This window comes from Hibiscus syriacus, unplaced genomic scaffold (genome assembly GCF_006381635.1).
Source record: "Hibiscus syriacus cultivar Baekdansim isolate YM2019G1 unplaced genomic scaffold, ASM638163v2 tig00003725_pilon, whole genome shotgun sequence".
Lineage (NCBI taxonomy): Eukaryota > Viridiplantae > Streptophyta > Magnoliopsida > Malvales > Malvaceae > Hibiscus > Hibiscus syriacus.
Window position 1 is genome coordinate 731622 of NW_024061982.1, and position 72089 is coordinate 803710.

General features: G+C 33.5%; 2 protein-coding genes and 1 pseudogene across 2 annotated transcripts; 2 read left to right on the forward strand and 1 right to left on the reverse strand.

Moving 5' to 3' along the window:
- The first annotated feature begins 11731 nt into the window (after positions 1-11731).
- Positions 11732-14531, forward strand: LOC120183367 (probable 1-acyl-sn-glycerol-3-phosphate acyltransferase 4). Its single transcript, XM_039188085.1, is given in 5 exon segments — positions 11732-11851; positions 13031-13641; positions 13791-13921; positions 14001-14346; positions 14348-14531. Coding segments are annotated over 4 exon segments (1149 nt in total). The 5' UTR covers positions 11732-11851; positions 13031-13072; the 3' UTR covers positions 14451-14531.
- A 12977-nt stretch (positions 14532-27508) lies between these two features.
- Positions 27509-36976, forward strand: LOC120183901 (annotated as a pseudogene).
- Positions 36977-51514: 14538 nt separating this feature from the next.
- On the reverse strand, positions 51515-57376 carry LOC120183378 (leishmanolysin-like peptidase). The gene is made up of 17 exons (XM_039188094.1): positions 57124-57376; positions 56119-56481; positions 55846-55986; positions 55626-55758; positions 55387-55500; positions 55214-55287; positions 55057-55131; positions 54669-54761; positions 54504-54564; positions 54002-54334; positions 53682-53808; positions 53465-53564; positions 53258-53327; positions 53025-53177; positions 52799-52894; positions 52113-52435; positions 51515-52015 (listed from the first exon to the last, which is right to left on the reverse strand). The coding sequence occupies exons 1-17, from the start codon at positions 57202-57204 to the stop codon at positions 51758-51760; spliced, it is 2595 nt and encodes an 864-aa protein (XP_039044025.1). The 5' UTR covers positions 57205-57376; the 3' UTR covers positions 51515-51757.
- Positions 57377-72089: the final 14713 nt, after the last annotated feature.

Here is a 72089-nt window from a genome sequence, read left to right on the forward strand (position 1 = left end):
TTTTGTAAAATCTTAAAATTCATTTAACTTAATTTTTTATATCGAAACATCAAAATGTTTTCAAATAATGAGATTATGGGCATGTAGGTCGTATTTTGTTTTTATATCTGAGTCTGGAAAACTATTTTTATTTCTAAATATTGAAAAATTTTACTTCTGTATTATTAAATGATTTTATGGCTTTACGTGTTTTAATCAAAATGTTAATTTTTCTGAAATTTTTATAGTGGGTCGCTCCGGTGGCCCTAATGTGACACCCTGGATCAGATCGACCCACCCGCATCGATATGAGGGATTACGTTTAGTGGTATCAGAGCCTAGTTTGAGTCAAATTTTTCTAGATAAACCGGCCGGTCTAATGTCAAAAGATTTCTAGTTAGTACATGCCCCTAGATAATAATCGTACTTCTCTAAGAATCGTATCACTCTGTTACTCACCATTTCAAGTTAAAAGAATCGTATCAGCGCAACTATCGACTTCAGTAGGGGAGTTCCACTGGTGTTGATGGCAGAGTACGGTGCATGAGATTAGGGGAATTTAGGTTGTATTTTGTTTTTATATTTGAGTTTGGAAAAATATTTTTATTTCTAAATATTAACAAATTTTACTTCTTTATTATTAAATAATTTTATGATTTTACGTGTTTTAATCAAAATGTTAATTTTTTTGAGATTTTTACGATAGGTCTCTCCAGCCTGGATCTGATCGACCCACCCGCATCGATCTGATGGGTTATATTTAGTGGTATCAGGGCCTAGATTGAGTCAAATTTTTCTAGATAAACCGGTCGATCGAATGTCAAAAGATTTCTGGTTAGTACATGCCCCTAGATAATAATCGTACTTCTCTAAGCCGAAACTCCAAGGTCGAGTCTCTCTCTGAAACAAGCTAACCTAAAATTTCTATCTGTTAGGGCTCGACCTATGTATAAAGGGATACAATAATGTTTTTCCAAACTCTGTAAAGTGTCTCACGAGAAATGTGAGAGTTACTCATTCGAGAAATTCTATGATTTTATGATTTTACATGTTTTAATCAAAATATTAATTTTCCTAAGATTTTTACGGTGGATCGTTCCGGTGACCCTAATGTGACACCCCGGATCGGATTGGGTCACCCGCATCGGTCTGAGGGGGTTACACATATACTCCTACATATGTGGTGCTCGAACCTAAGATCTCAAGAGATAACAACAACTCCTTAACCACTGAGGTCATTTGGTTTATCCCAAGTCTAAAATAATATAAATAACTCAAAATTATAAATATTATTAGAATTATTACCTTATATATCATTAGTAAAAAATAAGTTTACAAATTATTTTAAGATAATGATAAGTATTATATTTATTTATTTTTTAAATTATTAAAAATATGTATCATTATTTTCTATTAATCTAAGGTGATTATAAGTAGTATTTGTTATAAAGATTCTTAATCGTTTGAAAATAAAAACTTAAATAACTTTGTAGTCTTTAGTGCTCGAATCTAAAACCTTTAAGAACAACAACCATTTTTTAACCACCCGAGATAACTTACTTTGTGCAATTATGAATAGTAGCACCGACAACATATATGCAGCACTAATAAAAAAAAGTTCACAAGTAGTATTAATATAACAATAAATATCTAATTTATTTATATTTAACCTAATTTTAAATATGTTTATACAAAATTTCAGTAATAAAGCATCAAATAATAATGTTAATAATTAAAATGAGAGAATGGGCTTTGAATGAAGTAGGGCAGAGACACAGTTAATAGGATGGGCCTAAAGTATGGTATTTAAGAATGAGGAAAGCAATCCACATCGGACTGCAACTGAAATGCGTTTGGAATATGTTTTCCCCATCCGAATGTTTGCGGCTTTACCAAGCATTTCTCTTTCTCTTTTAATTATGACTTCGCCCTTTGGAACTCCAAACCCCCTTTTCCCACCAACTTTACACTTGTATGTTTAATTTTCCTTTTACTCCTTACATTACATCAAATTTTGAGATTTAATCTGTCAACACACATTTTCGTCCTACTAGGATTCAAACTCCTAAAAATAGGATAAAATTTTGCTAGGATTCAAACTCCTAAAAATAGGATAGAGTTCTACTAAGATTTAAATTCCTAAAGATAGAATCCACAAACACTATAAATAGCCATTGTAACTCACCATTGTAACACACGATTTACACACAAAATATAGAGAAAAGCACGGGAAGATACAAAGGCAAAACTATTGTAAAGGATTCGAAAAGGAAATAAAAGGTAGCATTTTCTTTTTTCTTTCTTTTGTATGTGCACGTTATTTTTCTTGAGATTTGGTTTGAATAACCCAAAACGTGGGTTGCGCCGATGACCAAAATGGGTGGAGTTTCGAAGTTTCGAACCTAGATCTACCCCGAGGCTTATTTTTAAAAACCGGTTTGATTTTCGGTTAAAGGAGGGGAAGAGTTTTTTAAAAATCTATATTAGTCCCTTTATTTATTATATGGATATTTTATTCATTTATTTTTATTATTCATGTTATTATTATTATATGTATATATATATATATTAAATTATTTTCATTTATCTTTTTACTATATTTTATTACTATTATATATATATATTTCTTTAATATTTTACTTATAAATCTAATATTACTATATATAATTATTACTTTACCATTTTTTTCTTATCTTACTTATTTATTTTATTTTTTCCTTGTATCTTATTTGTTTTCTTTACCTTGTTTATCTAACACATTTCTCGATTTTTTAAAGGATATTTTCAAATCAATCAAGGGTAAGTAATTAGGATCGAAACTTTACCTTTTAATTTAACTTGTTATTTTTCTTAATTAAGACAACTGGAAATTACGTAGTACCGAAAGGGCGGTTCAAGGGTGCTAATCCTTCCTTGACCGTAACCGACTCCCGAGCCCGACATATTTCTGGTAAGACGCAGATCAGGTAAGAAATAGGGTATCCGATCAACCCATTTATTTTTAAATAAATAATCGGTGGCGACTCCAATCCACATTTTTCTAAGTCGAAGCCCAATTCCGGGGACCAACTGAAAGACGGTTGCGACAGCTTGGCGACTCCGCTGGGGACACAGGTAAATGAGTCAGGCTAAGGTAATTTCCAGTTGTCTTTTTAACGAAAAGGGTAAGTTTAAATTTTAAGGTAACATTTCGATCTTTATTACTTACTTTTGATTATATTTTCGAGTAAATAGTTGTACTGACCGTTTTTTAATGATTTCAGCCCTTAAAGATTTTTCATCCGAAGGCTCTATACCCGAGCTCCGAACCCGTTTAAGTGGGGGTGAAAGCGACGCCTTCGTGTGAATTTATTCATCGTATGGGCCTAGCAAGTAACCTTCGGGATTCATATACCTTATGCCTTCGTGTGAATTTATTCTCCGTATGGGCATAAGGGAATGTGTCCTCTCGAGTTTAACTTAGTCCACACAAGCCTGTGATGGGTTTAGGACTAAAGGTCTGGTAGGCCCAAGGGGGCACCAGCAAGGAGAACTCGGGGTACCGTTTTTTAGAACCTAACCCAGGAGACTATGGAGAAATTAAGCCTACCCTGAAACAAACATTCCGAAACCTATGACGTTTTTTTTAACCTTGTTGTTTTTATGTATTTTACTTATTTATTTTTATATTATTATTTTACTAACCTTTTTGCCTTTGTGTTTGTTTTATAGCATTTTGCATCATAACAAGAGGTTACTGATCCCTGAAAAGGTATTTATTACACAAAATAATCTGAATTAATGGACAAAGGTGTTGTAATACAAGAGACTAAGAACCCCGAGGTACGACTATGGTCCGAGAAGACTCAGAAAGAAAAGGGAGACAACCTTCAAGAAAGCTATGTGTCAGAGCTGGTTAGCTACGCATCTATCAGCCTAAAACAGAATAATGTGCAAGAGCTTCGAGATATCTGGGACAGTTAGAAGAATGATCGGAAACAGAAGTTCAGCCAACGGTACGGTGACATTGCACTTTTACTTCACGTTAGGATTGATGAGCCCTTGATTAGAGCCATGGTCCAATTCTGAAACACGGGATACAGTTGTTTCACTTTTAACTGGGAGGACATGGTACCTACTATCGAAGAATACACCACACTGCTACACTGTGAAAACATCAAACTAGGGCGAGTCTACGTTAAGCACACCAAAAGTCAGCCTTTCAAAAGTACACTGGCCAGAGACACAGCCATCCGAGACTTCCTAGATCAAGTACAGAAGGCAGCCCGTCATCTTCATGGCCTGGCAAGGGAAGCCGGAGTGGTTCGACAAGGTATTCAACCAGTAACGCATGAAGGCAGAAGACTTGTCAATCTACTAGAAGCTATTCGGGGTTTAGAGGATTTAATCCGAGTGTACCTTTGATTGTTTTTTATGTCTCTTACAAGATAAGATATTTTTGTCTGAATAAAGATTATTTATAATAATGAACACTTTTTCTGGATCAGTGCCTCTAAGCTGCATACATCATGCATTGCATATTTTGCATTCTATATCTCATGTTTATTTCTATATTTTCCATGTTTTTACATTCGTATTAACAAACAGAACATGTCTCAGAAAGCGAAAGAAAAAACACCAAGTTTACCACTACAGACATTAAATACGCATCATCCGCATAATACCCGAGCAAAGAAAAGACAAATGGAGGCCAGAATGGAAAAACTCGATGAGAACATGGCAAGACTACAAAAAGAACTGGAAGATAAGATGGCTCAAAACCGCCAGAGCACTCTGGAATCCATCAAGAAAAAACCAGGAACCTTGGTCGACCAAATAGTGGCCAAGTTATCATGTTTACAGCAAGTTAGTGCAGAAGGGGGAAGTCCCTTCGAAGGGGTAACCATCTGCTGTAAAGGTGCAAACTTCCAAAACTAATCCTGATAATCATCCGGATGATTACAATATCCCGGATTTTAATGAAGATGACAAAGCGAAAAAGATGGAAGAGAAGATCAGGATGATAGAAGATCGAATGAAGATAGTCCAAGGGGACCATGATTATTATGGAGTGGACGCAAGGGAGCTAAGCCTGGTTCCAGATTTGGTGCTTCCACCAAAGTTTAAAGCTCCTGAGTTTGAGAAGTTCGATGGGAACAGCTGCCCATCAGCCCATATCACTATGTTCTGTCGGAAGATGACAGGATTTGGAGGGAATGATCAACTCCTGATCCACTGCTTTCAGGAGAGCCTATCCGGTTAAGCTATCCGCTGGTATAATCAGCTCAGCCAAACTCACATCAAGACATGGAAAGACTTAGCCAAGTCTTTCCTAGAACAATATAAGCATATCAACGATATGAGACCAGGCCGGGTTATGCTGCAAAGCCTGGAAAAGAAGCATAATGAGAGTTTCCGACAATATGCGCAACGATGGAGGGATTTTCTGTGCAGGTTCATCCACCCCTGGATGAAAAAAAAACTAGAAAGTTGTTCGTACAAACCCTGAAGGCACCTTACTTCGGGCACCTGGTGGCAATTACATCGGGAACTTTCTCAGATCTAGTTATGGCTGGTGAGATGATCGAGCTAGCTATAAAACAAGGAAAAATTGAGGGAGATATCAACAATGTCAGTACCTACAACGCCAACAAAGGTGTTACGGTCTCAAGTCCAAAAACTGTTGCAGTTGTACCGTCTAGTACTTCTAAACAAACTCAGAGAGGACCAAGGAAAGAAAAGATTTGCATCAGTCCAATCCCAATGACATATGAGGAGTTACTCCCAACGCTAGTTGAGAAAAATCTTGTGACTCTAGTTCAATCCAAACCTAGAGAGGCCCCATATCCTGAAGGTCATGATATTAACGCCGTATGCAGCTATCATATTGGGAGCTCAGGGCACACCACTGAGAATTGTGGGGCATTAAAACGTAAGGTCCAAGATCTGATCGATTCAAGGGCATTCACTTTCAATATGTAATGGGGCATTCTGATCGAGAGTCATATGGGGCATCCATTAGGAATTTTGTTTCATTATCAAGTATATCATCTTGTTTGAACTTGTTTTTTTTTCGTACTTCTTATGCATGAACATTTTAAGTCACTTGACGTTTAAACATTTTAAATAAAATGCTTCCTTCTTAGGAGATGAGCAAATTTTAATCTTGAATTCCTTGAATATCACCTCAATTAATAACTGTTTAATAATTGAGGTTGTAAATCTTTGACAAATGACAAGATTGAACCCTGCAAAACAAAGACCCCTTGGTCCTAATTTAAAAGATACACAGGACTACATATTTTTCTCTTACCGAGCTAAGTTTTCTCTTCTCATGAAGAGTCCATCCAAGATTTGGTATTCAGACACGTATTAAGAGCGAACAGAATAGGGCAACTAGCATATGAGATTGCAAAACTAATTGGTTTATACCCTTGTTTATGATGTTCAGGGATGATAATGATCTTCACAGATGGAATAGTCGAGTAAGCAAATCTAGTTTAGGTCAGTTGTTTGGAAATTAGACTCTAAAGATGAGATCCCTTGACTTTCAAAAACACCTAGACTATAACAAGTTCTTCTTGACAATCTTAAGAAATTAAATCCGTAAAGCTGAGCTATTCCACTAAGGCAATTGGTTATAGAGGAAACTCGAAAGCCCTGGCTTTATGAATAGATTATGTTCAAACTATGACACTGCTCGGACACTTGGCAATTCGGTGTTTGCTCCACTGCTTTTGTCAAGCCAAAGACCTTGTGATGAGATGAACCCTTCAGTGATTTGTCCCTCTAAAGCTGAGCTATTCCACTAAGGCAATTTGTTATAGAGAAAACTCGAAAGCCCTGGCTTTATGAATAGATTATGTTCAAACTATGACACTGCTCAGACACTTGGTAATTCGGTGTTTGCTCCACTGCTTTTGTCAGGCCAAAGACTTTGTGATGAGACAAACCCTTCAGTGATTTGTCCCCCTAAAGTTGAGCTATTCCACTAAGGCAATTGGTTATAGAGGAAACTCGAAAGCCCTAGCTTTATGAATAGATTACATTCAAATCATGACATTGCTCGGACACTTGGAAATTCGGTGTTTGCTCCACTGCTTTTGTCAGGTCAAAGACTTTGTGATGAGATGAACCCTTCAGTTAAACCTGATAAAAGTGATTATAAGTTGTCCCTCTAAAGCAATTGGTTGAACGCCCCGACTTTATGGATTCAGCTAGCCAGACAATGGCAAAATAAATCAAATTCATCTAAAAAGAAATTTTCGGTAATAATAGACTAAGGGAGTTGAGAAACACCTGTTATAGTCAAATTCACACGAGCACTCAAGAATTTCATTTTTTAGACCGATATTTCTGCACTACCTTTGTTAGAAGAGCTTACGAAACTTGAACAAATGGAAGATTTCAGAGAACTGAAACAGAAGTGTTCTGAAAGGTCTAGTCATTGATTATGCTAGTTGTGTCATTTTGTTCGCCTCTGATTAAAATACCAAATCAAGAAAAAGGATCATGCCATGATCTTCACGATAACCAAATCGATGAAACAAACCCACCTCTAGACCAACTTTTTGATCTTGATATTTGTCAAAGATTTGCAGCTATCAAAGATTAAAAGAGTGTTTGATTCTTTTGATATCCAATGAACTCATGTTTTATGATTTGCTTCAATTGTGAAACCTAGAAAGAGGTAACTTTTTCAAAAGTTTTTTTTTTTGATATTTTTCAAAATTTTGAAAATTCGAAAGAAGAAAAGCATTTTCAAACAAGATAAGTTCTCTGGAAGCATATCTTGGAATTCAACAAATATCGCTCCGAAGCTCAAGATCGAAACAGAGGCAAAGGAAACCATCTTTGGGGAAAATTTGATAAGGGAAGGAAAAATTGTCTTGAGGTCTGCAAGAGTACACCCTGGTAGAAATGAAGACAAATTAAGTCAGAATGAAGACTACACACGCAACCATTCCCCTCACATCTCAACATATACATCAACACGTACATACATGACGCATGAAATTTGCATCTTTGAATTCATCATCATGAGCAATAAAAACTTTGATTTTTCCTCCCTTGAGGGCAAATTCAACAGCAAATAAATTTCATTTGGCATACATCAAGCATACATCATCAGGATAGTTACATCCATATACATTTTACAGATCTTTCAGGAGAAGATGAGATTAAAAGCCAACTCGACAGATTGAAAGATCGACATTCATCTCCAGATTCAACATTTCCAATATAAACTTTGTCTCACTTAAGACAGTCTCATTTAATGCAGATGATTATCTCACTCAAATTTGTTTTTCTTAAAACATACTTTATCTCACTTGAGACTGTTTTTCTCGAAAGAAGATTTATTTCACTCAAGATTGTTTTTCTTAAAACAAGATTTGTCTCGCTTGAGACCGTTTTCACTCGAAAGAAGGCATTTCATTTCACTCAAGGCTGTTTTTTTAAGAATATTTTATCTTGCTTGAGATAGTTTCCCACGAAACAGAAAATTTTGTCTCCCTTGAGACAATTTCTCTTGAAAACATTTCCCTTGAAAATTTTTTCTCTCCTGAGATAGTTTCCCTCGAAACAGAAAATTTTGTCTCCCTTGAGACAGTTTCTCTTGAAACATAAACATTGAAAACATTTCCCTTGAAATGATTTTTTTTTCTCTCTTGAGATAGTTTCCCTCGAAACAGAAAATTTTGTCTCCCTTGAGACAGTTTCTCTTGAAACATAAACATTGAAAACATTTCCCTTGAAATGAATTTTATCTCGCTTGAGATAGTTTCCCTTGAAACGAATTTTGTCTCTCTTGAGACAGTTTCTCTCCAAACATAAACTTTGAAAACAATTTAACGAAATCTTTGAATATGTTTTCCTTCAAACAAATTTTGTCTCCCTTGAGACAGTTTCTCTTGAAACGACATAATTTGCTCGAGAATAGATTTCAACTTCACGACGAAGGATGTCTAGATCGAAGCCAAACATCCGCGATTTCAACTCCACGATGGAGGATATCGTGACACTCGAGACAACACAAGTTCAACTTCACAATGAAGGGACGGCTGGTTGTCAACAAACAACTTCTCAATTTCAGAGCCAATTTCAACTTCAAAACGAAGGATATTGGACTCCAGACAACGCAAGTTCAACTTTACGACGAAGGGACCGCTGCTTGTCAACAACAACATCTCAATTTCAGAGCCAATTTCAACTTCACAACGAAGGATATTGGACTTCAGACAACGCAAGTTCAACTTCACGACGAAGGGAACGCTACTTGTCAACAACAACTTCCCAATCTCAGAGCCAATTTCAACTTCATAACGAAGGATATTGGACTCCAGACAACGCAAGTTCAACTTCACGACGAAGGGACCGCTGCTTGTCAACAACAACTTCCCAATCTCAGAGCCAATTTCAACTTCACAACGAAGGATATTGGACTCCAGACAACGCAAGTTCAACTCCACGACGAAGGGACCGCTGCTTGTCAACAAAATTTCATTCAGAGTCAATTTCAACTTCACAGCGAAGGATATTGGACTCGAGACAACACAAGTTCAACTTCACAACGAAGGGACGGCTGGTTGTCAACAAACAATTTCCCGTTTCCAGAGCCAATTTCAACTTCACGACGGAGGATATTGGACTCGGAACAATGCTACTTACTTGGATTTCAACTTCACGACAAAGGATATCCAACTCAAAGAAGGATTATCTGCCATCAAAATTGTCGAGTTCAACTTCATTCAGCTCGATGACACATCAATCGCACTACTTTCCGGTTGCAGTCGAGGTTTTCAAGTCAAGAAGATGACCTGGGTTAGCCGTGCCTTAGTGACAAGCAACCATTTTCAAACAACATAGCTTAAGTCAAGAAAAAGCTATCTGTCAATGAAGATTTCTGAGTTCGATTCCGATCCAAGGTCTTTAAACCGAGAAGAAGACCGAAGGGTAACGGGAAGCCACGTGCTGATTCAAATTCCGAACTACGGCTTCAATTTCATATCATTTCAAGATGAACTCGACTTCACGATGGATGAGTCATCTGTAACTCAATTCGACAGGGAGTTATTGAAACATCAGAGTTAATTTTCAACTCCACTGAACGAAAAGTGTGTCTTTTAATCTTTACCCTATCCCCGTTACACGACTATGGGCAAAGAGGGGCAGCTGTCAACACACATTTTCGTCCTACTAGGATTCAAACTCCTAAAAATAGGATAAAATTTTGCTAGGATTCAAACTCCTAAAAATAGGATAGAGTTCTACTAAGATTTAAATTCCTAAAGATAGAATCCACAAACACTATAAATAGCCATTGTAACTCACCATTGTAACACACGATTTACACACAAAATATAGAGGAAAGCACGGGAAGATACAAAGGCAAAACTATTGTAAAAGATTCGAAAAGGAAATAAAATGTAGCATTTTCTTTTTTCTTTCTTTTGTATGTGCACGCTATTTTTCTTGAGATTTGGTTCGAATAACCCAAAACGTGGGTTGCGCCGATGACCAAAATGGGTGGGGTTTCGAAGTTTCGAACCTAGATCTACCCCGAGGCTTATTTTTAAAAACCGGTTTGATTTTCGGTTAAAGGAGGGGAAGAGTTTTTTAAAAATCTATATTAGTCCCTTTATTTATTATATGGATATTTTATTCATTTATTTTTATTATTCATGTTATTATTATATGTATATATATATATATTAAATTATTTTCATTTATCTTTTTACTATATTTTATTATTATATATATATATTTCTTTAATATTTTACTTATAAATCTAATATTACTATATATAATTATTACTTTACCATTTTTTTCTTATCTTACTTATTTATTTTATTTATTTTATTTTTCCCTTGTATCTTATTTGTTTTCTTTACCTTGTTTATCTAACACATTTCTCGATTTTTTTAAAGGATATTTTCAAATCAATCAAGGGTAAGTAATTAGGATCGAAACTTTACCTTTTAATTTAACTTGTTATTTTTCTTAATTAAGACAACTGGAAATTACGTAGTACCGAAAGGGCGGTTCAAGGGTGCTAATCCTTCCTTGACCGTAACCGACTCCCGAGCCCGACATATTTCTGGTAAGACGCAGATCAGGTAAGAAATAGGGTATCCGATCAACCATTTATTTTTAAATAAATGATCGGTGGCGACTCCAATCCACATTTTTCTAAGTCGAAGCCCAATTCCGGGACCAACTGAAAGACGGTTGCGACATAATCTCTCAACTCTAAGTTAACCTAATCTAATTTCTTTAGTTTCTTTTTTCATATTATTGATTTTTCTAAATTGATAACATCATCAATTACTCTAATTAAAATGATAATGTGTGAATTTTTTTGTCGTTATTTCATTAATCATACAATAAGATCATAGATAGTCAGATGGGTGTTAGGAGGGGCAGTTGCACCGTAGAAGTTTTAAATTCTTATATAATAATTAAATATTTTTCTTTGATGATTGAAATTCACACCCTTTCAAATTTTAATGGGCTTCCTACATGTCTGCATCCCCTAACATAAAATCTTATATCAGTCCTGAAACAACTAGTAAAAGGGACTAAAACTGTAAATAAACAAAACATACAAAGGTGTTCCAATCTGGCAACGTTCCACTACTAAATAGAAGAAGCCAAAAAAGTCAATGACTCTTCATGTTTATCCTAATTACAGAGTCCGCCCCCATCGAAACAACGTTGTCGTCATTCGACCACTTTCCAACTTTTGTACTTTAATACTCAATCCATCTCGCCTTCTCCATATCCCAAATCCCCTCTTTCTTTGACCTCAAAAACAATCCAATTATCACCTTCCATTATTAACAAACTCTCCTTCCTTCCTCCCATTTCTCCTTTTCAAGTCACCAGATTCGAGGTACTATTGAATTAATTCCTTTTTTTATTTGATTTTTTGTTTGTTCTCAATTTCCTTTATCTTGCATTCATTCATTGGATGAGATACTTTAGATACATATTAATATTAGGTTGGCCTTTGTTTTTGTAGAATCTTGTTGATTTCTCCGATTCATATGTCTTTTTTCATTCTTTATTTATTTATTTATTTTTCTATGCAAATGGACAAGTTTGTAATAAATACGATAAATAATATAATAATTATTGTCCCAAGAAAGGGCGTAAATGATGTTTCCTTTTAGTTTGACAGAGATTTGATAGAAATGAAGTTTTTTGCATCTAATGCCAATGCCTTGAATATAAACCAAGGTCGTCCTTTTTTTTTGAACGGTTTACCCAGATTCCAATATTCTGAGATCACGATTTCAATATATATCTCTTTTTGAATGGCTGACCTTTACACTGTTCTTGGAGAAAATCATTTGAATATATCCCAAGAAATGAGTTTGTCGTTATCCTTTCTTGTCATGCTTTTATGGTATTTGTGCCACCCATCCCCAGTAATACACTTGTCTATCTGTCTCTGGCTTTTATCATAGAAGAACTATTAGCAGTACCATGGTGTAACTCATGGGGTCATTCCTTTCGAGGATGTGAGTTAACCCTTGAAGGATGGCCTTTGACATGGATTTAAATTGTGGATGTAGTCATGTTTTTAGTTATCTATCGATTATAGTAATAATAAGTGTTATTACGATCATTATAAATATTATAATTGTAAAATAACAGTTTTAGATAATACTTTTATAGCTATATAGCAATAGTTATTCGGATAATGAATCCCTATTAAAATCTCTATATCCTAGATGTTTCATCTCTCTCATGATTTTGCTTTTTCATAGGATCTCTTCACTTTTCTTGGAATAATCATGCATATTCTAACACTTATGTGGTACACATAAATATGAGATATCACCTCTAATGATTCTCTAAATATATGAAAAAATTTAAAAGAATTCTAACAATATTCGAATCCGAGTAGCATAGGTTGGTGGTAGAATATGACTTGGTTGATCTTTTGTAGGAGTAGATTTCCATTTTTGTTCTTTAGAATTGTGATGGTTATGAATTTCACCTGCTATTTGTTACATCTGCTCATAAGCTCTAGGAACATTGAGTGACACTAAGACCATTATTGCAGGCAGCTGAGAGGGGACATTTTGAGGAGCTGCCGGAACCAAAGATGGAAGTTTGCAGACCCCTGAAATCAGATGATAAATTGAAGCACCGCCCTTTGACTCCTTATAGGTTTTTCAGGGGTCTGGTATGTTTAATTGTGTTCCTCTCCACTGCTTTCATGTTGTTAGCGTATTTAGGACCCGTTGCCATCCTGTTGCGATATCTCAGCATACACTACAGTAGGAAAGCAACGTCCTTCTTCTTTGGCCTGTGGCTATCAATGTGGCCCTTTCTCTTTGAGAAAATTAATGGGACTAAAGTGGTCTTCTCTGGGGACAATGTTCCACAAAAGGAACGTGTTTTAATTATTGTTAATCACAGAACTGAAGTTGATTGGATGTACCTGTGGGATCTTGCAATGCGAAAAGGGTGCTTGGGCTACATCAAATATATCCTTAAGAGCAGCCTGATGAAGCTACCTGTTCTTGGTTGGGGATTTCACATCTTGGAGTTCATTTCTGTAGATAGGAATTGGGAAACTGATGAAACTATCATGCACCAAATGCTTTCGACTTTTAAGAATCCTCAAGATCCTTTATGGCTTGCTCTTTTCCCCGAAGGAACCGATTTTACGTAAACTTTTTCAGTATATCTTAGCTTCAATCTCTGCAAATACATGCCTGAGAATGTTGTTTGCATTCTTATGTCAGTTTTATGTATATGATTTTCACCATGAATTCTTTTAAAACGAGCATTTACTTCTAGATGGCCATTTGGTGCAGTGAAAAGAAATGCACGAAGAGTCAACAATATGCAGCTGAAGTTGGTCTGCCGGTGCTGACGAATGTGCTGCTACCGAAAACAAGGGGGTTTTGCCTTTGCTTAGAAACACTTAGGGGCTCTTTCGATGCAGGTTCATTGTGAATAGGTTTGATGATTAACTTGGATTCTCTTTCTGCATTTCTCTTGATATTTGCCTGGTGTATATGCAGTATATGATTTGACTATTGCGTATAAGCATCAATGCCCCTTCTTTCTCGACAACGTATTCGGAGTCGATCCATCGGAGGTTCACATCCATGTACAACGTATCCCCGTTAACAAGATCCCAACATCCAGTGCAGAGGCAGCGGCTTGGTTAATCGATAGGTTCAAGGTGAAGGACCAATTACTCTCGGATTTCAAGTCTCAGGGCCATTTCCATCAGCAAGGAGATGAAGAAGAAGTGCCTACACTGAAGTCTTTACTAAATTTTGCAGTGATAATTGCGTTGACAACCATATTCACTTACCTAACATTTAGCTCCAGGCTGTGTAAGATATATGTAGGCTTAGCTTGTGTATCTTGCTTGCATTACTTGTTACAAGATTCTCCCCAATCCAATGCTAAGCTCTGTTAAAAGTCACCCTTGTGGTAAGGGAAAAGGAAATAAAGATGAATGATTTTCTCTTAGTATTTATAAGAGATTAATTGTAAGTTGCAATTTAAAGAGAAAAGAAGAGGAGAAAGTTGCCTGCTTTGAATTTTATTCGTTAATTCCTCACTTGTGAAAATTTATTTCCATTCCTACTCTCGATAGAGGCTTCCATGAATCATATAGATTGAGATTATTTTTCAAAATCAAATAGGATTCTTCCCTAATTCAACTATATATAAAAAAAGATTTCTCGATGTACATATAAAACCCAAAATGTGAGGAGAACCCCACTTAGCACCAAAAAATAGTTTTTTTTTAAACTAAAATGTAGAGAAAAATATTTTATTTTAAAAATAACACTTATTCTCAATTAATTTAAAATAAATTTAAAAAATATATAAGTGCGAATAGATTTAGGATTTGTGATTGTAAAATTATAAAAAAATTGTATAAATATATAAATTTTATAATAAATTTTAATATAACATAAAATCGTTTTAAGAAGCAGAAAATAAAAATTGTAATGCATAAATTAATAGCTTTCTGCAGTTGCGTCATATACTATCATGCTTCAAACATGAATACAAGAACATAAATAATTTTTTTGCACAAGTCAAACATTTACACCCCATCTAGAATAGAAGACAAGAATCTCTCTGCATAAAGAGAAGACTTGTTTTAGTAAAGGTTCCTCTTTTGTAATAGAGATTCTATGCAGGGCTATCTTGTCAAATAAATATGACAATTGTCATATTGTATGATAATTCACACATAAAACAAAGATGTGAATAGTTTTCTTTACAGGTGAAATATTTGTATCTCTACGAAAATAGAGGATGTAGAGTTTCTCTATATAAAGGGAAGACTCGTTTCAACAAAAGCTCTTTCCCATTGTAATAAAGATTTTTTGCAGAGTCATCTTTTATAGTCTTTTCATAGTTATTTTCTATCTCATCATGCTTCTAACACGGAGAAAAGACGTGAATAGTTCTCTATAAGGTCAAACAATTACACTCTCCTACAGAATCGGAAGTTCTACTGTGAGATGATTAAAATATAATTAAAAAAAATAATGTAACTGGTTAAACAAGTGATCGGTTAAAATTAATATCATAAATGTTATATGATTTCACCGAAAATATTATTTGAGTTGGTAATAATAATGGTAATAACCGGTTATGTTATAGTCCTATGTAAAATGAATAAAAAATAATATTGACGATAACATAACCGGTTAATTACTAGAAACATTATCAAGCATAATAACATATTAGGTAACACTTATGTAACGTAATAGGTAGCGCTATTTTTAAAGTTGATAGGGCCTTTGAAATCCTAGGATAACAAAATAGGTAAATTACTTAATTTGTCATGAGTATTATCAACATATTAGGTAACGCCTAAAATGTTACCAAAGTTTAAGCTGATGGAGCCTTAGAAATCTGATTATAACATAACCGGTTAATTACTGGAAACATTATCAAGCATAATAACATATTAGGTAGTGCTTATGTAACGTAATATGTAGTGTCTTTTTAAAGCTGATGGGCCTTAAAAATCTCACGATAACAAAATATGTTAATTACTTAATTTATTATCAATATTATCAACATATTAGGTAACACCTAAAACGTTACCAAAGTTTAAGCTGATAGAGCCTTAGAAATCCGATGATAACATAACCGGTTAATTATTGGAAACATTATCAAGCATAATAACATATTAGGTAGCGCTTTTGTAACATAATAGGTAGCGCATTATTAAAGCTGATGGGGCCTTAGAAATTCTACGATAACAAAATAGGTTAATTACTTAATTTGTTATCAGTATTATCAACATATTAGGTAACACCTAAAATGTTACCAAAGTTTAAGCTGATTGAGCCTTAGAAATCCGACGATAACATAACCAGTTAATTACTTGATTTGTTATCAAGCTTTATCTTATCAACATATTACCATGTACATTGTTTACGCATATTATCAAGATATCGATTGCCTTTAACCGTTTTCATTAGAAATTAATATATTACTTTAAAGTAATAGGTTTCGAAATTATAAGTATGGAAAATATATATACATATATATATATGTGTATCGATACATTTTACATGCAGATTGTTTGAGCCTTTATGTGGAATTAACCAAAGTTAAAGCTGATAGAGCCTTAGAACCGACGATAACATAACCGGTTAATTACTTGATTTGTTATCAAGCTTTATCAACATATTACCGTGTACATTGTTTATGCATATTATCATGATACTGATTGACTTTAACTGTTTTCATTGGAAATTAACCTATTACTTTAAAGTAATAGGTTTCAGAATTATAATTACAGAATATATATATATATATATATATATATGTGTGTGTGTGTGTGTATCGATGCATTTTGTGTGCAGATTGTTTGAGCCTTTATGTGGAATTAAAGTATCGAGACTGATATAACAAAGTATTGATAAATATATAAAAATTTACGCTATTATCATTATACCAGTATACTTTTACCGTGTACATTGTAAATTTACCTATTACTTCTACAATGCTCTTTATATATGGGTTATCAGAATATTGGATTTACACATAAAGACATCTACAATGCACTTGAAAGAGGTAAAATAATAGGTAAATTAACAACGTAAACGGATAAGTTCATTCTTTCTCAAAATCCCTCCATGTTTTATGCAACTACGAGCCCTTTCCATATGTTCCCTTGTATTGCGTACTTGAACCTTGCCAAATAGTCTGTAGAATAGAGTCTCCCGCAAGTCGTGGCCGGAATCAGTTATGTAGTTGGGATTATCCAGGATAATCATGTTGATTGCATAACCAATAAAACCGGAGGGCAGGGTCCAAATGGTAAGCTAGGAATTGGTAAGATAAACTTTTTTTGAGGGTTTATGGACTCAACCCCTCCAATTAAAGACTGCATAAATGAACATTACATATAATAGTTTTATTCAGTTCTTGAAGAATTGTTCTTCATTGTATATAAGGATAGTTGTAATGATATTCGTTCACATTTTGAAACCAATAAGTATCATACATGCGATACCCTATATCCTGGAGGCAGAGGACAAGAAATCTAGCACTTAAAGATTTACCAAGAGCGGTAGCTTCTACTCTGCATGAAGACCGAACCTAGAATCAACTTTTCCATTATGCCTATACTGCTCAAGAGAACCTACTGAATGAAGGGATTTGCATACAACCACGAGCATTTTATGGGAAATCCCAAGAATGGGTTACCCTAGACATCTCTGTTGTAGGATTTTAGCAGAGTACTTGGGGTTTTCCATAAAATGCTCGCAGTTGTGTGCAAATCTTATCATTCAATAGGTTCTTTTGAGCAATATAGGCATAATGACGAAGTTGATTCTAGGTTCGGTGTTCATGTAGAGAAGATGTTACCGCTCTTGGTAAATCTTTAAGTGTCATATTTTTGGTCCTATGCCTCCAATATATAGGGTAATGCATGCATGATACTTATTGGTTTCGAAACGTGAACGGATATCATTACAACTATCCTTATATACAATGAAGAACAATTCAAGAACTTAATACAACTATCCTATGCAATGTTCAATCATGCAGTCCTTACCTAGGAGGGATTGAGTCCGTAAAACATTTCAACAACAATTACATAAATACATTGATACTTACTAGAAATACATATATCCGCCCAGTGGTTATTTTCAATTTTCTTCAATGTTGATACTCTCGGGCTATATTTCAAGGTCATCATCTTCACGAACAAATATTGAACTTTCTACCTATAATAGGTCTGAAATGCTTCTTTAATTCAAAAACCCCAAACTCAAAAACCTAACCTCTATTTTCGAATACTACAATACTAAAAAAGTAGGGTTTCAACAACATACCTTTTGATTCGATTGCATCAACAAACAAATAACTACGCTTCCAAAAATTACATAAATACATTGATACTTACTAGAAATACATATATCCGCCCAGTGGTTATTTTCAATTTTCTTCAATGTTGATACTCTCGGGCTATATTTCAAGGTCATCATCTTCACGAACAAATATTGAACTTTCTACCTATAATAGGTCTGAAATGCTTCTTTAATTCAAAAACCCCAAACTCAAAAACCTAACCTCTATTTCCGAATACTACAATACTAAAAAAGTAGGGTTTCAACAACATACCTTTTGATTCGATTGCATCAACAAACAAATAACTACGCTTCCAAAAATGCGCTACTACTATTTCACAACAATTATCTTCCCTCGATCTCTAAAACTACAGTCGTCTTCTATATATTTCTCTAGTTTAGGGTTTTCTTTGTAACTGGATATGTTATTTATATTGAATACTCTTATCGAAGTGTCGATATTTTTGTGTAAGGTATCGATACTTTTGAGATGTTTCATTTTTGTGTAAACTGGTATCTCTTTACTAGTTTTGTCATATTGAAACCGATTTTGTCAATTTTCAACCTATTATATTGTCATGTATCGATACATGTGTCTTAGGTATCGATACTTTCTAAGTGCATTTAGTTTGGGAAGCATACTGGACAAAAAGTATAAATACATATAAAAAAGTATTGATACTTTATATTAACGTATTTTATCATTAAACTGGTGTATTTTTACCACTTACATTGTAAATTTACCTATTACTTTAAAGTAATCGATTTTGAAGTTTTAAGAATAGATACTTTTCATACTTGAATCGATACTTTTCATACTTGTATCGATACTTTATAGGTGAAATTATTGAAACCGGTTTTGTCAATTTTCAACCTGTTATGTTAGTTATATTTAATCGATACCATTATATTTACCGAAGTGTCGATACTTTTGTGTAAGGTATCGATACTTTCGAGATGTTTGTTTTTGTGTAAACCAATAGCGCTTTACCGATTTTTTCAATTTTCAACCTGTTATATTGTCATGTATCGACACATGTATCTTAGGAATCGATACTTTCTGCGTGCATCTAGTTTGGGAAACATATTGGACAAAAAATATCGATACATATACAAAAAGTATCGATACTTTATGTTAACATCTTTTGTCATTAAACCAAATATATTTTTACAAGTAACATTGTAAATTTACCTATTACTTTAAATTAATCGCTTTCGAAGTTTTAAGAATCAATACTTTTCATACGTGTATCGATACTTTCTGTGTGCATTTTATTTGGGAAGCATACTGGACAAAAAGTATCGATACTTTATGTTAACGTATTTTGTCATTACACTGGTAACTTTTTACATGTAACATTGTAAATTTACCAATTACTTTAAATTAACCACTTTCGAAGTTTTAAAAATCGATACTTTTCATACGTGTATCGATACTTTTTGTGTGCATATCGTTTGGGAAGCATACTGGAAAAAAAGTATCGATACTTATGTAAAAAGTATTGATACTTTATGTTAACATATTTTGTCATTACACTGGTATCTTTTTATCGGTGACATTGTAAATTTACCTATTACTTTAAATTAACCATTTTCGAAGTTTTAAGAATCGATACTTTCTGTGTGCATCTCGTTTGGGAAGCATACTGGAAAAAAAGTATCGACACTTATATAAAAAGTATCGATACTTTATGTTAACATATTTTGTTATTACATGGTATATTTTTACCGGTGACATTGTAAATTTACCTATTACTTTAAATTAATCAATTTCCAAGTTTTAAGAATTGATACTTTTCATATGTATATCGATACTTTCTGCGTACATCTCGTTTGGGAAGCATACTGGACAAAAATTATCAATACTTATATAAAAGTATCGATACTTTATGCTAACGTATTTTTCATTACATCGATATCTTTTTACCGATGACATTGTAAATTTACCTATTACTTTAAATTAATCGCTTTCGAAGTTTTAAGAATTGATACTTTTCGTACGTATATCAATACTTTATGTGTGCATCTCGTTTGGGAAGCATACTTGACAAAAAGTAGCGATACATATACAAGAAGGATTGAAACTTTATGTAAATGTATTTTGTCATTACACTGGTATCTTTTTACTGGTAACATTATAAATTTATCTATTACTTTAAACTTATAAATGTTGAATTTCGTACTTATTAATTGTACATACTAAATATATCCTAAGAAATTAATGTTGTACCCACCCTTCAACTACCACATCCAAATATAATTGAAACCACCACTGAAGCATGTTGTTTTATGAACCTTGTAACACCCCAACCCGTACCCTACCCGAATACAAGTCCGAGGTGTCACATTGACTTTTCAAAACATTTACTTGTGCAAAATAGTGAATAATTTTAAAACTTTCACTAATACCACTGAATAATTTACATAAAATAAAATCATAAGATTTTATAAAACTTATTAGCGCATAACGGATTCAAATCTTTATTTACACACCAACTACAATCAGTATTACAAAATACTTACTATTCAATTCTTTTCTGATATGATCTTTGGAAAGGAGAAACTGACATGTCTTGCTAAACTTTTATTATTCTACTTCTTCTCGAAACCTAAGTGTGAAACAATCACACGTTAAGTCGTTGACTTAGTGAGTCATATATAGCATATAATAGAAACCATAGAACATTTCATATAACATAATACATACATGCACATATGCCATCAGTATCAACATCAAAGTCATTATCATGATCTCTATCATTATCATCAACCCATTTAAAACATGTCATCTTGTACTTAACATTTGTAACATATCCTATAATATATTTCACCAAGCAATACATACAGTATCACATATAAATCATGTAATATACTTCATATAACAAAGCATATACATCACATACAGCCTATTTATGCTATCTCTTTTAATAGCCCATGTACTAGCCCGTGTATACTTGTGATTCAGTGTAAACAATAATAACATGATATCATATAATAATGCAAACACTTTTGATATCTTTTATAATCCCATGTACAATACTGATATCTTTTATAAGCTCATGAACATTAATGAGAACTCAAGGTATACGAGTACACTGAGGTTGTGCACACATATGTTGTCACCACAGCTCGTATAAATTCCCACTAGGGGCATGTAAAATTATCCCGAAGGATCTCATATATGTCTCGAAGCACCACTCCTTAAGAATCACATATATATTCTCAAGGACCAAATATGTGTCCCGAAGAACCGCACATGTGTTCCAAAGGATTACATATATAACCCGAAGAACCACATCTGTGTCCCGAAAGACCTATCATCCCGAAAGATGTGATCTGTCCCGAAAGACCTATCATCCCGAAGGATGTCATCTGTCCCGAATGATCACTTTGTCCCGAATGACCATTCCTTAAGAACCATATACATATTCCAATGGACCAAATAAGTGTACCAAAGTACCGTATATATGTTCCAGAGGATTACATATATGTCCCGAAAGACCACGTAGAACCCTCGACTCTTGGCATGCCAGCTATACCACTAGCTCTCATATCACATAACATGGGCATTATCATTTATGACTGTTCACATCACTTATATCATTCTTGTATGATCTCATAGATCCCTTTTCACCCCATCTCACATACGTTCATATCATATCACATATATCACATGTGTATGTAATCATGTAGATTGTATCATATAACTTATATCATTTCTCATGTGTTCATATAAACACGTATGTCATATCTTGCTCACATATGAATGTATTCACATATATTAGATTCATGTATCTCATATTTTATTCTCATATGTTCACATCAATCATGTTACATAAAATAACATGTCAAACATATCACACAGCTGATATTATATTCTCATATATTCATATATTTCAGTATCGCATATCACATATACATGTAATCATGTAAATCATGTCACAAATAATAACATATGACACATATACCCACTTTCATGTACTCATGCACACATAATAATCATATCAATCACATGCTTGTCTTATGGAATCATGAATTCAAATATGGAAATAGACTTATCGCAAATCCTAGCCAATGATGTATAAAACATCCATATATCATGTTATACATGCATCACAAATCAAATAACATTTTAGGAGTCACTTCTTACCATAGTATCTCTGTCACTGGCTCATCGCAAGCCAATGCTTGTTCTATAACATAAGTACAAATTAAATTTGCACTCACCTTGACACTTTATATATCCAAAAGATGTGCTTCACTATAATCCACAATAACCCTTTTTTATACTTGACTTGTCTTAATCACAAATCAATCACGATCTGTACAAATCACAATTTCATAACGATACATATGTTAATATTGTACTAACATAAACACATCCCAAAAAAAAATCCATAATATACTTGAAACTCATTTTCTATCAAAATACGTAACACTTAATAATTCCTTTTAATATTGGCACTAACTTTTCAATTTATATAAAATGGTCATTCACCGTTTTATCTCTTAAATTTTAAATACCAAAAATTCCAGAAATTTTAGTACTAGAATTATTACCAAACGATTACTTTTACAAAGGTACAATTACCTTTGAGCACCCCAACTATGTAAATGTTGCACTTAAATCACTAATCTTTTCAAACTTCCAAAATAGTAATATTTCACATCTAAATGCTCATTTTAATCCCAAAACAACAATTTCCAGCATAGTACTTCAACTATTAAACAATTATACAACCATTCATAACTTTTCTAAAATTATCGAATTGGTCCCCCAACTTTTCAAAATTACAAAAATGGTCCCAAATTTTTACAAGGCCTTTAGAATACTTCCTACATCATTTCCAGACCTTATATATTTTTTCCATAATTTTTCTCACTCAAATATATCATGATCGAATACTTTATCCTTTAAAACTACATTTTCTTGATTTTGATTCGATTCAAGCATGAAATCAGCTTTCAATCAACCTTATAACATCTCTATAATCAAATCTCTAATCAACTCTCATCAGCACACAAAGTTCTCCAACTTATAATTTGGCCGAATTTTACATAATAATTTCTAGGAAGATTGAACATGTTTTAACCATAAATCAAGCTTGAAAATGAATATACAACCTCTAAATCATCAAGATTTATCATCAATTTCATAAATCCTATCATGAACATAAACCCTTAGATTTGAGATCTTTGAAATCCAGCAAGATTAGAAAGAAATATTGGTATCAAATGATAGCGTTTTAGATCACTTTCCTATTTCACGATATAACTCAAATTCCAAAAGAATTGGCTCAAAAATTGAAAATAAAATATTTTCTTACCTTGGAATAACTCACGTTCTTGCTTCTAGAGAAGATGAAGAAATTCATCTTACAATTATTCATCTTTCTTTATTAATAATGAATTAAAAATTCATTAAATGACAAATTACCACTTTACCCTTAAAATCAAAATATCCATACTAATTTACCCTTTATGAACTTGATATTTATATTAATACCAAGTCACAACAACCTTATCATCTTCCAATAGTCAAAGATAGAAAAAATATTTTCCCACTTTACCATTTTGCCCTTACAATTTCCAAAAATTACAATTCAGTCACCTTAATCCAACGGTTCAAATTAAACATGGAATTTAACCATTAAATATTATTTTCCAACATTTTAAAAATATGAAAATAATATTTTTATTTTCTTATTTTCGTGACCCATTTGTAACTTTTTAAAATTACATTTTGGTCCCTAAACTTTTCAAAGTTTATACTTTGGTTACCAAACTTTCAAAATCTTATAATTTGATCACTAAACTAAATCCATTTATGAAATAAAATTCTTTTTGGAAAAATATCATTTATGTCTTTAAACTTTTCCCAATTTTCTACTTTGATCCTCAAACTTTCAAAATTTACATTTTGGTCAATAGCCCACTTTTTGGGATGTTACAAATCTCTCCCCCTTAAGAAAATTCGTCATCGAATTTTCACTACACAAAGAGATGAGAAACTGTCTACTCATAACTTATTTGCATTTCCCTGTTATATTAGAGATCCACATCTTTTAAAGATCTCATAAAGTCCAATGAATGTAGGTCTTAGTTTCCCTTTTCACCCAAAACGAAAAATCTTTTTCCAAGGCGAAACTTTCAGGAATACTTTATCTCTGACTTGAAATTTAATTTATTTTCTTTTAAGATCAATATACGACTTCTGTCTATCATATTCCACTTTGATATTATGTTGAATCTCCCGAACTTTCTCTTCTAATATACAGTTCAACATACTTTTCCATAGAAAAATCAGCTCGAACATGAATGAAATGTGTTGACCTGGTCAATCTACCAATTATCACTCAAATTGAATCTCTTTTATTTAGAGTTAGAGGTAACCCCATCACAAAGTCCATCGTCACATTCTCCCTTTCCACTGGAGAATAGAGATTGATTGCAACAATCCTGAATGAACTTGATGTTAAGCTTTAATTTGCTGACAAGTCAAACATCTAGAAACAAACTTAGTAATGTTTCTTTTCATAACCAGCCACCAAAATGACTCTTACATCCTGATACATTTTGTTCCAAATTGGATGTATAGTCAGTGGACTATAATGAGGCTCAGAAAGAATATATTTCTTCAACTCATCATTATGAGGAATACACATTCTTCCTCGATAAGATAGACACCCATCAACTTGACTTCAAAGTCTTTACTCTCACTTTTTTTTTCATAAGTGAAATATTTTTTTAGGCGTCTCTTATTTTTTTATTCTCTTATTTTTTCATTTCATTTTATTTTATTTTATTTTTTTCTTTCTTTTTTTATTTTTTATTCTTATTTTTTATTCTTCTTTTTTTAGTTCTTATGCCTTTTGCAGAGACAACATGACTAAGAAAAACAACTTCTGACAACCAAAACTCACACTTTGATAGTTTGACATATAACTTTTTACCCTTAAATATCTCAAGCCCAGTACGAAGATAAGAATCATGCTACATCTTTGTCTTCAAGTATACCAGAATGTCATCAATACAAACCACCTGAAATTAATCCAAGTAAAATTTGAAATACTCGGTTCATCAAATCCATGAATGTTGTCAGAGCCTTTGTTAAACCAAACGACATTACTACAAACTCGTAGTGTTCATACTATTTTCTGAAATCTATCTTTGAAACATCTTCCTCTTTAATCTTTAACTGGTGATATCCCATTCGACGATCAATTTTAGAGAAAATTGTTGCTCCTTTCAAGATGATCTAACAAGCCATCAATCCTCAAAATAGGATATATGTTCTTGATAGTTACTTTGTTTAACTGTCGATAATCTATGCATAATCGCATAGATCCATCTTTCTTTTTCACAAACAATACCGGTGCACCCTAAGGTAAAATACTCGGTCTAAAGAATTCTTAATCTAGCATTTCTTGCAGTGGGTTCTTTATTCTCTCAACTCAATCGCAACCATTCGATACAAACACATAGATACAAGATCAATGCCTTGATAACCATAAATATTGAATTCCACTCTCAATGTGGAGATAACCCAAATAATAAATCTAAAAATACATATGGAAATTCCCAAGTAATGGAAATATCATATGATCTTATTTCAGATACTTGAGTATCTATCACCTTAGCTAGAAAAGCTATGCGTCCTTTTTACATCATCTTAATCGCAACCATTGCTGATATCACGTTAGTGGTGATTTCACTTTTTTCATCAATCATTAAAATTTTTAATTTCTCTGCATCTTTCTAAATTAATCGCTTCTTGCGACCATTAACCTAACCTTAATGAAGAGACAACCAACTTATGATCAAAATGATCTAAAACTCGTTAATGATAATCTCATAAAATCACCGGTAACATAAACTCCTGAATCTTTATCGGACATTTACTATTTGTTCGACTAACACTTGTATCATGACCCATGGGTCTTCCGCCATAATAACACTTTTTATCAAGTTGAATTGAATATCTCTACTTTAGAATTCCTTATTTCATTCATATGGTAATATGTACAAATTTTCCAAATCCATAGAAATTATTCTTGAATAGTTGAAACATTTTCCATATCAAATGAAACTCTAAATATCCACTTTGTTCAATAAGAAGAATTGACAATTTGTAGCAATAACTTCATAGTAGTTAATGCTAAAATCACATTAGTAAACAAATTTACTCTTTTTCTTATCATTACGAACTTGACACTTTTCAAGTTCTTGAAATTCCATCTCAATCTAAACAATAATTCATTGTATCATGGAATGGTATACAATCTATTTTCGTAAATTTACCTTCAAAAGGTAACTCTATCAAGTTTTATGGACTTGGTATCTTTTCTTAATCAAACTCATAATCATTTGATTCATTAATAACTCAGCCACAAATATGCTTAACTTATTAACCTTGTATTCATACACATACATGTGTGATTCCCTTGCTTCAAGCTCATATATTCTAGCTCCATTTATCTTATAAACTGGTCATCGATGTATTTATTCTTGAACTCTTCTACAAACAATAACCACTTCACTTGATCTTTTAACATTCTCATGGTGGCATATGTCCACCATACTCTAGCTTGTCCACGTAGTAACGAAACTACTCAATTAAACTTCTTCACTTTAGAGAAATAAAAACCTTCTAACATTATCTTCATATCATTTAATCAAAGGTCTGTAACATCAAAACCTTCCTCAAATTCACCCTTGAACTCGGGTGCTCTTAACCCTTTTAACTCTTTCGATACATTCATACTATGAGTTAAATAAGTAGAAAATTGAAAACACATCAAAATATTATTCAACATCATGAAAAATATTCTCTATTCACTACAAGAAAATATACCTTTAATGACACACGCTAATTTATGACTTGCAAAAAATGTGTCATAAAAAATGTCATGTTTCTTTAAATCTGAACGATTTATGACTTACAATAATGTGTGTCATATTTAATAGTCATAATCCAAAAAATTTGCAAAAACACGGAGTACACTTTTAATTGTGTGTCATTTGTAAAAGTTGTCTTTTAATTTCCCCCATTATTTTCATCATTTCCCGCTTATTTTTTTCCCTTTTGCCTTTGACTTGGAAGCATCTCCATAATCGAAATTTCACCTTTTTCCCCTTATTTTTTACGTTTCATTTCTATTTGAAATTGTTTAAGGTTCTCAAAAATGACTCGAGATGTGGAGATGAAAGAACAACCAGCTCCTTCCAATTACATTACTTCCTCTTCTCCATCCACTTTGCACCGTAAGCTCACTCCATCTATGCATCTATAACACCCATTCCCCCCTCGCATGCATATTTTTTACGCCTGGTGGTAGAATTTGATTTGCTATTTTCTAATGTTTCTGAACTAGGAACTTGTGGGATTTCTCGGATTTGAATAAATTCTTTTGGGTTTATGTTAGATTTGAAGGAAATTGCGTCTCTGATAGAGACCGGTGCATATGACCGTGAAGGTGGTGTAGTTGCACCAAATTCTGAGTCTCCAGCTGTGGAAAACGTAGATTCTTGGGCTGATCAAAATTATGGGTTAGAGATTTGCATTAATGTTCACTCTAATTTAGCACATAATTGTTTGTTTTCGTAATATTTACTAATGTTTTTTTCCTATGGCTTCTAATGTTATTCAGTGAGCTTAAGGAATCTGGAACCAGCAATGTTGGACCCATTGGTGGAGAGGAAGTACGTCCGCCCTTACCTGTTGTAAGGGAGGCACTTTATGGTGATGCATCGCTATATGGGTATCTTCTACTTTTAATTTTCAACAGTTAGATTATTGCAGTGTTATATTATTTTTCTTTTCTTCATATGAAAATATGTCGATTTTCTTTTATGGTAATTTTCTTGTGGTGTGTCAATTTCCTAATATTTTATGATGATGCATCGCTATATGCGTATCTTCATATTTTTCTTTTCTTCATATGAAAATATGTCGATTTTCAACAGTTGTATGATTTGGAGAGAATTCTACTGCAATTTCCTAATAATTCCATATGTGGTAATATTTCATTTTCTAATATTCGTACAGAGCATGAAGCTTGGGATTCCCTCATCAACAGTCTGGTTCGTCAATTGATTTTCGTAATTTTGATGAGGAAATGAAACGTCCAAGGGTTTGGGAATCAGATGAAGGTTCTTCTTCCACGGTTGATGCTCCTCGAGATAACCTTGCCTCTTTGTATCGTCCTCCTTTTAATCTGATGTTCCAGGGACCTTTTGAAAAAGTATATTGATTATCTTAGAATTTCTTATTCCTTACGAAGTGTGACTTGTATATCAACCTCAAAATTTTGTCCTTTTAAGTGATAATATCCCTTGTTGGACCATTTAGTACGTAGCCCAGGGCTTATAACTTTGTTCTGAGGGAAAATGATATTTTTTGCCTTGGGTTAATGTGGACTAGAAAATTGGATTTTGAGGCCGCCTTTTCAATATTTTTCTCTTTGACTTTGAAAGTCAATTTAATCAAAGGCTATATGTCTATCATTTAGGCAAAAGCTGCTGCATCTGTTGAAGATAAGTGGCTTCTTGTGAACTTACAATCTTCCAAGGAGTTCAGCTCACATATGGTATTGTTTGAGTCTTCCCCTTTCCTCTAGTTGAAACTAATATTTTTTTTACTTCATTCCCTGAGTTTGAAGTGGCTTATAATGTAATCATATATTCTGATGTTGTTTGTGTTTTTGAAGCTTAATCGAGATATATGGGGAAATGAAGCAGTTTCTCAAACTGTTAGGACCAACTTTATTTTCTGGCAGGTTAGTATGATGCTTTCTAGTTGTCCTTGTCCTGTTTGCCATCTCTCTCTCATCCTCTACTATCTGTTTTACCCATATTTTATGGTTTTTACCTTCCATTTATTTTCTTAACAGATTGATGCAGGACCATCCCAGATTATTTTAATTATTTTATTTTTAGGACTAGTTTTTTAGTTATCAGTCGTTACATTAGTTTATCTTTTGTGTTCTGTTAGATGGTTATGTGGTTAGCATAGGACTATTAGTGATAACTTTATCATAATTACATACTAGAAGGTTATTAGGAATGTGTTTTGAACTCTCTTTTATCTTTTGATTGTGGTTAAATTTGCAAGATTCTTATATGATGCAAGTTGTTTGCAACTTCTTGTTAATGGAGATATAAATATGCTTTCTCTTAAAATGGGAACTTGATCTGATACTTCAGTTTTTTTATCAGCCAAAAATTGTCGGGGAAATCAAATAGTCCTCTAAGACAACTGCCACATTTTATTGTGTATATACGACTTTAGGAGTCAGAGCCTCGTATATAAGTGTCATATGCATCCATAGAGGACTTCTATATCATTGTATTTTTGAAATCTCTTGTTTCTTTATATTCTTTATTTTATTGATGTTGTCTTGTGGATCTAGGTATATGATGATACAAGTGAGGGGAGGAAAGTTTGCACCTATTACAAGCTAGATTTAGTTCCTGTAGTGCTTATTATTGACCCAATCACAGGGCAGAAAATGCGCTCCTGGTGTGGAATGGTTCAACCTGAGAGTTTGTTGGAGGTATCTATTTTGTAACATTAATGCAGATGGGAAGTTCTTAGGAAAATAAGCAAAAATGAAATGATTCTAAATGAAGGCTAATAAAATTATGATTTATGGTAGTTGAAGAATTTTCAAGTTATGGATTTTTTGATTTGATACATGGCATTTTAACCTTTAGGACCTGATTCAATTCATGGATGGTGGCCCAATGGATTATCATGAAACGTTGTCTCATAAACGTCCAAGAGGAAGCTCAGTTACACAGCAACAAAAAATTAAAGGTAATAATGTATCTTCTTTTCTACACCAAGTTAAAGTTTATCTGTAGAGAACAAGTTAACGTTTAAATAAGTTTCAGCCTGTAGTTCCAAGACCTGTTACAATAAAGGCAGTAAAGTTGATAATATTTTTTATGAATTGATGGAAAGTTTCAAGCTGAAACTTTCAAGGGGGAGTGAGAGAAATGCTTTATCTATGTCCTAATTCTGTAGATAATACTGTTGCATTCATGGATAATGACAAGGAATAACTTTTAAGAAACATGAAAAAAATCCATCCAGAATAATATATGATGTTTACAAAACTGTTTGACTTATCTGTATGTTGTGTTTAGTATATATTCTGATGCGTGTTTCTTTTATGGAAATCTCAGTATGTATGTTTCTAGAATACATGATCAAAAGATATTCTAGGTATAATTAGAATATCTTTAATTGCGCCATGACGAGCTGGGTCAGGTAAATTTTCAAATATTTTAGCAATTATATCTCTGATGTGTTAGCGTGTTATATATAACTGTTTTTATCATGTAAAAACGCTTCTTAACCTACTACTTCGCAATTTCCTTCATTATAATTTATATGACCAAGCTGAGAAACTAAGATCAAAGGCACCCAGATTTGAAGCTCATTCAAACCAACAGGCAAGTCATAATCTTAGTTAACTTTTTGTCTTTGAACAGTAAATAATAAAGTAACCCATGGGCTGAGAATAATGCTCACTTCATTTCATCCAATTGGGTTGCATTTTTATGGTTATTAAATGGTTTCCTGGAGGTTTGGCATGGTTACCTTTATGGTTGTAGCTTTAGAAACTTACAGTTAGCTTTAGAAACTTCACTTTAAATAAGTATAAATTATATACTTATTTCATATTTTTTTACTTAGGTTGACGATGGGAAGGAAGAATACACTAATGATGACATTGATGATATTGATAAACAATGGGTATCTTATATGGCAAACTTTATTATGACGTGATATTTTGTATCGACATATGATTACAATATTTTTGATAACTTAATGTTAATATATTGTATGCAAATGGATTGCTTATATATAATATGATATATATATTTAGTATTATGAGGCATTAAATGTGATTTAGTTTGATTATTTGTCAATCTACAATATATATATATATATATATATATATATAATTTACGACATACAATCATGACACACGAATGTGTGTCATCTTTTTTAATGATGTGTGCTTCAATGACACACAATGTAAGTCATAAATGAGTGTCATAAATTTATAACACACAAATGTGTGTCATTTTCATTTATGACGGGGGCTTCAATGAAGCGCAATGAGCATCATAAATGCGCGTCATAAATGTGTGTCATAAATGCGCGTCATAGATTTATGACTCACAATTGTGTGCATCTGATATTTATGTTGGTAGCTTCAATGACACGAATTTGTGTGTCATCTGCACCCATAGATGATGCGCAATGCGCTTCATTAAAGGGGTTTTTTTCTAGTAGTGATTAGCAAGACATCACACTCCTTCTACTATCATATCAGAAAATGTTTTTCACTTTGTGTTGGTATGTATATTTTTTAAAACACTTTTGACTTCGTTTTAAGCCTAGAATCGGCTAAACCATAGCTCTGATATCATTAAATGTAACACCTCCAACCCGTACCCTACCCAGATACAAGTCCGAGGTGTCACATTGACTTTTCAAAACATTTATAATCTCATGTGAAACAATCACACGCTAAGTCGTTGACTTAGTGAGGCATATATAGCATATAATAGAAACCATAGAACATTTATCATTCTACTTCTTCTCGGAACCTACATGTGAAACAATCACACGATAAGTCATTGACTTAGTGAGGCATATATAGCATATAATAGAAACCATAGAACATTTCATATAACATAATGCATACATGCACATATGCCATCATTGTCAACATCATTGTCACGATCTCTATCATTATCATCAACCCATTTAAAACATGTCATCTTGTACTTAACATTTGTAACATATCCTATAATACATTTCACCAAGCAATACACACAATATCGCATATAAATCATGTAATATACTTCATATAACAAAGCATATACATCACAAACAGTGTATTTATGCTATCTCTTTTAATAGCCCATGTACTAGCCTGTGTACACTTGTGATTCAATGTAAACAATAATAACATGATATCATATAATAATGCAAACACTTTTGATATCTTTTATAATCTCGTGTACAATACTGATATCTTTTATAAACCCATGAACATTACTGAGAACTCAAGGTATGTCAGTACACTGAGGTTGTGCACAAATATGTTGTCACCACAGCTCGTATAAATTCCCACTAAGGGCATGTAAAATTATCCCGAAGGATCTCGTATATGTCCCGAACGACCACTCCTTTAGAATCAAATATATATCCCAATGACCAAATATGTTCCCTAAGAAACGCATATATGTTCCAAAGGATTACATATATATCCCAAAGGACCACATCTGTGTCCCGAAAGACATATCATCTCGAAGGACCTATCATCCCAAAGGATTTCATATGTCCCGAAGGACCACTTTATCCTGAATGACCACTCCTTAAGAATCATATACATATTCCAATGGACCAAATAAGTGTACTAAAGTACCGTATATATGTTCCAGAGGATTACATATACGTCCCGAAAGACCACATAGAACCCTCGACTCTTGGCATGCCAACTATACCACTAGCTCTCATATCACATAACATGGGCATTATCATTTATGACGGTTCACATCATTATTCTTGTATGATCTGATAGATCCCTTTTCATATAAACCATCTCACATAGGTTATATCATATCATATATCACATATTAATGTTATCATATCATATAATTATATCATATCATATCTTATATATTATATGTGTTGCACATATCTTGCTCACATATGAATGTTTTCACATAAATTAGATTCATATCTCATATCATAGGTTCACATAATCATGTCACATATCATAAACATATCTCATATCATATTCATGTAGTTCAATATAACATATCGCATATACATGTAATCATGTAAATCATGTCACATATAATAACATATGACACATATACCCACTTTCATGTACTCATACACACATAATAATCATATTAATCACAAGCTTGTGCTTATGGAATCATGCATTCAAAAATGGAAATAGACTTATCGCAAATCTTAACCAATGATGTATAAAACATCCATATATCATGTTATACATGCATCACAAATCAAATAAGATTTTAGGAGTCATTTCTTACCATAGTAACTTCGTCACTGGCTCATCGCAAGCCAATGTTTGTTCTATAACATAAGTACAAATTAAATTTGCACTCACCTTGACACTTTATATATTCAAAAGATGTGTTTCACTATAATTCACAATAACCCTTTTTATACTTAACTTGTCTTAGTCACAAATCAATCACGATCTGTACAAATCACAATTCATAACGATACATATGTTAGTATTGTACTAACATAAACATATCCCCAAAACAAAATCCATAATATACTTGAAACTCATTTTCTATCAAAATACTTAACACTTAATAATTCCTTTTAATATTTGCACTAACTTTTCTAATTTATATAAAATAGTCATTCACCATTTTATCACTTAAATTTTAAATACCAAAAATTCAAGAAATTTCAGTACTAGAATTATTATCAAACAATTACTTTTACAAAGGTACAATTACCTTTGAGCACCACAACATGTAAATGTTGAACTTAAATCACTAATCTTTTCAAATTTCCAAAATAGTAATATTTCACATCTAAATGCTCATTTTAATCCCAAAACAACAATTTCCAGCATAGTACTTCAACTATTAAATAATTATACAACAATTCATAACTTTTCTAAAATTATCGAATTGGTCCCCCAACTTTTCAAAAATTAAAAAATGGTCCCCAAATTTTTATAATGCCTTTAGAATATTTCCTACATCATTTCCAGACCTTATATAATTTTTTCATAATTTTTCTCAATCAAATATATCATGATTGAATATTTTATCCTTTAAAACTACGTTTTCATGATTTTTCTTGATTTTTATTCGATTCAAACATGAAATCAACTTTCAATCAACCTTATAACATCTCTATAATCAAATCTCTAATCAACTCTCATCAGCACACAAAGTTCTCCAACTTATAATTTGGCCGAATTTTACATAATAATTTCTAGGAAGATTGAACATGTTTTAACCATAAATTGAGCTAGAAAATGAATATACAACCTCTAAATCATCAAGATTTATCATCAATTTCATGAATCCTATCATGAACATAAACCCTTAGATTTGGGATCTTTGAAATCCAGCAAGATTAGAAAGAAATATTGGTACCAAATGATAGCGTTTTTCGCTTAGATCACTTTCATATTTCACGACATAACTCAAATTCCAAAAATTCATCTTGCTGCTGGAATAACTCATGTTCTTGCTGCTGGAGAAGATGAAGAAATTCATCTTACAATTATTCATCTTTCTTTATTAATAATGAATTAAAAATTCATTAAATGACAAATTATCACTTTACCCTTAAAATCAAAATATCTATACTACTTTACCCTTAATGAACTTGATATTTACATTAATATCAAGACACAACAACCTTATCATCTTCTAATAGTCAAAGATAGACAAAATATTTTTCCACTTTACCATTTACCCTTGCAATTTCCCAAAATTACAATTCAGTCACCTTAATCCAACGGTTCAAATTAAACATGGAATTAAACCATTAAATATTATTTTCTAACATTTTAAAAATGTGAAAATAATATTTTTATTTTCTTATTTTCGTGACCCATTTGTAACTTTTTAAAATTACATTTTGATCCCTAAACTTTTTAAAATTTATACTTTGGTCACCAAATTTTTAAAATATTATAATTTGATCACTAAACTAAATCCATTTATGGAATAAAATTCTTTTTGGGAAAAATATCATTTATGGCTTTAAACTTTTCCCAATTTTCTATTTTGATCCTCAAACTTTCAAAATTTACATTTTGGTCACTAGCCCACTTTTTGGGATGTTACTAACCTCTACTTAGGGTCTGTTTGTTTCCCGTAATTGGAAATACGGAATTGGTTTTCCCCGAATTCTCGTGTTTGTTTCACGTAATTAGTTTTCCGGAAAATGTTTTCCCGTGTTTGTTTCACGTAATTTGTTTTCCGGAAAATATTTTCCAGTGTTTGTTTCACGTAATTGGTTTTCCTGAACGTAATTCATTTTCCTAGTAACAAAATTTCCTTTTTGTTTTCTGGAAAATGACTTACGGATTCATTTTCCGTAACTCATTTTCCGAACTTTTCACTTCAAAGAATAAATACTCAAAATAATTTTATTTTATGAATTTAATATAAATAAAATATTTTAATATCAATTTCATCAAAATATTATTTATTAATATTTATAATATTATATTTATAATATTATATAAAATAATCAATTATATTATAATAATATAAATATTATATTTTTATTTTAATATATATAAAATTTTTATATTTAATAATGAATAATATTATTTATATATTTAAATAATATTTTAATAAAGATATTTAAAATACTAATTAATATTTTTAAAATATAATAACACTATTACTTTAATAAATAATTTATAATATTTATAATATTTTTATTTCACTAAAATATACAAAAATTAATATTTTATTAATAAAATTATAAAAATACTATTTAATAATAAATAATTATTTTTAATAATAAAAAAGTTTTATGATAAATAATATTATTTATTGTATTTAATATTTGTAATAAATAATTTTTAAAAAACTCTTCAACTAGTGGAAAAAAAGGTTTAAATAACATCTTCCAAACATCATAAAACGTTTTCCAGATGTTTTTCAGAAAAATGTAATTTATTTTACGGAAAACATTTTCCGGAAAACGTTTTCCAGAAATGTAATTCATTTTCCAGAATTCAAATTCAAGTAATTCATTTTCCAGTTAATTCAAATTCCATTAATTCATTTTCCGGAAAATCAATTAACACCAAACAAACAGACCCTTACTTACATCTACATCTACTCCTGTTGTGACCACTGAACTTTCCTAAAACAAGAAAACTTTTGTCATACTTTTGAACCATCAATTATGGATCATACTATATTAGACAATGTTAAGTCAACCGAGGAATGCCATGAGAAACTTATTGTTGATGAATCTGAAAGATTGGTTGGTCAGTTATTCTCTTCATGAGAGGAATCTTGGGACTTTTACAAGGAATACACATGGAAACATGGTTTTAGTGCACGTCGGGGAATAACACACCTTGATAGGGAAGAGAATGTAAAGACACAAGAATTTTATTGTTCAAAAGAAGGGTTTCGAGTATCCAAAGTCAATACTATTGATCGTCAACGTGCTCATACGCCAGTCACAAGAACTGGATGCAAGGCAAAAATCTTCATTACACAACAAATACAAACGATCAGTGGGTTCTAAGTAAGTCTTTTAAGATACATAATCATGCATTGTGCACAACTGCTATGACACCATTTGTAAGTTCAAATAGAGTTGTGAGTAAGGTTGATGTGTATAAGGCAACAACATTGAAAAACGTCGATGTTGGGACATCGCAAGTAATGAATTATTTAACGCATCAATAGGGGGTTATCATAATATTGGATTTACACATAAAGACCTATACATTGCACTTCAAAGAGGTAAAAAAAGGAAATTGTCAATGGGGATGTCAATGCACTAATTGCTTACTTTGATTATAAGAAACAAAATGATCCCAGAATTTTTATGACATACTCAGTAGATGAATCAGGGGCATTGCATAATCTTATTTGGGCTGATTCTACATCAAGATCAGATTACACGTGCTTCAGTGATGTAATTGCGTTCGACACAACGTACAAGATAATTTGTGCGGTCAACCTATTATGCCTATTGTCGGTGTCAATCATCACCATAGCACAATAGTTTTTGCTACTGCCATAATCGCTAACGAAACGTCCCAATCTTTCGAGTGGGTGTTGAATATTGTTTTAGAAACCATGATGAATAAATCACCTATTTCAGTCGTCATCGATGGGGATAGGGCAATGTAGAGGGTTGTTAAATCTATTATCCCTTTTGTTAAGAACAAATTATGTTCTTGGCATCTTTCTCGCAATGCACGAGCTAACATTAGTGACCCCAAATTTACAGCAGTATTATCAAAATGCATGGCTTCCTAGTGGACAACAAAGGAATTTGATACTCAATGGCGTTCAATTATTTCAGAATTCAATGTCGAAAAGCATCAATGGGTGATTGAGAAGGGAAATACTCAACACTTATGGGCACAAGCATATCTAACCAGTCATTTCTTTGATAATATTCGCTCAACACAAAGATGCGAGTCTATGAATTCTTCACTCGCGATTGCACTGAAAAATAAGAAGACATATTTAGATGTTATTTATGTACTTGGAGAATGAATTAGTAGAATACGTATCAACGAGTTGAAAGATGATTACTTAAGTTCCCAGACAAAGCCCTTCTAGATCACAAAACTGATTGACATTGAAAACCATGCTTCTGAAATTTATATGCGCAAATCTTTTCGTTTGTTCCAATAATAACTTCAACAGGAGACATTGTACCATTTTTAGGAAGAGATTCACTCCTTATCAAATGAATGTCAAAATTATATTTTTGACAAAGTACAAAGAAAAAATAAGACATTTAAAATCAGTTTTGATGTCGGTATGGAAACCCTAACATGCTCGTATAGAAAATTTGAGACCGTAGGAATTCCATGTCGCCATCAACTTCACGTTTTGAAGCACTTGGATTACACATATTTGCCTAAGTCTTTGATACTAAGTAGGTGGACTAAGGATGCGAAGGCTTGTGCACCAAGTTTTGTTGACTTGAATGTACCCCCGGAAGTAATGTAAATGGAAAGGTTCACTTCTTATGTGCAATGTCAAGTCAGTTATTCTACATTGCATCAAAGATAGATGCGTTTTTCAAAACCGCAAGAGATGAGATGAAAAGACTAAGAACCAAATTTGAAAACTCATTTGGTTTTAATGATTCAGTCAACCGAAGTAGTATGGTAAACAACGTTCGCGACCCTAAACGAAAACAATGAAAGCGAAAAGAAGTAGCAAAGAACAATGCCGAGAATAAAATTAGGCGATGTCGATTCTGCAACTGCGATAGACATAACAAACTAACATGTCCTCAAGTCAAGCTCAGTTTGAAAATAAGCACACATCCTACATCAACTAATTTTTTTAAAGACGGAATGGAATGGTCGACTGGTCCCGTAAATGATTACAATGATGTGAGTTACTATATCTATTTTACTATGATGTCTTCAATTTTCAATTCTTATTTATAATTTCAATCTGTCTATTACGTCTCAAGACAATGACGACATTTGGAATATTGCAAGTCCTGATCTACATATATCGTAATTATCAGCATAACTCATGGTATGTATAACAAATATGTACAAGAACCTATTGCTAACTTTGCTCATCTCATAGATAATTTCATTCACATACAAAATTATAATTCACATACAAACTTTGACTTACATCATCACATATGTTTTTCCATGTGTCTAATGCAAGCCACTATCAACGCATCTCTCCTTGTATTTTAATCGTGGTTTATAAGATCGTTTAATATTCTCATACGATCCCAATCTCCAACAACCTATATTCAAATTGTCAGTATGTTAACCACATCATTCAATCTAGGACTTTTAACATTTTAACCGTAAAGTAATTTTTCATTCCACTTACCAAATCATCCGTTGACCCTCTAGCAACGATCCCTTCCATCCACATAATCACATAAATACCACAATCATGTCTGTTAAAAAAATTGATTACCACACATGTCCAATATGAAACCTGCATAAATTGCACGTTTAATTTATGCTAACATTACATACCCATTCAATTGCGCATTCATCTTATGCTTCACAAATTTGAAATATTTCAATGGGACCTTTATATGCCCACATGCATTTACAAAATATCTTCCTTATTATATTTTTCTTATATAGTTATCTGTGTGAAAAAATATCAAGTTATATTACAAACAAATTATGCATTATAAATTATTGTTTCCTTTTATACATACCAATTTCCTAGCATATTTCACCCTCTTTTGGCCCCTGGGGTTATAAATAGGCTATCGTATATAGTTGCAACACAAGCAATCATATCCAACACCAACAGATACCAATAGGAACCATTGTCATTTATTGTCACAAGGATCTGTAATAAATGTCACACCCAATTTCATAAAATTTAACATTTGTTTATAAATAATTGCATACAAAACACCATTTGCAATTCGTATGGTATCTTACCGTGTCACGGTCGATTAATTTTGTATAGTCTTTCAATATCATCTCCCAAAAGACCGCAACACGGTCAACACTTTCCATTTATTCCAACGCCATATTCTGCATTTCCTCGACAATCATTATTAATTGACCATCTATAACACTACTTTGGAACATTTATTAATTTAACTCACCACTAAGTTATATGGAATGTAGTCAATCTTCCGATTCCCCAGTATCTTATTCGAATCGTAAACCAACACCTAGTCGATCAAATTAATAACCTAACAAAATTAATTACACGATTACAACATATTCACTAGGTTTTAACAATTATTACTTTCTACTTACCACACCGCTAACTCATATCATAGGCTTCAACATTGCAACGTCGGCTACTGAGGCGTATTGATTTCTCAATTGGATTACAACATCGTTGTATAAGGAATTTGGATTAATATTTTGTCATGAAATATTTAAATATCACTTACAAAGTAATATATTTCACTAACCTAAATTGTAACCCACTTTTCCATATATATTCACATATTCCACTTTCATATGAACCGATTTCTCTTGGTATTTTCACTTTTTCAACCTACAATTTTGCTTACAAATATTAGTCATAACACAATAATAAAAATCAAATTCAGTTTTCTTTTACTCAGCATCGATTACAATCTCTGGTGTCCACATAACATTAACATCTTTCCTCCTCACTTCAGCCATCTTTTTTAAATTCACCGTATTTTTCCTCCACATAACTCTTCATATTTTTTATTTCAGCCTTAATTTTTTTCTCTTCATCCAAGTTTTTCTCAACCACTCCCATCACCCCTTAAATTCACCCATCAATTCCACCACTTCTTTCACCACTCCATCAATTTTTCTACCCACCTCCCCCTTAAGGCTCTCAATTGCCTCTTCGATTCTGGATTATCTTTGAAAATAATCAGAAACATATTTTTTTAGCTCTGCCAACTCACCCATCAAAATGTCAAATTTACTTGAACCGCCATGACCATAATCCCTTTACTACCTTCTCTTCTTCATTCTCTTATTTCTTCTCTTCTTCCTCATTTTCTTCCTCTACCACCTTGCCAATAACCTTCAAAATTAAATTACAATATTAATATATTTGATTATATTCTTAATATTATATAATTACTTTTATTACCCTTTCTTGCTTGCTCGATTTTTCTAACTTCAACTTCGCCAACACTCTAACTACTTCTTCCTTCCCCCATGCACGGATGTATGCCACTCCGGTTCTTTGCAATGCTGATACATTTGCACAGTCAGACCAAAAATCAAACAATACAACCTACATTCATAATGAAATTTATCATTTTATATAATAACTATACTATCATTTTATATAAAAACCCAACACATCCTTCAACTCATTTACCTCTAAGATTGTTATGCACCCTTTGAGGTATGTCTGGCTTCGGCCCTTCTGAAAGCTGATTATTGATTCAATCAATCTGACATAGACATATTCAGCCCAATTTAATTCACCTTGGAAGCCTTCATCGCAAATCAACTTTATATTGTCCTTGCTCGGGGATGTATCACTCGTTGGACAAAGAAAGATTCTGACAAGGCACAATAGTACTCGGGCCTTCAGGTTATCCCCCTCGTAAGATCTGTTTTTAATTTCCTATTCAAGTCCAGCATATGTCACCTTGGGCTTTAAATCATATTTCATTGAAATTGTTTTCCAGTTCCTCATTTTAATGACTTCTTCAACACTATTGCCTTTATCTTCTAGCCCTAAGACGGCTACAACATATGGGACCCCCAGAGGAAATGAATAATCACCATATTTAACTCTACATTTTTCTACATCGAATTCCTTCATCAAGGATGGATATAATTCCCTCCGAATTGGTCGATCCCTTACTCCAATCAAAGATCCAAACCCCATTTCTTCCAGCACATGAACTTTATTTTTCTCCTTCAGGTGTTCAATTATGGAGTTCAATCTTTTGATGCTACACCTTGTCGACACTTTCTATATTTTTAAAAAATATATAATGTTAGTGTTCTTATATATCTTTTATCACATTATTTACAATTTTAATTAATACCTTCTTTTCATGTGCTTTCCTCCAAGCTTTGCATTGTCGTCTATCCTTTTTGGACCGTGTCTCGTACAATTCCTTCTCAGCATCACTCATCGACTTCTATTTCTCCAACACCTCATGTTTCACCTAAAATGAAGCATAAACATTTCTTAATCAATACATTAACGCTAAATAATACTCAATGTCAATTTCATTTTATATACCGAATTGATGTTGTGATTATCAGCTTCCTTCATCCTTTGGCATTCAGTCATACTGTCAACATTTAAAATTTTTAATCAATTTAAAGTTCTTAAATACTTTAATCCAATTACCATTTCAACAGCAATAACAAAACTACATTGATACTTATTAGAAGTACATATATCCACCCAGTGGTTGCTTTCGATTTACTTCATTGTTGATACTCTCTGACTCCGTTTCAATATCATCTTTGCGAACAACAATTGAAAGATCCGTTGACTTCATTTTTCCTTCATATATCATTTTACGAACATTCAAGCATTAAATTAACAGAAATCAAATCAAATACAAGTTACATACAGTTTATTTAATATACGAGTATCGATAACTAATCTTATAGTAAAACGGTTTTCTTCAAAGGAATCAGAATACTCTCTAATACAAGTATCGATACATTTATACAACCTACAATATCATTTTCTACCTATAATATTATATACAAGTATCGATATTTATTTTCTACCTATAATATCACTTTCTAACTCTAATCGATCCCATATCCTTCTTTGCTTCGAAATCCCCAAACACATAAACCCTAATCCCTATTTTTGAATATTGTAATACTAAAAAACCCTAGGGTTTCCTTCAAACAAACGAATGAGAATACTCTCTACTATAAGTATCGGTACATTTATACAACCTACAATATCATTTTCTACCTATAATATTATATAAAAGTATCGGTATTTATTTTCTACCTAGAATATCACTTACTACCTGTAATTGGACCCAAATGTTTCTTAACTTCGAAATCCCCAAACCCATAAAACTCCTATATTTGATTACTGTAATAATAAAAAATTAGGGTTTCGATAACATACTTTTTGATTCAACTGCAGCAACAAACAAACAACTACGCTTTAAAATGCATTCCTTCTATTTCGTAGCAACTAATACGCTTCAATTTCGAAAACTACGACCGTGTTCTATCTATTTTCAGAGGAAATGTAGCTATTCCTTTAATATTTTAACCGAATATGTTATTTATATTTAATCGATACAATTACCCAGGTCTCGATATTTTTGTGTAAGGTGTCAATACTTTCGATACATTTTCATTTTTTTCTTTTAAAAGTATCAATAATATGATACATATACTTTTAAAAGTATCAATACCTTCAATATATCCGCTAGCGCTTTACTAGTTTTGTTATATTGAAACCAATTTTGTCATATTTTAACATGTTATATTGTCATGTATCGATACATATTTCTAAAGTATCGATACTTTATAGGCGCTATTATTGCAATTCTTTTAAATTCCTTAAGTATCGATAATATGATACATATACTTATAAAAGTATCGATACCTTCAACATATCTGGTAGTTCTTTGCCGGTTTTGTCATATTGAAACTGGTTTTGTCATAATTTAACCTGTTATACTGTCATGTATCGATACATATTTCTAAACTATCGATATTTTATAGGCGCTATTACTGCAATTCTTTTAAATTCCTAAAGTATCGATAATTTGGTGCATATTTACTTAGAAAAGTATCGATACAAATTTCAACAATTCAGGTATCTCTACCGGTTTTGTCAAATTGAAACCGGTTTTGTCAAACTTCAACCTGTTATATTGTTATGTATCGATACTTCTTTGCAAGGTATCAATATCTACCGACAAGCTAAGTTTGACGGTTGCCAAATTTTTTAATGTTTTTTCATGATTTCCACCTACAACATTATTATTACTCAACATTTCCGGTAGCGTTAAACCGACTTTGTTAAGTATCTTATTATGTTTCTAGTAACGCCGTATATTAATCCGTCTTTCTTGAGACAACCCCTCAATAATAAAGTGTTATGTATGGCTCATAAAAAGTCTCATTGTGGGGTTACGAATTATGTGGGTTGGGGGTGTGGGGGCGCAGCCCCCGCGGTACGGTACAGGGTTGATTTTGTAATTATGTACCAGGGTTTTCTATTATAAATAGAGATGTAACCTAGACCTAAAAAGATCATTGAATAAAACTTCTAGCACCGCCTAGGCACCGAGGACGTAAGCACATTGTCGAACCTCGTAAAATTCTCGTGTTCTTTCGTTTTCTTTACCCGTTTTCGTCAACAATTGGTATCAGATGTCAGGAGCAAAATTCGAAGTCGCGAAATTCGATGGTCAGGGTAACTTCGGATTATGGCAAACGAGGGTGAAGGATCTATTGGCGTAGCAAGGGATCTTGAAGGCTTTGCGACCTACAAAGCCGGCGTCGATGGATGAGGAAGATTGGGAAGAATTACAGCAGCGAGCGGCAGGAACCATACGATTATGCTTGGCGGACGAGGTCATGTATCACGTCATGCATCTATCGTCTTCAGACAAAATTTGGAGGAAGTTGGAAAGTCAGTTTATGTCCAAATCCTTAACGACAAAACTGTATCTGAAGCAGCGGTTGTATGGGCTGAAGATGCAGGACGATCACGATTTGGCGCAACACGTGAATGTCTTCAATCAAATCGTTTCTGATCTGGCTCGGCTTGATGTGAAAATTGAGGATGAAGACAGAGCGATGATTCTGTTGTGTTCGTTGCCTTCCTCTTACGAACACATGGTGACTACTCTTACATATGGGAAAGAGACTATCAATGTTGAGGAGATTACTGCAGCCTTGTTGGCTCACAACCAGCGGAAGCAGAATGCAGGGGAAAGCTCTCAAGCCGATAGCTTATATGTCAAGGGTAATCGAGATCGTGGACGGAAGCCAGAGAATGCAGGGTCCGGGAAGCGGAATTCCAGATCCAAATCCAGGGATAAGAAGACGATTCACTGTTACAAGTGCAAGGAGGCGGGACATATGAAGCGAGACTGTCCGAAGTTGAAAAAGCAGACCGATGAGAAGCGTGATGGCTCATCCAAGTCTGTGAACGTGGTCGAGGATGATACTTCTGATTGCAGTGAGGGTGATATGCTTTCTATTTCAACGACACAATTGACGGATGCTTGGATTCTTGATTCTGGATGTTCTTATCACATCACGCCAAATAGGGAATGGTTTTCGACATACAGGCCGGTTAATTCTGGTTCGGTTTATTTGGGTGATGATCGATGTTGCAATATTGTTGGTATTGGTGATGTCAGAATTAAGATGCACGATGGCTCCGTTCGGACGTTGAGTGGTGTTCGACATATCCCAGACTTGAAGAAGAATTTGATTTCCTTGGGCACTTTGCACAAGAATGGTTTTATCCCTAAGGCTGACGAGGATAGGGAAACCATTCGGATTGTTAAAGGAGCATTGACTGTGATGAAAGGCAAGATGACTGCAGGGAATATCTACAGATTGTTAGGGAGTACCGTTGCAGGTGGAGTTCACTCTGTTGAGTCCTGTGATGATACGACAAAATTGTGGCATATGCGCCTTGCTCATCTTAGTGAACGTGGTATGGCAGAATTACACAAGAGAAACTTGTTGCATGGTGTCAAAAGCTGTAAGCTCGACTTTTGCAAGTATTGTGTTCTTGGTAAACAGACTAAAGTCCGTTTCAAGACTGCGAAGCACACAACTCAAGGGATTCTTGATTATGTGCATTCTGATGTATGGGGGCCTTCCACGACATCGTCTTTGGGTGGATCTAGGTACTATGTTACTTTTATTGATGATTTTTCACGGAAAGTTTGGGTGTATTTTTTGAAACAGAAATCTGAAGTTTTTGAGAAGTTCAAGCTGTGGAAAGCTGAGGTAGAAAACCAAACAGGACGAAAAATCAAGTGTTTGCGGTCTGACAATGGTACGGAGTACACAGATTCACAGTTCCTACAATTCTATAAGGAGCATGGGATTCAGAGGCATTTTACAGTGCGCAAGACACCACAACAGAATGGTGTTGCGGAACGAATGAACAGGTCGTTGAATGAAAGAGCCAGATGTTTGCGGTTGAATGCGGGGCTTCCCAAACACTTCTGGGCTGAGGCTGTTAACATGGCGTGTTACCTTATCAACAGATCGCCAAGGGCATCGCTGGCTGGGAAAGTTGCAGAAGAGGTATGGACTGGTCATGATGTTAGTTTTGATAACTTACGGATTTTTGGTTGTCCTGCTTATGTGCATGTACCTGCTGATGAGAGATCCAAACTTGATGCAAAATCGAAGGAGTGTATTTTTCTGGGTTACAAGAAAGGTGTCAAAGGATTCAAGTTCTGGGATCCAGTTGCGAAGAAAGTTGTGATTAGTAGAGATGTCGTTTTTGATGAACAGTCTATGTTGCAGCAGAAGCAAGACACGACAGTGGTAGATTTCGAGCAGTTTCCAGTTGAGAAACCAGAAACTTCTCAACCGACTTCTGGTGGTTCCACTACGGATGATTTGCAGGATTATAGTCTCGCCAGAGACAGGGTGAGACGGACGAATATAAAGCCTCCGAACAGATTGGGTTTTGAAGACTTGGTATCTTTTGCACTTACTGTTAGCAGTGATGATCCAGTTACTTTTCATGATGCCGTTACTAGTCAGGAAAACGACAAGTGGATGGCAGCCATGGTTGAGGAGATGGAGTCTTTGAATCACAATCGCACATGGGAGTTAGTTCCCCTTCCTGAGGGTAAGAAGCCGATTGGTTGCAAATGGGTGTATAAGAAGAAACCAGCAGTAACAGAAAAAGAGGGGGAGAAGTTCAAGGCTCGTTTGGTAGCGAAGGGTTTTTCACAGCAGAAAGGAGTTGATTATGATGAAATCTTTTCTCCTGTGGTCAGGCACACTTCAATCCGAGCAGTACTTGCATTGGTGGCTAGTTGGGATTTGCATTTAGAGCAGATGGATGCTAAAACTGTTTTTTTGCATGGTGATTTAGAGGAGCAGATCTACATGTGGCAACCTGAAGGTTTCACTCAACCTGGAAACGAACATTTAGTTTGCAGATTGAAGAAATCTTTGTACGGGTTAAAACAGTCTCCGAGACAGTGGTATAAACGGTTTGACTCCTATATGATCAAGATTGGCTACAACCGATGTGAGTATGATTGTTGTGTCTATGTTAAGAGCCTTGATGATGGTTCTTTTATTTTTCTATTACTGTATGTTGATGATATGTTGATTGCTGCGAAGAACATGGATGATGTTATCGGTTTGAAAACTTTATTGAGTCAGGAATTTGATATGAAAGATTTAGGTGCTGCAAAGAAAATTCTTGGAATGGAAATTTGCAGGGACAGAGACTCAAGGAAACTGCGGCTATCTCAACGGGGTTATGTTGAGAAAATGCTAGAAAGGTTTGCGATGAGCAGCGCAAAACCAGTTAGCACTCCATTGGCGAATCACTTTAAGCTCTCATCAGAACAGTGCCCCAAGACAGATAAGGAAGCTGAAGATATGGCAAAGGTTCCGTATTCTAATGCTGTTGGCTGCTTGATGTATGCGATGGTATGTACTCGTCCTGATTTAGCTCATGCTGTTAGTCAAGTTTGTAAGTACATGTCTAAACCTGGTAAGCAACATTGTGAAGCAGTCAAGTGGATCTTTCGGTACTTAAAGGGTACTGTGGGACATGGAATTGTTTTTGGGAGTCAGCGGGATAACCCTTTGGTTGTAGGATATGTGGATTCAGATTATGCAGGTGACTTGGATAATAGAAGATCTACGACAGGGTATGTGTTTACTCTTGGTGGAGGGCCTATTTGCTGGAAGTCTACTGTTCAATCTGTCGTGGCACTATCTACAACTGAAGCTGAATACATGGCAGCGGCTGAAGCTGCAAAAGAAGCTTTATGGCTTACTGGTTTAGTGAAGGAGTTGGGTGTTCAACAAGGTGGAGTTCAGTTGCTTTGTGATAATCAAAGTGCTATTCACTTGGCTAAGAATCAGGTGTATCGTGCTAGAACTAAACATATTGATGTAAGGTTCCACAAGATCAGAGAGTTGGTTGCATCTGGAGAGGTTTTGTTTCAGAAGGTACATACTGATGAGAATGCCGCTGATATGTTCACCAAGCCAGTTACGACAGACAAGTTCAAGCATTGCTTGGACTTGTTGAATGTTTCGAGTTGTTAAAGAAGCAAGGTAACCCAACCCACATTGAAGTTTCCAAGGGGCAGGATATTCGCCAAGGTGGAGATTTGTTATGTATGGCTCATAAAAAGTCTCATTGTGGGGTTACGAATTATGTGGGTTGGGGGTGTGGGGGCGCAGCCCCCGCGGTACGGTACAGGGTTGATTTTGTAATTATGTACCAGGGTTTTCTATTATAAATAGAGATGTAACCTAGACCTAAAAAGATCATTGAATAAAAACTTCTAGCGCCGCCTAGGCACCGAGGACGTAAGCACATTGCCGAACCTCGTAAAATTCTCGTGTTCTTTTGTTTTCTTTACCCGTTTTCGTCAACATAAAGGATGCAGAGTTACACTACATAAAGAGAAGATTCGTTTCAGCATAAGCTTTTTCCTTTTGTAACAGACGCTCTCTACAGAACATCATGCTTTAAACATGCAGAGAAGGATGAGTTTTTCAATTTTAAAATAACGTAATGTGATATATATATATATATGATGTTTTGTTTGATCAGTTTAATACACACAAACTCAAAATTTTTATTCTTTTAAATTCTCTCTCTCATCGTTCAAACTTAAAAGCTCACCCGGCGACTTTTTTTTTTTACTATTGTTATTACTATAGTTTGATTTATGAAATTAAAATCATAATTGTTTTTAAATTTGAGAAATATTTCATCATGTCCTTCGTGAGAAATATAAATTTTGAGGAGTTGATCACGAAGATTTCCTTTAAAGTTTGAATTAAAAATAATAAAAGTCTTTGTTACATTACTTATTCCCTACTAAATTGGTTCTAATAATATGTGTATAACGTTCTATCTTTCCAGTGACAATGATATTGATATACTGATTAACAATCACGACACCAATTTTATAGTTCATGTAGAGAGCTACACACAATTTGTTAAAATTATTATGGATCATTCAAGGTCATATGTCTCTGAGTATGAGTTGGTAGATCAAGTTAAAAGTCCAACTCAAAGATTTTGTAATAATTTCACATCATTAATGATAAATTTTAATAGATGGATGCTCTATACTTCGATGAGAAAGGACTCATCAGTTACTACATATGATGTCAAACGAGGAATGTTACCCCCTGAAATGTATAATTCATACAGAAACACCCCTTCAAGTTCAATGGGAATATCTTCCTATGCTAATTTCTTTGACTTGAACATTGAAATGCCATTAACATAACAGTTCATACATATCACTTATGTTGCTATGTCTTGCAGTTCAATAGAGAGTTCTTACGTTGTTTGACCTAAATGCATCTGTATGTACTCATGATGTGAAAACAAAACATATGATTATTTATCTTCAGAAGAATCGCTTCGTAAGCCCGATGTCGATGGTGTTGATATATATTTTATTCAATCATAATCGGCTTCATTTAACATGATTCCAACGATGCCAATACTGACGATGACGATGCTGATGATGAAGTCTCCACAACAAGGACTTGAAATGAAATGGGATAGGTGAAAGTAGTATGAACCAAGCACAATATGAACCTCCATCCTATATGTAAACACCATCGTGGCTTAAAATTGGCATATCAAGAAAGATAATTATTGGAATGGAGTTACCAACCAAATAGCTCACATTAACTGTAATTAGAAATTACAACATATGTAATTTCTTTTGTTTTAGAGTCAAACAAGCAAATAAAGATAACTATGACCATGATTATTTTAAATATTTTACATAACTAAATTTTATAAAATATATATTTAAAAACCATTTGACTTGAGGTTTTTAAAATATATTTTTTCATATTTTTATCAACAATAAGTTTTAAATAATAATGAGTCAAAGTTAAAAAAATTGACTAGAAAAAATCAATAAAGGACATAGGGAATAAACAATTAGGATGTAAGGTAAGCTAAGGTGGAGTAGGACTTATGGTTTTAGAGACGAAAGGTATTAGGCAGCGCAGTGCTAGAGGTCCAGTCTTGTTGTTTATCTTTCTTTTTTTAACTTCTGACAACGATCAATCAATCGTTTTAATATTCTAGAGATATCCTGTTAATTAAGGGTCTAAACAAGCAATAAAAGAACTTATATAAATAAGAGAACTAATACAAGCAAAGTTTTATAATCGCAACAGAACACACAATAGCTTAAACCAACAAAGTTCGGGTAGTGTCTAGCCAAGCGCGCATGCATACACAGTTTGCGGTTCATGGAACACAACAGATTTTGTATGTAGAAGCCTTTACTTTCATATCCCATCATTCAAAGTTCCTACGAATCTAGAAACATTACATCGGAAAGATAATTATCATATTTACCAGAGAGATATGAGCTACCCGATGTCTGTTCCATTTGGAATTTGCATGCATCCCTTGAGCATAAGCTGAATTATGATTCAAGTAGATAGAATGCTCATTTGGCAACATACTGAATGACAATGAAGAGGTTCAATGGATGATGGCAAAGCATTGTGTTCACCATTAGAATTCCCTGAAGAATGGTTTCCAAAACCCCAAGGGTCCAAGCTGAAAGTTTTGGATCCTTCAGAAGCAGTGGGTCTGAATGATTAAACCTGCAGCTTGATCCATATCCACAAGAAACAGTACGCATATAATATAGACACTCTTTCTCGAACTGAAATGAATGTAGAATTAGTTCACATTGTACACCGAAAAGGTAGATATATGAGGAAACAACAACATAACATTGTAAAACATAAAATTTATACCTTTCGAATTGGCAGGTCTAGGAAGTTAAGTTCTAGCGGAGGTAACTTGGACTTTTCCAGGTATCCGGATTTCTCTTTAGAATGACTATACCTACAAGCTTCTTCTTTTCCATACTGAAGTAACACTGCCAATGTAAAGGGTATACAAATCAAAATTCCTAATAACAAGTTTGAAATTCAAAGTCTTTTCATAAGACTAACGTTCAAACCTTGATTCAATCTGCCATGCTTGTTCTGCAACCTCATCCTTTTCCATCCTCTCATTTATACCCTTCAAGTGACACCCCAAAATGGCAAGAAGACAACCAAGTTAATGAAAAATCATTTTATTAGACAATTTCATAACACCGTTAACTTTTATCGGCGGAGTGACCAAAAAAGTTTAGTGTATAAAGTTAAATTAATAAATTGAGAAGTTTTAAACTTGAGTGATCAAAATAAGAGTAAAAAGAAAGTTGAGTGATGATATGTGTAGTTTACCCTTACAAAAAAGCACCTTTTAATAGATGTTTTCTATAAATAACACCTTTTAAGCAGTAAAAAAAATTGCTGCCTACTTTTGTACGGGATATTAACGGCTTTCGTAAAGCCGTTGGTTGTTGTAATAGGTAACTTCGTATGCCTACCTTTTTTATTTTAACGACGGTCTTAATTTTTTTCAATTAAATAAAGAAATACCACATTTTTAAAGTAAATGTCGATATTAAAACCCACATAAAGTGAGATGATATAAGCATTCTTAATTACTCGACCAATTAATGCATCTCTTTGTCTTACTCGGCTTTCATTCTCTTTCCAAAATTTATCCTACAATCAATCATTATGATCCTAATCCAACTTGCATGTTTTTTTTTTTCAGGTGTAGATGTGTTGTAGCCAAACAATAAACCAAATTAGTTACCATAATCCCTACACCTATACGCTCGATTGTCCATGGTACATGGTTAAACTGTACAAGTACAAGCATGAAAAAACTATTACCCATTAACCATTAAAGCGAAAAACATGGGGACTTTTCCTTTCAAGGCCTTCGGCCAAACATGGATCACTAACTCTGCTCGCTTATTTTTCTTCTTTTTTTACATTTTCAATCTTCTCTACAGAGGCTTTTTAATTGGGAAGCCTAACCATGCCCAATTTTTCTAACTGAATTTTGGACAGGGCACTGCATTTTAAGTGCCACCTTTCCTACTCTGGAACCCTAGAAGGGAGGGGGGGGGAGGGCAGTTGGGGGTGATGCTAATACTTCCTATATTTTACAGACAATCCTTTCAAAGCCATATTTCTCGAAAAGAAACTAGTTCGAAAGCGATTATACCAGGAAACCTTCGTCTCGCCAAAGCCGGTGCATTGGCTGTCACCTTCCTCTTCGCTACTAAACAGAGTTTGGTCCAAGCAATCTAGTGATACTCCAAATGCTAGATTATATGACTGACATGCCGAATGGCATACCCGCAGCCTGTTGTCCAAATCGTTATCACATTTTTGGATCGAAATCTGTTAAGGCAAAGAATAAGTGACAAGACCCAAAATGGAGATAACTATTAGTGAAAAACATGCTTGGAAATAGAAGAGTCGGGGAAAGCTACTTTACCCAGCAGGCCAGTCGCTTAGCAGCTGCATCACAGTAGCTGCTTCCAAATACATTATTAAACAACTTTCGTGCACCGCTAGGGAATAGACGGTGGTAGTTGGGCATGACAACAACTTCTTCTAGCTGCTGTAACATACTTGCTTCACTAGGTACACAATGTTGCCCAGACAACTCCCTCTCCAACACATCCTTGCATACTGAAAGACTCGAGAGGAGTGTAGAGCTATTCTGGCATGTGTAGCCTGCATAGTCAGAGCAGCGGAACTCACAAACTCCATTGTCACAGACACCGCCGTGGAGGCTGCATTGTTCATCACAAACAGCTGGCATATAATTCCAAATAAAATGGTAAGAACGAGGAAATACAAACAGGAAATATGCAATTAATTGACTGTATTTTTTTCCATACATACACAGCATGAAATGTTTCAATAATGAAATGAAAACCTTGAGAGGTGTCTGAATGTTTTAGAATATTGAAACATCACTCAACGCTTCATTTGGTTTTTCTTGAAAAAAGAGGGAATAATAGAAAGATCATATATCGTATATTTATGCTTAACAATGCCAGAAAAGGCATTACTGATATAGAAACCCCTCAAATTTTCATCCACAAATAATATAGAAAAAAACAACTATAAAGGACAGAAAGCGAGTATCTATACTCATATATGTACACATATTACCAGTGGAGCAGTCAATGCCGGTATGGCTGTTATCACATTCACAGACCCCATTTGAGAGGCACTTTCCATGCCCATTGCAATTGCTGGGGCAAGATCCTGAAAATCATACAACGCAAGGCCGGAAAAATAACATCAGTTTATTTAAAAGGATTGTCTTGGAAGAGAATTGGCATACCATGTTTTATCTTAGCTAAATAATGACTTTGAGAAGGATCGCGGAGCTCACTTTTACTACAATCTTGACCATGAAACCCCAGAAAGCAATGGCACTTTCCATTTACACAGTCACCGTTAAAATTACAAGAATTTGCACATTGGCCAGACACAGAAACCGCAGGAATGCTACAGAGTTCATGGTAAGAAGGACAAATCAGTTCACCTGCAGACAAAACATCAAAATAAATTATCAGTGCAAATAGATAGATTTTAATGACTGAAAAGATGGTTGATTGAAATTACCATTAAAACCAGGGAACTGAACTGGTCCACCAGATTTAGGACAGACTTTCCAAATACCATCCACGGCAACCTGAAAGAAATTTATTAACAAAATTAATTAAAAGGTGCAGGAGGGAAAGAATTTAACAAAAGCTATTATTTCAGTTAGCCAGTCCATGCAGGGAAAAGGTCGTAGCCAAGCTTTGCTTAGCAAACACCAAACCGTACCTCTAATGAATCATTTACACATCTGTGCTGGTAACAGCCATTTCCTTGGGCCACAGAACCACGCACAAAACCTTTACGCACCAAGGATGAAGCCATGCACCTATGTAATCATTAAAAGATGATTCATCAGCAATTGCCTCAAAATTCTAACCATGTCTAAGGTAAAAAGAAAAGTTTAAACAGAGCCCCAATAAAGTATTTTTGGGTCCAAAATCACCTGGAATTGCTCCCTCTCACTTCACCTAACATTCTGTCTGGGGCCCTAGCACTATTAGTGTCTGTACAAGATCCATCAGAATATTCCACAAAGTATGTGCAATAATCTGCCAGTGAGGACTGACCACCTGTAAAAGTCAATAACAAAGGCCATGGACTCTCAAGGACAAGTTGCATGCAGAATCCAAGTATCACATTAGGAAAATGTGAAACCAAAACTGAAAATAATTTCGCTATAATTGTAACTTAAATTTTTATATGTTAATACACTGGCTTTCAATCCCCATAAATAAGGAATTCAAGTTGCAAACAAGAACATACCCTTGTTAGCCTGAGGAAAATACCAAGCCCATTGAGGAAGGTCCTCACTATAACTTACAATAGGACAGTAGCCCTCTGCTTCCCTGTTATATGTACAGCCAGACAAATTGGCTGTATTGCAATGATATGCCCCCTTCCAGAGATTGCAAGGAGAGGTAACAAAATCTGTTCCTTGGTTGTGACCCCAATCAAGATGATCTGCCATGCTATAGTTAGCTTGATACCATCCGCTATCTTCCAACAATGCCAGTGTCATTTTCGAAACTACTGATCTTGTATCCACAGATCCCGTCATTATCTCATTCATCAAAAGTCGCTTTTCCCAGTGAGATCCTGCAGCCAAGTCATCAATCAAAACATTAAGGACCATATGGCTAAACCGCTGCATCTTCTGTTAAGAATTATATTTTGTACTCTACACTAACTTCCATGAGTAATCCACAACCAATGGCTCAAAATAGAGAGGGGGAAAGGCAATAATAACTAAGCCAAAATTGAATACCTGATGTGCCACGCCCTCCCCCATCTTCTAGCTCTAAGCCTGTAAAATTTTCTGAGAACGCCTGTCGATTAAACAATCATCAACTAGTCATTCAATTTTCTCATAGTGCTTTCTTTCAGTAATCTAAAGCCAAAAACCTCAGCACAACAAAGAAGGTAACAATACCCCATAATGATGTCGTGAATGCATAACAACACGTGGAAGCACCACACGAGTTACCATCCTCCCAAGCTTTTCATCTATGGTCTGTGCAGTGACCTGCAAATGCACAAAGTGATAACCATGGAATAGTGAGGTTCAAAAACTTCCCATCAAGTAAAGATATGAAAAAGTAAGCAACATACATTTTTTCATATTGAAAGTAACTAGACATAAGATGCAGTGTTGGAAGCATCTGTATGCATCCAAATCGCAAAATATTAAAAGTTCAACTGAAGTCTGATCTCAAAGGCAATGAACAAGTGACGCACAGTTGAACTTTTACTTTAGAATCCAGAACTTATCATGCAAATTGGTTTGATGTTCATATTCCCAGTACATGCCATGTAATTACCTGACTGCGCCTCCTTTTTCTCTCATCCCTAAAATGAGCAAAAGCATGTGGGCCAAAGCCAAGAACATGCATAACCTGGATGAAAACAACAAGGGTATTTAGGACAAGTAATTTCCTTCTATACTCTTTCAAATTCATAAAATTAAAATCATCAAACCTCATGGATAAGTGTAGCTGAAAGTAAAGTCTCCGCTTCAGCCGTTAAATGTCGAGGAGCAACATTCACATGACCTACAAAGCGGAAGTACAACATTGCTTTTGAGTTTAGATTTCTACTGCACACAAAAGCAACATTCTCCACACTTTAGAGATGGGACAACAAGCAATTACCAGCTATTGCACGGCCCCATTGGTCGCGTTCACACGCTACTGCCCATGCCAAAGTGTTGCCAGTGGTAGGTCTTGTAGTCACTAGAAGAACCAAGTCTGCATCAGCAACACCATCTGTAGGAAAAGATAGATAAAAATCGTGGTTACAAAAGAATTAATCTAACATGAAAATACTCTTAGAGGCCAACATCATGATGAAAATGGAATCAAAGTAACGTTAAGAAACTGCAATGAGATACCTTCAACATATTCACGAGGAAGCTGTACACCTCCATCTTGTCCGCATGCAGAATATCCACTCAATCTCAAATTCCCTCTCACAGGCTCAACAGCCAAGGCTCTCTTGAACCAGTCAGCAGTCTGTCCTAGAGCCTTCATTCAATTCCTTAGAAAAGTTAGCATTGGCTTAATCCTAACTCAACAAAAGCAAATTTAATTGTAGAATGTATAAACTGAAACCTTGCGAAGTCGGCGACGTTTTTCCTCCTTAGATATATCATCCAAAGTGCAATTATACCAACAGTCACCATAGATTGGAGGATCACCATGGGGATTGCAGGAGGGCAAGCCAGGCGGATAACTCAGAGGTGGCTCCCCAAGCTGGTAAAAGAAAATCCAGAAACAACAAAAAAAAAAACAAAGAAAGAAAACACCAAATACCCTCAATTAGACTTACAATCATGACCAGAACTACAATGCTAAAGATATCACCAAGGACACAAAAGCACCCACCTTCACAATGTCACCAATTTTTCGACAATCTCTATCCTGTGAGTGGCCAACAGCATCGTAATTTAAAAATATTCTTATAGGTTGTTTAGCATCCTTTGGATGACCAAGCAATTCGGGAATCCCAAGCAATGACCTTTCTTTGTGATCCACATGATTTGAGATACCTGAGTGCTCATAAACTTGAGGAGTAACAGAATAAACCTTATGGCCTGGTCGCCTCCACTGTTCAACTATCTGGTCATGAATACATGAATGCAAAGCAATGTTTTCACTGCTTCCTCTTTCTTGGCCTTCCCATTGCAGATCATCATGCTCCTGGAACTTAGCGGTAGCAGCTTCAAACCATAACAATAACAATAAAATCTGCAGTACAAGTAAGAAAAGGCTTGAGCTTTAAAGGGAATTACACAAACAAGAAACCCCAGAATTAGAAACTAAAACCAAAAGGGCAAAGAAAAACTCTATGCAACAATAGATATCTAATAAAACCAAACAGTGGCTAATACCAGCACCAAGATAAGTTTTTACAAATCATGAACTCAAATCTAGCTATTTGATGTGGCATTCACCCCCGAAAAATTTCAACTTCAAATAATTCAAAAGTAATAAGATGAGAACTGTAGATGTATGAATCCCAGAAACTTTCAAATTTCAAATAGTTCACGGTCTTATCCAACAAGCAAACCCTTAGTGAACAGCTTCCAAAAGGAAAGAATCCCAATATATCGTCGCTAAACTGTCAAAACAATAAATAAAATAAAACTATGGAGTAGCCAAAAAGAATCACATCTTCAAATGCAGAAAAGAAAAATAACAAAAAAAAAACTTTCAAAGTATTAAACAGCAAATTTCGAAGTATCTGATCCTTTTCGAACTAATTTTCTAAGTGAACCCATGTGTTCTGCAACCTGATATATTTCTACAATTAAAACCCACAACCATCCTAGCCTTTTCATACAATTCAAACAGTCTGAGAGAATAATTACAGTAAAATCGAAGCTTTACCTCCAATAAAACAGCAACAAATCGAAGCTTAAAATCAAATCTGGTTAAGTGACTTGAACCGAACCGGATTATAAGCTCCATGAAATGTCCAAAAGTAAAGCATCAACTCTTAAAATTCCATCAAATCTCTCCAATCGATTTTAGAACCCCAGAAATACAGCTCTTCGCTCCACATTTCTCCTCCAAAAGTACAAACCAAAAATTTTTCCAAGCAAAACCCAAAATTTACAGAGCTAAACACAAGCAAAATATATATTTTTTCCTGAATAGAAAATGAGGTGTTCTCCAAACAGTACTGCTAATAAGGGAAGAGATGAGAAATAGTGACAGTGAAGAAACGAAAGAGATAATTAAATGGGGGATAGAGGAGATGATAGAAAATTAATGAACATAAAATTCAAAGATTGCTGGGCTGGGTGCAACTAAAACATACATGCATACATACATGTATATGTGTATATATATACATATATTGTGCTTTCTTTTTTCTCTTTCAGAAATTGTTTTGTTTTTGAATTTTATGTAGGGGAAAAAATAAAAGGATATGTAACTAAAGCATAAATGTTTATAGGAATTTATCTAAAATAATAATTACTTATCCAATTATATTATACATATGTGGAGAAGAATTAAAAATTAAATTAACGTTATATATGTTGCAATTTTATTTAATTTCTAGATTTTAGGTCAATACCTAAACAATCTTTTTAATCTTAATGTCTTGATTTATTTATTATTAGAATATTTAGTGATTAATTCCGTTGTTCAAATCCTTGATTTAATTAATTTGATTTTTAATTTTTATACGGAAGAATTAATATGAATCACATGCAATTTATAATTTGTTTAGGTTAATATTCAACATTTATTTTTTCAAAGTCTCATCCTATATATTTAATTTACATGAAAACACGTTATTAAACAACAGGAATTCGATTTTGATCAAATAATAATAAGAGGATTTTAATTATTGATTTTTCTATATATAATTATTGATATTTAATTTATTTATAAATTTAAATAAAATATTAACATAAGTTTTTAATTTAAATTTTTCTAAATATGTACTATTTTATAATTACTTTATACTATTCAAAAAGAGAAAAATTAATATAAATCTAATTAAATTCAAATCAAAAGTTTAATATTTTATTAATATTGTATAATACATTTTTAAAAAGCTAGTATAACTAATATTTAATTTAAACCAAATATTATATATTATTGATACAATTCCCAATCTTCTTGTGAAAAATAATGATGATGATTTTTTCTTTCCTTTCTTACTTTTCAATTTTTGGTAAAATTTTCAGAAAATTTTACCAAAAATTGAAAAGTATGATAAATGATAAAATATAGGCTTAATGGTTATTTTACTATGTAGTAAATTTAAATAAGTAATTTTATTTCTATTTTTTAAAATATATTAATTTTGCCTTTAAATTAATGTAATTGTATTAATTTTATCTTTTGACTAATGATGATCGTTATGATATTGATGTGATATTCATTATGTTGATGACTTTGTAGATAACCCCACGATTGAACCTCTGTCAATCTTACGTAATTTACTAAAGACAAACCAACATCAACTAGAATCATCTCATTTAAATCAACCTACAAACAGTTATCACCATCATAGGTTTGACATCAGTCGTCCTATAGTCGAGATATTTATATTATGAGGAAAGACTGAAGAAGGGATCTTCCCTCCCAACGTTCATCTACATTATTCATCGTCTCTTCTATGCTACCTTTATTTTCTCTATCTTACGGAAAATCATCGGTTAACAATAGTATCTACATCAATCATGACTCTTTGCCCAAATAAAAAAGAGTGAACTAATTCAATTCCCTTGTTACCATCAATAGTACCAATAGATTAGGACTTAGAAAAAAGTTAAATTTCAATATATAAAAAAATAATCATGAGGGATTAGTATTCGAACGAGTCATGGAGGATTTGATATACCTTGGAGTAGTAAAGTAGTTCCGGAAGATTTTGAAAGGGATGGAAAACCACTGATTAATTGGGCATGAAGCAAACCAATGCATACATTTCAGGTTTTGTTTGGTTTTCAACGTTGAGAAATTAAAAAGGTAACCTTTTAATTTCCTTACCTCTTATGTCACATTTTTTGAAACATATTAGATTCAGAGTTTCGGACATAACGCGAACTACAATGTTGGTTTTAGAAACTATTCCTATTTTCGTGTGAAAAAGGTAACCAAAAATATCTCTACCCAAAGAAACGTCAAATGTTTAATCATGAAATTCAAGACTTATAGGAACATTGATGTTAAATTAAGTGGTCCCAAATGTATATTTTCTTTTGGGTAAACTACAAGTTTAGTATATAAACTATTATTTTTATTTCGTTTTAGTACTCAAATTTTATTTTTTTTTCAAAATCATATATAATATTTAGTTTAAGTTTATTTTGGCATTCCGTCGTTAAAAACTTAACGGTGAAGCTGAAGTGTCACAATAAGATAATACCACATCATCACTGAAAAAAATATCACATCAACAGTTCTGTTAAGTTTTTAATGATGGATACTAAAATGAAACCTAAACTAAACGTTAGATGTGATTTTGAAAAAAATAAAGTTTGAATATCAAAAGGGAACAAAAGTAATAATTTAGATACTAAATATATAGTTTGCCTTTTTTTCTTATAAAAATTTATGAACTACGTTAATAAAACATATAATAATCACCTTATGCCATTCAAAATAATAATATGAATGAATGAATGAAAAAGAGTTGTTAGGCTTTAGTGTTTTTCCGGCCAATTGTTAAGTACTTCAAATATTATAGTCTTTAGTATGAGTTTATTACAACTTTCTTGTAAGATAAAAACTTGTCTATCAAAACCCATTGAATAGCGTAGATAGCTAAAAAGAAATGTTTTTTTTATAAGACTCGTCTCAATGGAAAAAGAGAGCATTGTTTTTCTTAGAGGACTCAGATTCAAACAGATGCATTTACATGGTGTGTGTACATTAACAATGTCTAAGAAATTTTTTGAATAAATACTACATTATAATCACCGTGTACTATTAAAAAACGATTTACAGCTCTTCTACCTTAATCAAGCTTTTAAAATTCTATTTATCTGGGTATTAACCTAACCACAACTTCAATTTGTCAATGATAAAGATCCTTAATTGGACCATCGGAGCATGGATAAATAATTAATTAAAATATTTCGTTAATTGAATGATTAACAAACTTATATAGGAAAATGACATTGAAATCTAAGATTATTTAAATTTCAGAGGCAGTTTGGAACTGGGGCCGTGGGGCGAATTGTCACAAATACGTCTCTTTGCATGTGAAAGTAAGTCTGTTTATTTAGTTTATGTTCTCATTATCATAAACAAAATGATTAACACAGTGGATTTAACTATTGATAAAGGATCCATTATTACAGGTAAAGCCTATATCTGAATAAAAATAAATGATTTTTTTCCCGTAATATTGCATTGTAAAGAGAAACTTCTGAGGCAGCTTGGAACCGGGGGACGATTTGTTACTGGGGATGTCACTTTGCCTGTATATGAAAAATAATTAAGTCAGCGTCTTTAGGTGTTGAAAATTTATGCTTCTTTTAACAAATAATTTCATTAATATGATTATATATCATAACCCATCTATTTGTGAGTTTTTTTTTAATAATTTCTTTTAGTTATTTGACAATATACACGTTGCAGATGTAACTAATTAAATTTAAAATCTCTAAAAGAATTACTAAGATCATTTGATGAGTTTCATTACACGTGAGCTTTTAATTAAAAACACAGGCAAAAGAGGCTTAAAAGGAATGAAATGAAGAGTGTTTCGTTGTGTACACCTTGTTGTAAATGAATGAAAGTATGAATGTAATTTCCTTTTATAAAAATGCCATTTGAATTTCAATCTTGAAATTCACGTCCCACTTTTACTTTGTCATTTTGCTTAAAATGTTTAGATATGGATTAAAAAGGTGTATCATGCGAATAAAGTTGCCCTGATTTGAGCATTTTTCATGCAAGGTTGATAATCTGCCTTTTGCCGTTTTCCTACTTTTTGTTTTATCGGTTATGAATGTTAGGTTACCCATCGCCATTGGAAATTGCCAATGATTTTCCTATATTAAATAGCGACTCGGCAAAGCCAATCGTCTCAATATAGCTGCATAATTGGTTTACAGGCTACTGGTTTTATACTATTCACCCAACAAAAATAGCCGTGCAAAGTGCAATTAGGTAAAGCCTCCACAGGAAAATTATTCAATATGCTATTAACAAAGTTTTTATATTCCACAAATAGAGACATGTAGGGTTGAATGCGTGATTTACACCCTTTTCAGTGTAGTCAAATAAATAAATAAGTATTAAAACTTCAACATGTTATCTCTTATAGATATATATTATAATTAGAATTTAGAACTTTATGTTTGGGTTTATACAAAAAAAAAAGAAGCTCTCTTCCCATTTTTTCCATTAAATATGTGTCTAATATTAAAAACATTATCATTTTAAGTGTTTCGGTAGTAATGGATATTAAACTTTTTGTTAAGTGACACTTGAAATATTTATATAATTTTGAAAATTTTATTTAGAATAAAAAAATTATATATATATATATATACATATTTAAAAAAACCCAAATTTTTCTCAAATCTTAATTCCAATCTCTATGCCTAGCTGGTCATCGCCGTTTGCCACTGTTGTCGTCGACTGAACCTCTATCAGAACTTCCATGCACCTGACTGTAAGATGAACCTGATGACCCAGAACCCAAAAACACGACGTCCTCGGTGAACAAAACGACGAACCCGACGAATCAAACTTTGAAAAATTATGACACTCATACGACCCAACGACAAGCACGATTGCAAGGGTGATGATAGTCGTCAAGGAAGATGAAAAGGACGGCGTCACAACGACTGCTACAACTCTAAATAATAATAAATTAAAATTTTAAAAGAATTAATTTAAGTAAATTAGGGACCAAATTGCAAGATTTCAAAACTTGTAGCCTATTTTAGCATCTGTAAGAAGTTTAGGGACTTAAACCTGAATTTCTCATTTTTCTATCAGTAGAGGGAAAAAATGGAGTTGGTGGCTGCGGGGATTCAAGGGAAGGTCACATATGCCCTAGTCGTTTATGATAGGATACTATTACTAATATTTTTTAATTTAAAATTCATTTTATGGTTTTAAAGGTCGGGTTACCCATCCCCTTTTTTAAAAACAAAAAAATCCCCAAATTAAAACCTCCAATCCCTAGCTGTCGACCCTTCCACCGCCAAATTCCCCACCGTCCGGCTGTCGTTCTGCCCACCACCGCCTCCATTCAACTCGTCGTCGATCGGCAACCAAAAGCCCTCTTACCCTACTTCGAAAGACGCCACTGATCTCCATGTAAAATGTCATTGAAGACCCATTGAAAACCCCTAGCCCGACGCTCGAATTGTCCTCGATTTTCATCGATATGTCCGGTGGTTCAGTACACTGCCACCTCTGTTGGCTTCTTTGACATTGTACGACCAAAACAGTATGGATCGTCATCTCTCCATTGTGTCGTCGTCGCCTATCTTTGGGGGTAAGTTCCCGAGTAGTTTCTGGTAGTTTTGGCAAACTTTGTTGAGTTTTTGGGTTGAAAATTGGATTAATTGGAGTATGTAGTTGAACCAGGGAAGATCAATCGATTAAAGAAACCTCTTTCACCGTCGCACGTGTCGTTAGTGAGCATGGGGCTCTCATGTCGGTCCAAGACTCTTCTGGAACCGGTTCAGTCAGATTGAACCAATCCAATCAAACCGTGTAACACCCATATCTCGTATACCTTTACGTACACGAAATACGTATGTCACATCACTTTTAAAATGTTTCCTCTTTTAAAAACCCGTAAAATTTTGTTTCCAGATTTTCTTAAAACATAACATTTTTAATATAAAGCAAAAACATTATTTGAAACATGATAAGAGGTTCTACTTAAAAACAATTCAAAGCATTTTTCATACTTAAATTACATGCCAACTACATTTTCTCAAAACAAACCAGATTGTCCTATAGTTACTGACGAGTCAACCTTAATTGATGATATCCATTGCTACTGATGCACTCCTTATTTGATTTTTCTCTTCTTTTACCTATGCGTGGAAGCAACACACGTTAAAGGTTTAATTAGTGAGACATAATATTGCAAAGTAATCTTTATGTATACACAAGTATAGCATATTTATTTAGTTTGTACTAATTCGTATATTCTTTAAGGATCGTATAATTCTCCTCATTTAAATCGTATTCTATTCACAATTATCTTAATTATTTTTAGTATGCCTAGTATACCTATCTTTCTTTATATTTTTCTCTTTCCAATTATCTCTTTCATCATTATTCTTTATTTTCATTGAGAGCATCCATTCATGCTTATAATACACCATTATGCATTTTCATTTATGGCATTCTTTCATGCCACTAATGCACCCATATGCATTTCAATTATGGCATCCTTTCGTGCCGATAATGCACCCATATGCATTTCATTTATGGCATCCTTTCATGCCTTTTTATATACTATTAAACGTTTCATTTATGGTATCTTTTCATGCCTTTTATACACTATTATACATTTCATTTATGGCATCATTGCATGCCTTTTATAGACTAATATATGTTTCTTTTATGGCATCCTTTCATGCCTTTTTATACACTATTAAACGTTTCATTTATGGCATTTTTCATGCCTTTTATACACTATTATACGTTTCATTTATGACATCCTTTCATGCATTTTTATACAACATTATGCATTGTTATACATCTAGTCTTTTACTCAAAGGCATTTAACCTTTCATCTAACTGGCATAATTGACACCTTTTTGTCAAATGCACAGCTAGGCCATTAATCTTTTACTCAAAGGTATTTAACCTTTCATCTAATTGTCATGATCGACACCTTTTTGTCAAATGCATGGCTAGGCCATTAATCTTTTACTCAAAGGTATTTAACCTTTCATCTAATTGGCATGATTAACACTTTTTTTGTCAAATGCACAGCTAGACCATTAATATTTTACTCAAATGTGTTTAACCTTTCATCTAACTGGCATGATTGACACCTTTTTGTCAAATGCACAACTTAGCCTCAAAAGCACTTATCCTTTCATCTAATTGGCATAATAGACATCTTTCTTTCAAATGCACAGTTAGGCCTCAAAGGCACTTAGCCTTTCATCTAATTGGCATAATAGACACATTTCTATCAAATGCACAATTAGGTCTCAAAGGCACTTAGCCTTTCATCAAACTGGCATAATTGACACCTCTCTATCAAATGCACAGTTAGGCCTCAAAGGCACTTAGCCTTTCATCTAACTGGAATAATAGACACCTTGTCAAATGCACAGTTAGGCCTCAAAGGTACTTAGCCTTTCATCTAACTGATATAATTGACATATTTCTGTCAAATGCACAGTTAGGCCTCAAAGGCACTTAGCCTTTCATCTAACTGGCATAATTGACACCTTTCTATCAAATGCACAACTAGGCCTCAAAGGCACTTAGCCTTTCATCTAACTGGCATAATAGACACCTTTCTATCAAATGCACAGTTATGCTATTAATCTTTTATTTTAGAACAGTTTCTACTATAATAATTATTCATAATATAAATTAACTCTTTCAAATCATTATACATTCTATGGTTTATACCTATAATGCCAATACAATAATCCCACAATCTTACTATAATTTACGTGGGTTGCACCCATAATACCAATAAAGAAATTTATATAATTTCTTAGTTTTTTTGCACATAAAGTTCTTATACGGAAATTCATAAACAAATTATGAATTTCTTAATTTTTTGCACACTCAGTGCCCATACGGAAATTCATAAACAAATTATGAATATCTTAACTTTTTGCACACAAAGTGCTCATATGGAAATTCATAAACAAATTATAAATATCTTAACTTTTTGCACACAAAGTGCCCATATAGAAATTCATAAACAAATTATGAATTTCTTAACTTTTTGCACACTCAATGCCATTATGTAATCACCAAACATATATCAATTAATCATACATCTATGACTACCGTAACATATACGTACATACTAAATGTACTCACCTGAATTGCCTCGCTATTGTATCCAAAACGCAAAGTTGATTACTTAGGTGCCTTTAGTTTTGCTCGACTTGGGAGTTTGATTTCGAACTACTCAAGCATCCAACAAAGACATGTACAATATTAATTGTTAGTATATTTCCTAACAATTATACTTAAACATTACTCTAGAGCACATATTATTATATTTTCTATAACAATCTTAGCTTATCTTCACATTTCTGGCTCAATAGTATCGATACCCCAACCATGGTATCGATACTTATATACTATAGTACAGATACTCTATTACGGTACCGATACCATTTCTGCATTCTATTAACAATGGTATCAATACCACCCTCATAGTATCAATGCTCCCCTCTTATTATCGATACCACTTGAATAGGTATTGATACTACTCAGCAGATTCTACTGATTTTAAGCCTATAGTATCGGTATTGTTCTATCAGTACCGACACTACCCATATTTTACATTTTTTGCCTGAATCTTACCTAAATAGTCAAATTTCCTTATGTTTAGCTTTAACAATCTTACATTCAAGTGATTCTTAAAGCATCTAAAATCTCTCAAGCTCACTTGAATCTAAGAATCACACTATATTTTCTAACTTGTTTTTAAACTCATCCAATGCTTCAAATATCTTATTTACTTCTTTGACAAGTCAAATATACTAATAAATCTCAATAAAAACAAATATATCAATATATCATTCAAAAACTCATTTCCTTAAATCTCATATAAAACATCCACCACTTAGTTTTAATCTTCTTTAATCCTTCCTTAAGCTTACATATCACTTAATGTTACCATAGCAACCCAACATTTAAAAGAAGAACAAATTAATTGTTGTTTACCTTATGCTAGAGAGAGGAGATCACTACCCACTTGAGAAGAAGAAAAATAATGAAAAGAGCTTACTTTCCTCTTTTTCCTCCCTTACAATCCCTAATAAAGGATATATTTTAAATTCATTTTCCCTCTTAAAAGACCAAAGTGCCCTCTTAATTTATCTATTGTCACAAATTAGCCTAAACACTATTCCAAATCATTTCCTTATCTTTTACCATTTAATCAAATAAATCCTCACCTTTTAAATCTTTTTAATATAGTCACTTACATGATATTTGGGGTATTACATATCGAACCAGGTTGAGCTGAGTCAACTCTGCTGAAAACATTTTGATCTCGATATAACAAATTAAGTTAAATAAATTTTAAGATTTTACAAATGATTTTCGAAAAGTATATTCCATTTAATTACTCGAATATCAAATTATTACTCCAAGTCTTTTAAGATCAATTTCAAACCTTACTAAATGTGTAAAATTGTGTTTTATACTTAATATATTTTTGAAACAATTTTCACAAAGTATTTTGAACCAAAATCAAGCCTGAAATCAATTTTTCAGAGTGATGCACCGATGCACCAATCCATGCATCGATGCACTATGAATTAAATTGAACATCGAATGCATTTGATACATCGATGCACTAGCCATGCATCAATGCACTCTGGCTATTTTGAAACATCGAATTCACTTGATGTATCGATGCACTCTTAGTGCACCGATTCACTAAGGGTCCAACGGTCAAAATATTTGAATTTTACACTGATGCACCATGGGAATGCATCGATGCACTGACGCTCCCAACTAATTTTATTAATTGTTTTCACACTTAAACGACTCTATTGACTCCACTAATCATCCCCAACATTCAGAAGTGATTCAAGGTGTATTTAAACAAGCTTAGAAGCCATTGATCAATAACAAGAAATATCAAGCAACTAGAATCAATAGAGAATTAAATAGAAAGCATCAAACCTCAAGTTTGAGCATTTCAAGCCTATTTTTCATTCAATATTCATTTTGCTTTCAAGAACACTTATTGTGCTCAATTGTATTTATTCTTGAGTGTTCTTCCTTTGTGCTAGAATTGTGCAAACATATTTGCCTTGTGAGGTTTTTCTTGTGAGTTTGCAAATTTGTAATCTTCTCTTTGAGAAAAGAGTGTTCTCAAGAATTGGGGTATATTCTTGAGGGAGTTGTAAGGTTATCTCTTTGGCCTCAAAAGAAAGAACAAATTAGTGAATTTGTTGGAAAATCCTTAGTGTGGATAGCTAAGGTAGTGGATGTAGACTTTGGTTGATAAAGTAGAACCACTCTAAATCGATGTGCAATTACTTTCAATTTTCTGCAAAAGCTTCCACAAAAATTTTAATTGCCAATTCACCCCCTCTTGGTCGATTCCGTCAATCAATTAACTCAACAATTGGTATCAGAGCCTAACTCATTTGAAGGTTTAATCGCCTCTTGAGTCGATTCGGGAAGAGTTACATCGATAATCAAAGTCATCAATAGCCTCTTCTTCAAACTTTGACTCCGGTCTCGATTCGACGCTCGTCAACAAGCCTCATTTCTTCAATGGGGCTAACTATGCCTATTGGAAAAATAGAATGATGTACTTCATTCAAGTAAGTGACATGGGAGCATGGAATGTCGTAGAAGAATGATAGTTCAAGCCTCTCACTCATCCAAGATTATGGAGTGAAGGAGAGACAAAAATGTTCCAGCTCAACTCCAAAGCCATCCATATTATATTTTGTGCTCTTGGACCAGATGAATACGAAAGAGTTTCATCTTGTACAACCGCCAAAGAAATATGGGACAAACTTAAAGTCACTCATGAAGGTACCGATGAGGTAAAGAAATCTAAAATTAGTATTCTAACGCATAGCTATGAAAATTTCAGGATGAAACCAAATGAAGATATCAAAGCTATGACGGATAGATTCTCAACGATTGTCAATGGTCTCAAATCATATGGAGAGATCATTTCAAATGAAAAGCTTGTGAGGAAGTTAGTTTACTCCCTTCCAAAATCATGGCAATCAAAGAAGACGACAATCATCGAGTCTAAGGATCTAACATCCTTAACTCTTGAAGAGCTAATTGGTTCACTCCTCACTAATGAAATGATGCTTGAAGATGAGGTAGACCTCGATAAGATTGAAGAGACACCAAAGGAGAAGGAGAAGAAGAAAAACATTGGAGTTGCTCTCAAATCCACAAAAGATGAGAGTGATTTGGATGAAGATGACGATGACGAGGAAATGGCATTGTTTGCCAAACGGTTTAGAAAAATGATGATACCTTACCGAGGAAGAAAATTCAAACGAAATAAAGGCCTCAAAAATAAACCAAAAGAGAATGACCCAATCATTTGCTATGAATGCAAAAAGCTGGGGCATGTCAAATATGATTGCCCACAATTGAAGAGAAAGGGTCAATCAAAAAATAAGCACAAGGCTCATGTGGCTACATGGAGCGATAAAAAAGGTTCCGATGAAGAGGAACAAGAAGTAGCAAACTTGTGATTGATGGCATTCGGGGAAGATTCTAAGGTAACCTCTAACTGATCTGATTTTGATGATTTGTCCTATGATGAGCTATTAGAGGAATATAATGGGTTGGCTTCGGATTATGAGAAATTATTTTTAAAATATAAAAATGATGTTTCAAAATTGAAAAATGAAAATAAACTGATATCCAAAACCAACAACGATCTTGAAAGTAAAATAAAAAATTTGCAAATCAAACTAGAAGAGTTTGAAAAGAAAAATTTGGATTTCCAAATTTACTTTCAAAGGTCAATGATGATCATCAAAAGAAAATTGATGATTTTAAAGCTTCTTTTGATAAAGTTGGAACAAGACGTTTTGAAAATGGAGAAAATTCAAAATCCAACTTTGTTAGAAAAAATTTTAAAAACTACAATCATAGAGGTCCCCAAAGAATCTCTAATGGAAAAATTGTTAGAAGTATATGGGTTCCTAAAGAGCCCATTACTACTAAAGATAAGGATATCCTACACAAATGGATACCTAAGGGGACTAGGATTTTGGAAACTAATGAATATGGACCCAAAAGAATTTGGGTACCAAAAATCAAAAATTAATCTATGTTTGTAGGAAAATGAGCATTGCTACATGGCAAGGGAAACAAATCTAAATTCATGGTACCTTGATAGTGGATGCTCGAGACACATGACCGGGGACAAAAACCGGTTCATAGAGCTTAACGCCAAAAATGGAGGAGAAGTGACTTTTGGTGATGATTCAAAAGGTCACATTGAAGGTATAGGTACAATAGGTAATACCTCTTCCATACAAATTAAAAATGTGTTATATGTGAATGGATTAAAGCATAATCTCTTGAGTATTAGTCAATTATGTGATAAGGGATTCAATGCCATATTTGAAACTAATGGTTGTAAAGTCATTGACATTGCATCTAATAAGATTATGTTTGTTGGTCATAGAATAGAAAACATGTACATGGTACATTTAGACTCTATAGAAATGACTAATTTATGCCTAGTTGCAAAGGATGAGCATGATAGTTGGTTATGTTATAGGAGACTAGGACATGCTAGCATGAGTATTTTGCAACGGTTAGTTCAAGGAGAATTGGTTCGAGGGCTGTCTAAACTAAAATTTGATAATGATAAAATCTGTGATGCTTGTGCTAAAGGAAAACAAAAACGGGTTTCTTTTAAATCCATTAATGATGTGTCAACTAGTAGAGTATTACAATTTATCCATATAGATCTTTTTGGGCCAACTAGGACTACTAGCTTGGGTGGAAAGCAATATGCATTTGTCTTGGTAGATGACTATTCTAGATATACTTGGGTTCTATTCTTAAGTACTAAAGATGAAGCATTAGAAAATTTCATCACATTTTCAAAAGTAATCCAAAACGAAAAAGGTTACTCTATCACTAGTGTTAGAAGTGATCATGGCACTGAATTTGAAAATCTTGGATTTAATGAGTTTTGTAATTCTAATGGTATTAGCCATAATTTTTTAGCACCTAGAACCCCTCAACAAAATGGAGTTGTTGAGAGGAAAAATCGAACTTTAGAAGAAATGGCTAGAACCATGCTTTGTGAAAATAATTTGCCAAAATATTTTTGGGCGGAAGCCACAAATACTGCTTGTTATGTTGTAAATCGAGTAATGATTAGACCAATTTTAAAGAAAACTCTATATGAAATTTTTAAAAATAAAAAGTCTAACATTAGCTATTTTCATCCTTTTGGATGTAAATGTTTTGTTTTAAACAACAGTAAAGAAAACCTTGGCAAATTTGATGTTAAAAGTGATGAAGGAATTTGTTTGGGTTATTCCTTAAATTCTAAAGCTTATCGAGTATTTAATAAAAGAACTTTGGTTGTAAAAGAGTCTATACATGTTGTTTTCGATGATAATCTCCTTCCGAGGAAGGATTCTTGTTTGAATGATGATATAGGTATTATAAATACAAATGACGTCAGACATGACGTTGGAGAATCATCATCAAAGGAAGAAACGAAAGATGAGGAAACTCATGATCCTCTTGAGAATCCAACCATTGAAGAAAGGGAAGTATCTTATCCAAGAGAGTACAACTATGTCAAGGATGGTGAGATTATAGGTGATCCATCCAAAGGGGTAACAACTCGATCTTCTCTTAGAAATATTTGTTGTAACATCCTCCATGTCGGGTTAGTGATTAATTTGCAAAGTTTCAACATTTGGTGATTAAAGTAGAATAATTATATAGTTTAAAAATAATGGTTAGTAAATATGAAATGAATGTAAGGACAAAATGGTCATTTGTAAGGAAAAATTATAATTAAAAAATGTTATGGGGTTATATTATAACCCACATGGGGCATTAGTATTCCAGAATCCTCTCATTTCTTCTTCCTTCTTCCTTATCTTCTTCTCTTCCTTCTCCAAACGTGAAGCTTGCAAGTAAAGGTAAGAATCTGAACCTTGGTAGTTTCTTTGATTTTTAGATTGGAAATGGAAGTTTGGATGTTATATAAGCTAAAGGAGAGCTTATATGACATTAAGACAACAAGATAAGTGATTTAGAGATAGATTTGGAAAATGAGTTTTTAGATGAAATTTTGATATGAATGAGTTTTTGAAGTTTGAATGAGATTTTTGACTTGTCAATAAGTTAATTAAGAAATATGAGGTGATAGAATTGAAATTAGAACAAGTAGGAATTTGAGTAAGATTCTTAAATTCTATATGGATGATTAGTTTTTTTAGTTTTAGAGGTATTGAATGGATAATAATTAGTTTAAGTAAGTGTATGAAAGCTAAGAGTATTAAAGGGAGTGAAATAGGTATGTTTGAGCTGAAATGAGATGATTTTCGAGCTCAAAATAGGATTTTTGGGCTAGGGGAATCGGTACCCATTCAAGGGGAACCGATACCCCCTCAACGAATATGAATTTCCAGAATGCTAGAGGGGAATCGATACCCCCAAGGGGGGGAACCGATTCCCCCATGAAAAAAAAAGAGAGAAAGACTAAGCTATTAATTCCTTAAATTGGTAAGCTATTAAAGCTTAATTTCAAGACATAGACATCTGATAATCATCTTGAAAATTATGTTTATGTAGATACCGAGCCTACACGAGTTCGGGAACAATCTACAAGTAGGATCGATCGAGGAAAAGGCAAAGAAATATAGGTGAGTGCATATGCATAGCATAATTATAGAAATATACTCAATTCTAGACTTGTGATAAGTCTAGATTTTATATCTTGGTACATGAGCATATCCTGTATTATGAGACATGACATGAGTTCATATAAAATGCATTATATGACATGAATATGTGGGAAAAGTTATGAGCTATGTGAAAAGGTAAGAATTTACATGTCTACGCGATATAGACTACGTGAAATGTAAAAACCCATGTTATGTAGATGAGAACTATAGGTATAGTTAGCATGCCAAGGGTAGAGGGTCTACGCGGTCCTTCGGGACATA

What these genes read in the sequence shown, in the direction of transcription:
- LOC120183378 (XM_039188094.1), bottom strand. Translation starts at nt 57,204, where the DNA reads ATGGAGCTTATAATCCGGTTCGGTTCAAGTCACTTAACCAGATTTGAT. An exon ending in TCCTCGTGAATATGTTGAAG is followed by an intron (nt 55,501 to 55,625) that starts GTATCTCATTGC and finishes CTTTTCCTACAG; the next exon opens with ATGGTGTTGCTGATGCAGAC. An exon ending in ATTCACGACATCATTATGGG is followed by an intron (nt 54,565 to 54,668) that starts GTATTGTTACCT and finishes TTTAATCGACAG; the next exon opens with GCGTTCTCAGAAAATTTTAC.